This window comes from Bidens hawaiensis, unplaced genomic scaffold (assembly GCF_021521415.1).
Source record: "Bidens hawaiensis isolate Kalapana, Puna unplaced genomic scaffold, B.hawaiensis_p1.1 tig00009022_1, whole genome shotgun sequence".
NCBI classification, from domain to species: Eukaryota; Viridiplantae; Streptophyta; class Magnoliopsida; order Asterales; family Asteraceae; genus Bidens; species Bidens hawaiensis.
Genome location: NW_027491658.1, coordinates 406,177 through 478,265, shown reverse-complemented (window position 1 = coordinate 478,265; position 72,089 = coordinate 406,177). Strand labels below are relative to the sequence as shown.

The following is a 72,089-nucleotide window of genomic DNA, read 5'->3' as shown; positions in this document are numbered from 1 at the left end:
CCGACACCTCATTTTTGGTAACCAATGCCAATAACAAACATTTTACAAACCAAATATAGCGATAAAAAACTACCAAAACACATAACAAAAAGACTACACAAAACATATATGCCGAAAAACACATGAAAATATAGCCTTAATTGACATATAAAGAAAAGTAAGAAATGTATCGCAAAGTTAAAACCAAATTTACTCTATCTTAAAAAGCCTTAGCCTTAATCCCATGTCTCCACAAACTCTTATTCCGGATTATGTCCTCACAGAGGTACAACTCTAGCAAATCATGCCTAATCTGTTCATCCCAAGTCATTTTAGATCTACCTCTGCTCTTTCTTCTCTTCCACCCTTAAAAGCTCCACTATTCTAACTGACGTTGTCAATTGCCTCTTTTTCATATCTTCAAACTACCTCAATATCTCATTCTTTATCTTATCTGATATACTCGTCACTCATAACATTCCCTAAAAACCTTATTTTTTATATGGTATAAATTCGTGTGTCCACACATCCACCTTAAGATCCTCATCTCTGCTACCTCCATTTTGCATGCATGTGTCTACCCAATACAACATAGTCAATCAATTTTCAACCTTATAAAATTTCCCCTTTTGACCATAAAACTAATATCTATTACGCTCATCTAATAAAATTAAACCAAGATAGTGCCGCAAAGCCCAAATTGGGCCAACTTCGATGTGGTGCTACCTTATTGATTCACACAATTTTTTTTGGTTATGTTTTACTTCTGATATCGTTTTTACTTTTGCTACAGTAGCAAACGTACCGGAAACCAAGATAACACCAATTTATTAATTTTTTAGTAGTTTATATACCGTAAGAATCATGACGAAAACCTACCGAATTCACGGGCTGAACGCCAATTTCTTTTTTTTTTTGTTTTAGTTCTGGTATCGTAACGAAAGTGACGAAACTGACCAAATTGGTGTAGACTCATCGGCTCACAGCATGTGACCGATAGTGTTCGGGTTTGATCAATGCTCGAATTTACCAACCGACATCGCCCCGTTAGTCCACTTCAGTTGTTATATTCTTTTGTTTTAGTTCTGGTATCGTAATGATCGTAGCCAAACGATTTTTTTTTGTTCTGGTACCATAACAAACATGATGGAAACCAATCGACTTCACGTAGACTCATCGTCTTAACATCGCGACCGATCTTGTTTGGTTCTACTAACGTCCAAGGTTTACCGACCGACATCACCGCATTGGTCCACCTTAATTTATAAACTTATGTTTTAGCTCTTATCGTAACGAGCGTAGCCAAAACGACCGAATTCACATCGAGTTAACGCTCTGTTTTTGCCAACGTTTTTTATATTGTGACAAGCGTAACCAATATCGACCGAATTCACATTGATTCGCCACTGCAACACCCGGGTTTTATTGACCAATTCAGCCGCAATCACGGGAAAATCGTTAATTTATACATTATACAAAAACTGTCAAATTCGTCTATGAGGTTTGTTCATTTTTTTGACTTTCTTTCAAAAGTTCGTTTCTTTTTTTGCAATTTGACCCCTTATGTTCCCTATTGTTCTATTTGTCACCAAATATCTAACTTCGTCTGTTTTTAACGTTAAAATAAAGACAATTAATTTATTTAACCTTTTTCGATGAAAATGACAACTGTGACCAAACCTCATTAAAAATATAATACTTTTGAAAGCTCTTTAAACAACACCCATCCTCGCTTCATCATCCAACGACATCCTCTTTTAAATTTCAAGTCGTCTTCTCCGGCCATTAGAGGTGCACCGTGCACATGGATCGGTTCGGTTCAGTTATGGGCTAAGATCAAAATTTCGGATTTTGAGTTTTTTTAAACGTTCATTTTTAGTGTTTTGGGAGACATTAGCTATGAATTATGAAATGAAGTGTATTTTCCCTATCTTCTATGTTCACTCTTCTGTCATTGTTGTCTTGTCACAATGTTTAAAATCGTTAGTTTTTGGTCTATGTATTCCTATAGATAGTGGCCGAGTATTGGTAAATTCGAAACAAATTGTTTAAAATTAACTAATTGTTTGTTTTAACACGTTAACACATCCCTTGGTCCTAACTAGGGGTGGTAAAACAAACCCAAATGAGTTTTTTAGGTCAATATAGATAGTTTATAAAATTGAAATGAGTCAGGATAAATCAAAAGAATTTTCCGATAAGGTCAAAATGGATTGGGGAAATATTAGTGACGTTTGGTTATAGGTAAGAATGTGTTTTGTTTATTGGTTAGAATGGAGTAAAACAAGCTCCATCCAATTTTATTTTAAACAAAACCCACGAAACCGAATAATAACCGAGAAATAGAAACCGAGATCATTAAAATCGAACAGATACCGAAACCGGCCGAAATGAAAAAAATCAAAACGAACTGGAAAAAACCCAAAAAAATCGAACCTGAACCGATACAAAACCAGGTTTTTATTATTATTATTTTTATTGAAAGAGGGCGACAGGGGAAACATTTTAGTTAGTTTACATTTTGTGTTTTTGATTTATATTTTGAGTTATTATTTTCTATTAATTTTTTTTAAATTTTTTTAAAGGTTTTTGAAACACTTTGTATTTTAACATTCACTTGGATGAAGATGGGTTACCTCTACATACTCATCATAACTCTCTATTATAAAAATTAATCATGACTCATACCCCATTCTAACTCATCACCCAAATTCAACTCAACCCATTCACATTACCACCTCTGGTCCTAACCGAAACATGTGGCTTAAACATTTAAACCACAATTTAACACCTAGGTTGCAACCAAGGCTCTATCACGAACTTGGTTAGCCCATTCGGTCTCACACATTACATAATTGCATGTATGGTTCGCGTGGGTGTGTACTAGGACGTATAATTGATCGTGGGGCTGGCTATACATAACATAACATTAGGTCAACATATAGGTTCATAAAAGTTTGACCGACTACCGTGTGTGCGTCAGTTTGGTGGTCCTGTGGCTCACGTGCTTGATGAAAAGTGAAAACACTTCGTGGGTCACGTGATAGAGAGTGACCCTCCTTTCCTTTCTCTTCTTTTTAGGGATTTTGACCTTCAAATACTTGCATTGGACCTTAATTTTATAAAATGGGCCATTACTACTAAGCCCAGTTAGTTAAGAAGAAAGGAAACCCAAAACACTTGAATAGTTCTCCTTTTAAATTGAAAAAAGGCATAAGTGAAAAAAAAACCAAATATATCATATGATAATGAAATATACGTACACACATTTAGAGTTTGTGTATTGAATCATAAGTATTATCAGAACTTAAAAAAATCAATCTTAGTGGTATATTTTACTTTTTATGTTAACTAATGGTATTTTTATAATATACTTCTTGTATGTTTGATAAAGTTGGATTAAATTTCTTACGCATACATCTATTTATGTTTATGTACGTGCATTCAATATATAAGATGTTTTAAGTAGCTAGAGAATCTAATAAACACTTGTACTTGGTGTACGAAATATAATATGAGGTAATTGGATAGAAGGATAATGTTGTATTTCATTTTTCTCGTTTGTTTATGAGGTATTTGGATAGAGAAGGAGAATTACACTTGTTTGCATTTTCTTTTTCTCTTGTTTGTTCAGGAGGTTCGGGCTAGAAGGTTCCTTTTTGGTAACTAGCTTATCTATCACATTTAAGTAATAATAAGTGTTTATGCGGTAAATTGTGGATAATTTAAACACATGAAAGTCGTCGTTTAAATATTTTTTTTAGTTCTAACAACGTTAACTTTTATTATATACGGAGATAAATATAGAGGGATTTGTATCAAATACAAATAAATTTTATCGTGAGAAGTGTACAAATAACTAGAGTAATTATGTTAAAATTAGAGTAATTATTATTATACGATAACTTTTGAACTAAAGTAATTATTATTATATTATATTATTTTTTATAACATAATTACTCTGGTTCAAAACTGTAATTACTTTACTTATTTGTATGTTTAGTATGTTAATTTTATTTGTGACGAAACTCAACCCAATGTAGAGTTATATATTAGTGCGATTCGTTGTGTCAAACTGGTGCACATATCAAATTAAAAATGATATAAATATGCTAAAGGATAAATTATTTCATAAAATAAAAAAACTAGTTATTACTTTTAACGTTTACAGAATTTGTTGATCATTAAAAAGAAAGCGACATAAAAAACATATTGTAAAATAATTTACTATATTTACTGATATAGTTCACTACGAAAAATTAGTAAACATTTGAACAATAATGCATAATTACGATTCAATATTAGGTTATATGAGAATTATCTGACATTACAATATACTATATAATTGTTGGAATTATGAGAACAACAATGTATAACGATGACACAATGTTGAGCAATCCGATAACAATTAAGTATTACAATGCATCTTCTTACCATCATATACTATATATTAGTTGTAAACTTATAATTAGGGCTGCTAAATCATGTCTTTATTGTGTTTGACAGGTTAGAGACGACACGATTAATATAAGTATCAAACATGAAAAGACTCGTTTAACACTTGGCTTTGGTGGTTGAGCGTGACATTTATATGTTTTATGTGTTAAGAAGAAGAAATGATGAACCTAGCCTTCTAATTTTTATTATTTTTAAAAAGTATAAAATTGCATAGTGTACTGTTTTGCTAAACAGATCTTATAGTGTATTTAACATGTATCCAATTGGTAGCCCTACTTATAATCACAAATCCAATTTAACTACCTTTCAAAGTATTAACCAACAAAAATTTACGTTGAATATTTTGTGCTAAAAACGTATAGACGTTGTTACCTTATTCATTTGACAATTCAATAGCACAACAATGCTTGAATGTATTGGACGTTTCACCAAAATAGAGGTATTTGTGAGTACGTAAAGACCCGAAGCAAACACTTTTTAACATGTGTTTCTACTAGCATATTTTGACAAAACAAAAATTCTTAGTAAAGTGATTATTTATGGTCTTCTTCTCAAACTCCCCATTATCTCATAGGATAAAATGTATTACACTGAAAAGTGTTGCTTATATTATTAGTATTAGTGGCTAAAATAATAAGATTGCAAAGCATTTTATAAACGTTTTGTACCTATTAGAAGGTGCGAAAACATAAAGACCAATGCACACAACATGTAGTACATCATTTGTATGATGAAATATGGTTAAAGACATTCAAGATTTCAAGAAGTATGATACACAAAAGGTATCAATCATTATAAAATTTGACGTCGACCACTGTGAAATTTTTTCTTGTATACACGAAACGGAAAGGATGCGCATCATGTTTACGTTTGTCCTGGCTTAATTAACCTGTGACATGGCTACATATCCAATCTTAATAAATCAGCTACTAACTTATTTTGTATTATATGAAACTTGACAAATACATATAGAAAGTTTAACACATTCAAATTGTATAAAATTCTATTAGTATAACAAATTTAAAACAAAAAACGACATCCAACGACTGAGAGGTGTCATGACATCACATATATCTCTCTCATATTTGGCTAGTATTGTTATATTAAGACAATTTTGTTTACTTGTTTTTTCCACCACACTTATTTTTATATCATGCTTTAAAATTAGAACATAAGCTAAAATAGTACTACCCCGCTTATGGAAGTTGAACGACACAGCAATGGCTGCTAAGCTCCCTCTCCCCCTCTACTTGAACCGGCTCAAAAGTCTCCCATTGGTTGCTCATTGCTGACGTGTCAAACCTATGAACCAGCGACATAGTGCAACACGACGACTGGTCTGCAGCGGTTCTATAACCGGCCAGGAAATACAGATAACTACCGATAGATGCCATCGTTAAGCATATTCTCTCAAGTGGCTCTGAAGTCTGTCCTTCGTTCATCCCGCTCGTTGTGCAAGAAAATGATAACAAATTCTTCTTCATAGATCCTCTGAGAGGATACCATATGTTAAGGTCAGGATCGTATGTCTCGATTTCACCTTTCCAAACATTAAGTCAGTCTCCTGAACTAATCAGTTTGTCATCTATTACGGCAATCTGATTAGGGGGTATGTCTAGCTGCCACATACCCCTGACGTGGCACCACTTGTCGTTTGCCACGTCATACACCTCAGCTGAACAACGGTCCATAAAGGGCATTTTGTTCCCCGTGAAACCTCCAATGACATGGAATTTTCCTTTCCAAGTGACACCCACACATTTATATCTAACGGTACTCATATGTGGCAAAGGCGTCCACTTGTCGAGTACAACGTCATAAACCTCAGCAGATGACACACCCATAGCACCATCCAAGGTGGTCTGGCCACCCGCCACATAGATCTTGTCGTCACAAACCGAGCATGCAAAATTTTGCCTTGGTGTGCTTAGTGGCGCACATGTAGCCCATTCTTTAGTAACAACATTGTAACGTAACACTTGTGATCGCACCTCAACATTGTGTATGCTACCGCCAACTAAATAAATCGATGTTCCAATGGAGACCATTGCGAAGTTTTTCAAAACACTGTTCTCGGGTATCCCAGGAACAAAAGACTCGTGGCTCCACATATTTGTTGAGGGGTCATAACAACCCATGACACAAGAAGTGTTACGGTCATCTATATGTGCTTTGTAAGAAAATACCGCATATATGCCATAAGTGGGCTCCGTTCTTTTAGAGGATACCGCGACGGATACAAGTGATGGTCTGGGAAATTTTTCAGACGGAGACACGGATGAAGATGGTGAAGTGATGGATCCCATTGATCAAGCAACAATTGCGATTATTGATGCTCGGGCCTTGAATATTGTTGTCAAAGTTTCAATTTATGAGAAGAAAATTGAGAGCTTTGGAAACTTGACGGATGCAACAAGAAGATTGTCTTGGTGATGAAGAAAACTATGTTTCTTTGTTGTTGTAAGCTTATAATCTTTATGAATCCTTATTGTCTTTACTCTTTAGTCTTTGGTTGGTAAATACGATGTCGAAACATTCCATAAAATCTCAATGAAGAAAACAAAGTACAAGCATATTTTAATAATCATACTTATTATTATATTACTATTATTATTATGATAAATTAATTGAATTAATTGAGTAATGGTGAGTTTCAAGCCTACTAGGCTACGGTATTGATTAAGAGATTAGGTTTCTATCAATTAAGCCAATATCATATGTATTATATTCCATTCTGTTTTTCTAAATACAATTATATATACAAGTTTTCTAGTAAAACTATCTACATCTAAAATACTTAAATGACTATATAACAAAACATAAAAATAATAGTATCATACAAGATTTTCTAATAGATCTGATAGAAAGGAACGTCACCCATCCCTGTTCCATTATTTACATGTTTATACTTAGGAATTGATAAGAAAAGATATCGGATACCGGTATTAAACCCGAAGATGAGTCGTAAAACACATGCACAATTCTCCCTATTTTTCCTTAGTGCTCAGTTATTTAATAATCGTTTTTAGTTATTATTTGATATTTATATATTTAATTATATTTTGCTCGGTTTTTATGTGAAAGTTCGTATTTTGAAGCATAAACGAAAGGTTTTAAATGAAAGTGGAAAAAGAATGTGGGAAGAGAGTAAAAGAAAGCAAGAAACGAAATATGTTCGAGAAGAAAACATAGCCCGGCCACTTCAGTGTTTAAACGAGAAGAATACCGTACGTGTGGGATTAAAGATTGAAATGAGATTAAAAATGGGACATGGATGTATTTGGTTAACATTCTCGTCCAGATTCATAATTAATCTGGACAAGTGCATGTCTCGCGAAGAACCAAGGACATGCCTAGCGATGCGCAAAGAATGTGAAATCTTGGAAAATGACCGCAACTATTTTGTTTCTAGCGACACACACGGAAATCCTAAAATCTGGTAACAAAAAATCCCTAAAAAACCGATTATACATGTTTTAACACATTCTATTCGAGGGAGTTAGTTTCCATCCGTCTCTTTGAGATGATTCTGAGTTGGAGAAGGCATTCGAGATTAAGAATTGAAGACCGGGGTCAAGAGTTGGAAGCATTCAGTTACTAATCGATTATGAAATCGAAGAATAATACAATGCAAATGTTCTGAACAAAATTGATGACTGATGTTAGACTGTCGTTATATAGTAAAAAAAACAATTAAAATCAATTCATAATCACCTAAGCAAGCTATGGTAAGTATGGTGTCGAACCACGAGGAGTATGTGCCACTAAAGCCGAAAAGTTTGTGTGGCAGACGAGAAAAGTGCCACTAAAAGGCTTTAGTGGTAGCGCTTTTAGTGATATTTTCTTTTGTGTAACTCATTACAACAACGTTCTTTAGTGATACTTCTTTGATTTCTTGTGACACCTTTTGTATGCTATTAAATAGCTTTTTATTTGTAGTTTTGTCATGTTGTTGGTAATCTAGGGAAAAAACAAAATCTTTTAAACACTCATTCTAGGGTAAAAAAACAAAATCTTTTAAACATTCTTGGTTTGACTTATGGCTCCCAACTATCACAAAGAATTTTTTCGTTACAAAAAAAAAATTACAATACTTTCGTTATAAACAGTACTTTTTTTTGCAATAAAGTTTAAAATAATATAAACATTAAATATGTCTTTATTTCATTTTCAAAAATATTATATTTAAAGATAAAAAAAATAACATGTAAGATTGATAAAAAATGCTAAGTATGTTTTAGAAAATTATTTTACTTTTTAGAATTTATTGATATTGTAAAAATCATCATCATTTTTAATTAACTTTTAGCACATTAAAATATACATTCGCATTAGCCACACTGAGACATAATGCAGGCCCGGCTCCGAGAAAGCCAAAAAAATGGGCCGAAGACGAATTTTTTTTTTGGCCTAAAGTAAAAAAAGTTTTTGTTAGGTTTAAACAATTAAATTTTTATACGGGTTTACTTGGTTATAATTTGGGTTGTGTAAAAAACTTTTGTTTAAAAATAGTATTATAAACATGTGTTAAATGAGATTAGAACCCACAACCTTTTGATTAGGAGTAATACCATTTGCCACTAGACCAAATTATTGGTTATGTAATTGAGTTTAAACATTAAATACACATATTGTATTTAATAAAAAAAACAATAATTTAAAAAAGATTAAAAAAATTCGGGTCAATCGTGTGTCGGGCCTATGACGGTCGACCACCTTACCATGGCCTAAGGCCGGCTCTGACATAATGACCCGTAAACTAATAGTTTAGTGGTATGATATTTGTCCTTTCAAAAATATAATAATGGATAGAAATCCTTGCAAATACAATTATTGCAATAGAAAATTTTAGATGCAATTTTTTGTTAAAATATAACATTGAAAGGGAATCTAAATAAACAAAACAATCAACATGTAAACATGTGAATTATGAATTATCTAACTTTCACCAACCAAATTTTAAAGGTAGAAAATTTATCAACCAAAAGTAAAATTATACTCTAGTCATACATAAATGAAGTAACAAAAACAAAACAACTTTGTGTTTCCACCTTTAATGACTAGAATCTTGCATTTGGGTTGTGAGCTTCATTAAGACAATTTTACAAATACCTTGTGTGCATCAAACTCTAAATCACTCACTAGCTCATTAATCAACCAATATTCTTTCAGTCATGTTACCCTACACATAAACTTCACTTCTTTCTTGATTATCAACATTAATTTTTTTACAAATGGGCAAATTCAGAACGAACCTTTTAATTATAGAATCCTCGTAAATGTAAAAATTCTAGAAAGTGTGAGAAAGATTATACATTAATATCGCCTCACTCCTTAATGGTAATCAATGAAAAAGACGAGAATAACTATGCAAACTCAAATACAGTGGCGGAGCTAGTGAGCCATAGTCAAGAGACTAGTTACATCCGAATTTGTAATTAAAAACGCATTTAAATGTAAAAAAATTGTCATAAAACATGTATCGTTTTGCGTCAAGCAGAATGTGATCAAATCGCAATGGAGCATAAAGAGTATCATATGGACATATGGTAGTTATCTGAAAGGATGTAAAAGTGATATTTTATAATCTAAATCAATATGATAATGATAAATGATAAAATGGATTTTGGATAAATACATATACATATAGGATACATATAGGGTTGTTTGGTATGGGGTAATAGAATGAGCGATAGAATGGAATGAGCGAGGGAATATAATTGACGAGGTAATGAAATGAATCATTACCATTCTGTTGACATATTTGGTTACCATGTGAAAATGACATGAATTATTAGTTTTTATCTTTGGGTAAGCTAAAAAAAGTCAGAATAAATTAAAATGGTAGTGAGTGACGGTGGAATGGTGGTGGTGGGCGGCGAGCAGTAATGGTGGTAGTGGGTGGTGGGCGGCGGGAGCGATTGTTGGCGTGGCCTGTGCTAGTGATAGTGGGCGGTGGTAAGCGTCGGGTGATGATACGTGTTCAGTCAAATCCTAGTATCTTAGGGAGAATGACTGAACACGTATCTCATTTTTATGCGCCATAAATAATTCTTGATGAAATAAACAATACAACTTTTTGGATGTTAACATGAGTTTTTTTTATATAAATAACTAGGACGTGACTTTCAGCTGCAACTTTGATAAATAAACATGTTTTAAATTAAGGTCGTTTCAATTTCAAGTCTAGGGAATATCGATGCCTCTTTATTGTTCCACTTTTTTTTAAAATAAACTTGTCTATTTTTATTACAGTAATTTATGGTTTGCTACCAGTTTGTACACCTACAAAATACGTTTTATATTATTTAGACAGAATTACAAATTTTGTCCTTTAAAAAAAGCCAAATTACGGTTCGTGTCCTTTTCTAAGTTTCCTTGCAGGCGGTGTACTTTAAACTTTTTTTTTCTACACGTTATGTCCTTTACGCTAACTGGGTTAGAAAAACTCAGTTAAATGCCCTCACGTGAGGCGCATGTGAGGGCATTTTTGTCTTTTCGTCTCTACCTGCAACCAGTCACCTACATCACCACCGCCGTCCGTCCGGTAACATCACCACTATTGTCCCCTTCATCACCACCGTCCGTTCCCACCCTGAAAGTCTCCTCACCAAGTCAACTTCTTCTTCTTCTTCTTTTCCCGCTCCGACCGATACCACCATTAATATAATATATACCTCCCATTTCCTTCAATTTCTCACACAGCTAGTAAAACAATCATGGGGCTTCCTTATATCCCCACCGTAATCATCCTCCCTAGGGTTAAACAACCATCGCCCCCCCCCCCCCCCCCCCCCGCCATCAGCACACCCCTAGGGTTTTCCAGATCGACACCATTCCAATAGCCTCTACACAACCAACCTTGCACCACAACAAAACCCTAAATCAGGTTGTGTAAAGCCGATGGTGGGAGATGCGGCCGTCATCCGAGGATTTCGCAGATCTGGCTGGAATGCGATGTTGCAGATCTGGCCGGAATGCGATGTTGCAGATCTGGCCGGAAAAACGTACCTTTTAACGATGTGGGTGGTGAAGAACGGTGACGGCGGTGGTGTAACCTGGCGACGACGATGGTGATTAACGGTGAGGAAGGTGACGGACGGCGGTGGTCATGTAGGGGACGGACGAAGGTGGTGATGAAGGGGACAACAGTGGTGATGTTACCGGACGGACGGCGGTGGTGATGTAGGTGACTGGTTGCAGGTAGAGACGAAAAGACAAAAATGCCCTCACATGCGCCTCACGTGAGGGCATTTAACTGAGTTTTTCTAACCCAGTTAGCGTAAAGGACATAACGTGTAGAAAAAAAAAGTTTAAAGTACACCGCCTGTAAGGAAACTTAGAAAAGGACACGAACCGTAATTTGGCTTTTTTTAAAGGACAAAATTTGTAATTCTGTCTATTATTTATGATAAATAACAAACATGACATGCAACACTAGTAGTTTTTCCGTCAGCCAGAATAAAACAAAATGGAGCAAAGTGAAAAGGTTAGTAAAATTCGAGGGCTAATCGAACCCACCACCACAAAGACAAATCAAATCAAATGGAAATATAGTAATAAGTGATAACATCGTGGGAGGAAGGATATAATTAATATCGGGCCACTCTTCACGATATCAGAGTAAAGTGTCATTTTCGTCCTTATGGTTTGTCAAATAATGAGAATTTAGTCTAAAAAGTTTATTTTTTGCATAAGGACCGTTCACGTTTTTCAATTCTTGTCAATTACATCGAAATCACTAACCGCGTTTAATAGTTAAGTCATTGGTAGACATGTATTTTCACTATTTCTTTATTATAATATTTATTTCAGTGAACTACGGTTTCATCTCTGTGGTTTGTCCAAATATGTGGTTTTAATCCACTAATTTAAAGTTTGCAATTTTTGTCCATAACAAATTTGTGATTTTCGTCATTTTAGTTTCATTTCATTTGCAATTAAACCCGAATTTATTAACCTCGTTAACTCTGGTCGTTAACCCATCTGCGTGCCCTTCAAGTGACGATCAATTTTGTTGTTTTTCTCCCAAAATAAACCTCAGTCCTAATTCGTAAGCCCCCTCACATGAGGGGCTAAGGTGTACTTGGGAAAAGAGGGGAAAAAAGGACAAAACAGCCCCTCACATGAAGAGCATACTAATGAGTTTAACGACCAAAATTAACGAGATTAGTGAATTCAGGTTTAATTACACTTTACAAGTGAAATGAAACCATATAGACGAAATGCAAATTTGAAACTGCTGGACAAAAACCGCATATTTGGACAAATCACATGGACGAAAACCGTAGTTAACTGAAATACATATTATAATAAACAAAGAGTGAAAAGACATGTCTACTCCTGACTTAACGATTAAATTTATTAGGGTTAGTGATTTGGATGTAATTGACAAGAATTGGGAAACGTGGAGGGTCCTTATACAAAAAATAAGTTTTTTGAACTAAATTCGCATAATTTGCCAAACCACAATGATAAAAATTATTATCATTATTAATTATCATTATCGTACCACACTCGTTGAGTTGTATTGTATCTAAGGGTGTTCAAAAGAATACGTATCCGAATTATCTTACTGACAATCGTATGCGAAGTATATGGAATTTCGGATATCTGAAAATTGGGTTCAATATCAATTCTCCGAAATAATAAATTTAATTATTTTGAATCATTTATTACTAAACAAACATAGCATATCCGAAAATATCATGTCACTTTGAACGCCGCTATCCAGCAACGACATCAAAACTTCATCTTCGGTGTCTTTGACAACGCCATCTCCGTCGCGGGTGTTCCAAGTTCCAAGCGGCTAGTAAATTGGTAAGTGTGTTTCTTTGATCCCAAATATTTGATTCATTTGAAGTGCCATGGCTGTGTGGAATCAAATGTTAATGGATTAATGTTGATGATGAAGGTCAATTAAAGGGGGCATGAGTCGGAGTAAGAATATGATGGATGAGAATTGTGAATGTTTTTTATAGGCTAATTTTAACTCTGATCTGTTTTACTTGTCATGTATCATCGTTGTTCTCCTGGTAATGGTTTCAAAAATGGATTTTTAAGGTGTAATGAGTTGGATTAACACATCTCTTGACAGAGCCTGCATCGACTTTATATGATTCGTTGACGTTTTTGTTTGGCTCATGTCAACTAAATTTTACTCGTCGTCGTTTTAGCTAAATTTTGACTTGTTGTCATTTTAGCTAAATTTGTTTATGTTTGGCAAGTTAAAACATAGCCCGAGTCAACTAAATTTGTTTTTGTTTTTGTTTGGCCCATTTAAGTTAAAACACAGCCTAAATCAATTGAATTTGACCCGCTGTCATTTTGGCCAAGCTTGTTTAACTTGCCTGCTTTAAGTTAAAGCGCATACCGAATCAACTATGTTTGACCCGTTATCGTAACTAGCTGTGCACGTGTGTGTTACTGCACATTTGAGGAAACATTATGTGAAGTGTATACAGCCAAGTCATTTTGACATATGTATTCATTTTGTAATTTACTAAATTACCTATTTAGTATTCGATTAGTATTTTAGTTGCATTGTTGCAAACAGCCAAACAACATATTAGTTTTGCTTGAACTTCTGAAATCTTTACATGTGTGTTATTTAGTTGCTAATTTAGGCATGTCATTTAGTTGCAAATGTTTTGAATTACACGAATCAAACTGACCCTGACCCTCACTTTAGTATTCATTTAGTTGCAAACAGCCAAACATTCCTGAAATCTATATTTTAGAATGAATTATGCTTATTTTGAAATTTATTTTATTGAACTGTAGTACTATGCTTATTTTTAAACATGCATCAGTTTGAATTATGCTTATTTTTCACATGTATTTTGTTTATTTTGACGTGATTAATGCTTATTTTGACATGTATATAATATCCAATAATTAGTTTCTTTGTTTTTACCAGTCCGAGTACTCTCGGAGTACTCCCAACTCCCAGTTGGCCGCCTAGCGACTTTTGCAACCTTGCTTTGCATAAGTCATTTTCTTCTTTAAATAGGATGACAGATATATAATCATTTGATAATAGATTGATTGATAACTTAGAGCTAATTAGGTATAAAAGGAGAGTAGATTAATTTACATTTAAACTTCAAATTTGCAGTGACCCAACCTTTTTTTTAGCAAGATTATTAACTAATTGGGCATGTGTTTACAATGTTACTTTTTTTTTACTCAGTGAGCAACATTGAAGAAATGGATGGTGATTTGAGTATCTCTCTCGACAAACTCCCGGTCAAATGTTTAGAAGTAATCGAAGAAAATGGAGCCGAAAGATTCCCTCCGTATGAACATTATCACATCCAAATTTAACAGCTTTTTAATCAATCCATTTCTAAATCATTTATTGTAATATATTGCAGCGATTTAAGTTATGATGATAACCGAGAGAATTTAATCCACCGAATAGACTTTGCATGGGCCGTAGAGAGAGAAGATACAAACAAAAAGCAGAAAAAAGGTGAAACAACTGCTTCTTCTTCAAAAGATGCATCATCATCACAACCATGGCCATGGCAGAACATGATTGAGAATTTACAGTTGGCTCATCAGGAGCTTTCTGTTATAATTGATCTTATTAACACCGTAAGTCAAATTGTTAATTTTGACTTATGATATGTGTAGAAAGAATGTGTTATGATGTTACATTCTATAAGTTTTGTTTGTAGGTTGAAGCTAATGATGCTGTCACAGTGGCAGGCATGACCAGACCAAAACAGTTGCCTAATGAACTCTTGTCTGACCTTGCAGTATCTACCGCTACAAAACTACAATGCTTTCGGGTAAAATGACCAAAACACCCTTATGTATTATAATAAGGGGTGTAGAGCCTGGCTGAGCTCCACTAGGCTCGAGCTCGGCCCATGTATTATTTGTTTTGTAGTTTGTAATTATTTTTATATGTATTTTGTTTACAATTTTTTTATGTAGCAGAATATATGTTTTTAGTTCTTTTTTATTATAATTTTATGTATACTAATAATTAGTATAAAATATATATATTTTTTCGAACAGTATAAAAAGTTATGTACAGCTCAAGCTCAGTAAGTGAAGCTCGGGCTCAGGCTTATTAAACACACTTATTTTTGGGCTCGATTTCGTTTGAGCTTGGCTCGTTTAACTTATGAGAGCTCGAGCTTGGGTCGATTTTTATTTATCAGTTAGTTTATATTCATTTATAATTATTTTATATATAATAATTACTATAAAAATATATATTTAACATATTAAATGATATTTATGTAAGTAGTATTGGCTAGTTTAGGCTCCCAAGCCAGCTCAAGCTCGATATGTGAAGCTAGGGCTTGAGCCTGGCTCGTTTATGGTTCATTATTTAGTTTATTTACATTTATATTTATTAAAATAAATATATAGTGTAAGTTAATTTTCATCATAATTTTATATAAAATATTAATTAATATAAATTATTATATAAATGATAGGCTCGTGAGCCGGCTAGAGCTCGATAGATGAAACTCGGCCCAGGCTTGTTTATTAATCAAGCTTATTTTTAGGCTTGACGTTAATTAAGCTCTGCTTGATTAGAGCTTTTAGCAGGCTGATCTCCAGTGGCTCACGAGTGGGTTGGCTCGTTTACACCCCTAATTATGATTATGCAGTCAAAATACCCTCATTTACCAAGATCTTTATAACATGATATATTTGAAAAATTGTCTATTTCTGTATTTCAGCACCTTGGCAAATATTTTAATCAATCTGCCAAATCATTAGAGAAGCAAGTTGCCAGAGAGGCTCGATTCTATGGAGCTTTAATTAGGTCAGTTATAATTTAATAGAGTTAAGTGCCATTTTAGTACCTGTGATTTGTCTAATTACGCAACTTTAGTACCAATTTTGAATTTTGTGCAAATGGCTACCTCAGTTTCAAAAAACTTGCATTTTTAGTACTTTTTTTAACCCCGTTAATTTTCTTCCGTTAAGTCCGGGGTATTTGCGTAATTATATTATTATTTGATTTATTCTTTTATTTTTCTCACCCTTTTTATATTGTTGAACCAGAATAACAATCAAGACAGTACGTTACATCATCATCACAACCTTCATGTTCTTCCTCAACCTCATCTCTTCTGCTTTCGATTCCGGTGGTTATGGTAATACCGGAGACGGTTGATTACTAGGTGACACGTGCATCGCACTAGCTCTTCATCATTTACTCGCTATAGTGAACGAGATTCCGATGAGGAGAGTTAACGCCGTCGAGCCGTTGGTTGCAGTACGAGCCGTCGCGGAGAGTTACGCCGGTGGTTGCAGTACGAGCCGTCGCGGAGAGTTAACGCCGTCCAACTCGCCGACGCGTTTCATGGATGCTTGAGAGAACTAATCAAACTGGTGATTCACCTGTATACCGTCGTCGTCTTCGTAAATTTTCATCCATTTTCTTTTCCGCTGACTGGGCTTTGATTCATCTGATTCCTTTTGTGGTGGATCGTCTTCGTCGTCGTAGGCAGCTACGTATCTCCGATTGCGTGTTTTTTGTGTGATTCTATAGTGGAGAGCATGGGCTGGGTTGTCAACTGGTGATTCACCAGAATTCCTTTTTATATTAGTTTGAATTTAGTTTGAGGAATTAGGGTTCAATGAGAATGAATTTGGGGAAATTGGTTAATGGAAGAAAGAAAAGGAGAAAAGAAAAAAAAACAAAAATATAATAATGCAATTTCCTAAATACCCCTGATTTATATTATGAAATTACCCAAATACCCTGGACTTAACGGAAGAAAATTAACGGGGTTAAAAAAGGACTAAAAATGCAAGTTTTTTGAAACTGAGGTAGCCATTTGCATAAAATTCAAAATTGGTACTAAAGTTGCGTAGTTGGACAAACCACATGTACTAAAATGGCACTTAACTCAATTTAATAATAATAATAATAATAATTATTATTATTATTATTCTATTTTTTTAATATCCTAGCTAGTTTAACAGACTGCAACAGAATTGGAAAATTAAAAGGCACCGAATGGCTGCAACTGCTTCTGGGAACGAAGGGTTTTACATTGATTTATTTGATTATACATTATATGATCCAAAATCTGTGTTCCGGCCAACTTCACTGTCAACGGTTCGTGTTGAACATGATAATGCTGGAATGCTTGCGTTGAATTTATCTTCAAAGCCATGTCACACTCTTCGATTCGGGTTCGTTAATGGAAATTCCAACAATATCATAGGAAGATCAAATACAAGAGTTTCAGAATATTCAGAAGATTCTGATAAAGAAGATGAAAGTGACGATAGCAGTGTAAAACAAAGGCATTCTGACCTTTGTGCAGTTCATCGATCCGTTTTTGATGAGCAGGTGTTATATTAAAGTTAGAGTTAGTTATATAGATGGTGTCCATATTGCTAGTATGGTCTTTAACTTTGAGAAATTACATATATGGTCCTGAATAGTTTGAATGTGTGACACAGATGGCCCTTGAAATGGATGTGTGTTACCTTTTTCAGTTTTAGTTTTTTTTTTAATTTCTATCTTTGAGTAGTAAGGGCATTTTAGTCATTTCACATGCTTATTTGGAGAAACTAACGCCCATCCTTGTTACATTTTTAAACTATTTGGGACTGTAGATGTAATTTCTGTTAATGACCATGCTTGCAATATGAGTATAATACATGGACCATCCGTGTAGTTAATTCTGAAAGTTAATATTAAAGCAGAAAAGATGGATACTTAGTTTTTATATATGGGTTATTTGCAGGTTTTTAATTTGATAAATCAAGAGGCATTTGTCCCATCATTAGGTATGAATGTGACGGGTATTCGGGAAAACCATTTACAGTTAAACGTAGATCAAGAAGCATCTGTTTTTGTTTCACTTGTGGCATCATCATCTAATGAAGATGATGTCATGCCGATGATTGAAGGTGAAGAAAAGCAGACACACTCATATCTTCCTAACCGAATTAGTTCGGAAATTCTCCTGAAACGGTTATTTCATGAGCACGTGTTTGTTCGAGCTAAGAACCGAAGTTTGTTCGGTCAACCGCCAAAAGACGGGCCAAATCTTCTCGGCCATTTTTGCATGTCGTTGGCTCACAGAATATTTTCGTCCAAAGTTCTAACAAAACTAGAAGATCTGGTAATAGCCTTAATTTATTATTATTATTATTATTATTATTATTATTATTATTATTATTATTATTAACATTTGTTGGGTTATTTTATTTTGTTGCTATATGGTACATGTAGGCAAGGAGTGTATCGTATGTTGGTTTGATGTCTCATCCTACATGGCACTCTCGTACGTCTACGTGGACTCTGGTGGTTGATGTTCCTCAGTCGATCTTGCATACCTCATCTTACGTGACATCCTTTTTAACCAAAGTTGTGGTAAATGATGATTGCATAACCATAGAAGGGGAAGGTGCTCCAAATGTGGTTGGTCTTTTTAAAGGAAAATCTGAAAACAGTTATTCGATTAACCGATTTGAATGCAATCTAGCCGATCTTCATGTCATACTTCTCCAGCAGGTATGTTTTGTAAATTGCATACACACTGTTAATCTAAAAAAGTAGGACATGTACAATCTATGCCCTTAATTCTTGATAAAATTAGTTTAATGTTTAAGATTAGTTTCGTGGCAGTTTTGTAATTATTTGGAAGTTAGTAAAGGCTGGAAGGGTAAAAAAGAAAAGTGTTCACTTGTGTTAGACTTTTTTCATAAAGTTTTAGTTCCTAGGCCTGTAAACCAACCGGACATTCATGTATGTCTATGTAATTTCAAAGATGTATATGTATTGATACTTTTATATATATGTTGTATATTTTTAGTTTATAACTTTAAATTACAAGCCTATATGTTCGTTTGTCTTTGTTTACGTTTGTGAACTGCTTGTTTAGATATTCAATGAACGAACACTAACATGTTCTTTTTCTTTTGCTTAATGAATGAACGTGAAGATGTTCATTCGATTAATTGTCTGTCTGTGTTCATATAAAGTAAAATGAACATGTTCTTTCATATCGACCAATCTTTTTGAACTTAAATAACGTCTTCATATACTATATTATTTAAAAACGTTAGGCCATTAAATCAACACATTTTAATGGAGGGAGGGTGAGGGGGAATACACTAATACTACGCCTCCTGTACACAGTGCATAGAAGGAAGATATTAGATGTGGGAGGGAAACATGTGTGTGGTTACACAACTGTCTTGCTGTTTTTAACATATTATCCGTTCTAAAATGAATGCTCTCCATATGTATATATCTAGGGTGCTAGATTTTGAACAAATCATCATATTTAAATGCATTTATACCTATTGTTGATATGAAAGACGGCTATGTAACTGTTTCTCATATTTAAATGCATTTATACCTATTGTTGATATGAAAGACGGCTATGTAACTGTTTCTCATGCTTGCCGACATATTATTAATTAGTTATGAAACGAACGTGTCCATGTATGTGCCAAGGAAATAAATTAATGCTCAAAATTTGTGATTTTGAAAACAGGTTGCGAGTCAAATAATCCGTTGGTTGCATGAAGAAGCATTGATGGTGGGAATGAAAGCGAGCCGGGATTTCTTAAGTTTATCTTTTGAGTTGGATCAAGGTGAAGTGGTAGGTCTGGTGGCACAGGTGGACCCGGAAGGGGGCATATCGTGGTGGTTGGTGGCTGAGAACGAGGAATACAATCTTCAAAAAGAGGATTTGGATGGTGAAACAAAGAGATATCTAGGTCATTTGTCTTTAGATGTGTTGTATGCAACATTGTTGGACCTTGTCACCATGTGCAACAACAATGGTGGGGACCTTTGACAGGTTTAATTTTAATGTTTTATTTTACAAGTAATTTGAACATTAGAATATATTATTATCTTATCTTTTATAATTATTATTTGGGTGGTGGTTTTGGACGGTGAAATTGAGATAAGAGTAGTCTGTTTTATATTTTCAATTGGTTGTCTTCCAAACATTCGGATTTCATTAATTTGTATAATTTGTAAAATAGAAAAAAAGAATTTGTTTCAAACTTATAGGCAAATTGACTTTATGGTCTGATGAATTGTGGTAATGATTAAGGCTTGGTATCTCATGTTTGAAACCTAATTCAATTCAAGGGGTTTTCTGTGGTGGGTTTTTAGATGATGTTCTTCAATGATTTAGACCTGAAGCTTCAAAGTCAACATAAACGGTTGACATTATGTTTTAAGAAAAGTCACTTAGGTATTAAAGGTAGTTTGAAACGCGAATAAATAAAAACATGTTTGAAATATGATTTATGAACCAACATGTGTCGTGTACTCTTGTAACATGGAAATTTAATTAACAAGAGTTAAAAACAACTATAAAGGTATAAATCACAATATGATATTCCTGTAAATTTATATTTTGAACTTATATGTTGATGTATTCTATATGCAACGTGGAATGCTAAATTAAAAGTGTAAATTAGTGGATTCAAAGAGTCCAACTAAGTTCTTTCCAAACTCTACGTTAAAACTCGACTTTGGTTCCCAAATTACTTCCGTAGTTTGAGTTTCAACAAGACTTGACTCCGTTTTTATTTATTAGTCTACCTTATTTACATATGTGTAATTACTTTTATATATACTCCAATTAAATATATAACAATATATTTTGTAAGTTATATGATATTATATAAGTATTATTTTTACAAGCTTATATATATTTGCGGGTTTAATCAAGCTTAATGCATGAAGCTTGATTTCTTTTGTGAAATGCCACTAGTTTTGATTTAAGGTTGCTAATATCTTAAATATGGTGTTATCGTTAAGCCTGACACGATTAATTTTTTAGAATAATTTTTTAGCGAGTTGATCTCGTATAATATACGAGTGACATCCTAACTAAGGCTACAACAAGTTCTATATGCTCTTTTAAAAACCCATAGCCTTAGTCTAACGTCTCAGATATATTTTCTTCATTCAAAGTTGTTTAGGAACCAAACACGGTATTTTTCCATCTTCAAATATGAGATAATTTATTTCCTAATTTAAGACGACTCTTGGTGTTTTAACTAGGGATAAGCATTTGGTACCGGGTACAGAAAGTACCGTACCGATTGAATTCGGTACCGGTATCGGTACCAACTATTTGTAAATTTCGGGACCGGGAAAATCGGTACCGGTACCCGGTTTTTTTCGGGAGTACCACTTGAGTACCGATTGTTTATACAACTTTTTAAAATAATATGTTTCATAATGGGCCACCAATTCATCCTTAACATGTCTGTATCACCTTCACCACCCTCATAACCTAAACCCTTATTCTGAAAATTTGTTCCCCATTGCCGGAATCCCCTCGCCGGTCACCACCATCAGAATCCTCTTCCAACCGTCGACCTCCTCCCCCTCGCCACATATGAATCGCTGCTCCTCATCTTCCTGAGCCTGTGATGAACAGAACCCAATTTGTGCCCTAATTTGCACGTGTAAGTTGCATTTAACTTTATACATTTGATTTTTATGTAAAAAAAACTTCTATGGTCATAATAAAGAAACCCTAACTTCAGTTTACACATCAGTTTATATGTTAATATTTGAAAATTGACATTTGACACTAGAAATTGTTGACTTTTGTAGGTTTGTTTACACGAAGTTATAATCGAATGGCATCATCTTCTTTGAATGAACCCCCTCATTGTCAAGTAAGTTTGTTGATTTTTCAAGTTACCTTTATAATTTGGTATGCTTAGTATAAAGCTTATTGTTTTATGTGGTTTGTAGGATGATGATGAAGCGTATGTTGAAGTTAGTGATGATTCAGAATCGAGTGATGGGGAACCAAAATCACGCGATGGGGTGAAATCAAAATCAAGTAATAGGGTGAAATCAAAATCGCGTCATAAGAGAAAGCAACCAACAAAGAAAAACTATTCCCAAAAGAAGCCTAAAACAGGAAGCGAGAGATCTAAGTATTGGAAACCTTTGATGTTGTTTATTTAAGTGAGGATGGAGTGTGTTGGAAGTACGGAAAGTGCAAGTGGTGTAAAACGTTGATTAAAGCCGATCCAAACAAAAACGGTACGTCGGGTCTTAAAAAACACATTCCTGCTTGTGTAGAAAATCCCGGGTTAGACAAAAAGCAAACTAATTTAGTGTTTCAAAAGGATGCTAGCGGTGAAGGTAGTGTGAACATTTGGAAACATGATGATTCTAGAATCATGAAAGCTTTACTAGATTTGTTTATTGTTGCCGAATTACCGTTTAAGCTTGTGGAACATCCGGCTTTTATTGAATACACCAATGCTTTGAAGGAAAGTTCATTTTGCCATCAAGACATAAAATGTCTAAAGATATTGCAAAGTATTATATCAAGGAAAGGAACAAATTGTTAGCATATGTAAGTAAATCTTCCAACACCGTATACTTGACCACCGACACTTGGGCATCCTCATGTCAACGGGTTAAATATATGGTTTTGACGACACATTTCATTGATGATGATTGGGTAATGCATTAACGAATTATTAATTTTAGACCCACTGATAGTCATAAAGGGGAGGATGTTGGTCAAGAAGTATTGCATTGTATTTATGGTTGGGGTATTAAAAATGTTATGACTATGACGGTTGACAACGCGCCTAGTAATTATAAGGCGGTTGTTTATCTGTTGAGAAAACTGCCTAATTTGTATGATGAGGGGAGACATTTTCATATTAGGTGTATGGCACACACACTAAACCTAATCTTCAAAGATGGTTTATCAGAGAACACTTATCATGTTGATTGTATATGAAAGGCGGTTAGGTATATTCGAAACTCCACACAAAGAATAACCAAGTTTAAAAAGTGCATAGAAGAGTCGAATTTTCAATCAAGTAAGTTTTAGTGTGGAGATATGCCTACTCAGTGGAATTCCACATATGAGATGTTGAAAACGGCGGTGGATTTGAGGGGGGTATTTTTCTCCTATGAAGTTCAAGATAATAGCTATATTCATGATTTTGAAAGACTACCTGAACATTCAGATTTTGGTGCTTGCAAAAAGTTGGTTGACTTTCTAAAAAAGTTCAAGATTAAAACAGAAATTGCATCGGCCACATCAAAGCCCTTAGCCCACATATTTGTTAGAGAAATCCTAGATGTAGACAAACATCTACGGGTGTGGGATTGTGATCCAGTTTTTTCTACAATGGTTAGTTCAATGCGTGAGAAATATGATAAGTATTGGGGGAAGCTTGACCAACTTAATGACTACAAGTATTTTGCTATAATCTTGGATCCCACCATGAAATTATCTTTTGTTAAACATTGTTATAAAGAAATGATTATCTCTATCAAATCCGAGGATGATAATTGGACTGCGGGTGGCATTAAAAAGATGTAGCGGAAAAGACGATTGATCTTGAAAGTAAGTTACATGGGCTATTTTTAACATACAACGAAAGACTTGACAAGGTTGATGATGTAACACAAAGTGTACACATTTTAGCATCAAATTATCTTTTTATTTTGGTAAAACTCCATGCAAATTCGTTGTATTTAGTACTTAATTGAGTTATTTATGAATTTGTAGGTCCGGGCGCCCGCCCGACGAAAAAACGATGAAAAGATGGTGTTTTTCGGACAAAAATCAAGAATCTGCCCAAAGTGCATGACCATGCTAAGAAAGTGCATGACCATGCTGCAGGTGCATGACCATGCTAAGGAAGTGTATGACCATTCTGACCAAGCTGCACCATCATGCGCTTTTAGTGCACCACCGTGCACCTTTATTGGAACCCGTGCACATCTGATAACGTGCAAAAGTGCATGACCATGCTACGAAAGTGCATGACCATGCACCTTTATTGGAACCCGTGCACATCTACTGTCGTGCCAAAAGTGAAACTGCACCATCATGCACTTTTGTGCACCACCATGCACTTCCGAGTGCACGACCCCGTGCACTATCCGATGCCGAGAACAAGACACATCAACTTTGAAAGCGCACTAGCTAGTGCCGGTAATGCACGACCATGCACTTTTTGTGCATGACCGTGCACTTTTTTGGAACCTGCAACTCTGAGCTGCTGAAAGTGAAAGTTTGACTGACCCAAAATAGTGCACGACCATGCACTTTTTGTGCATGACCATGCACTTTGACCAGAAGCTTATAAACACTTGTTTTCACTTCATTTTAGTGTGTGGAGTCTTGGGGATTCTCTCCCAACCAAGTGCAGCAATTTTTGGGGATTCTTGGAGGCTTCCACCAACACAAGATTCATCATTCCATCCTTCAATCCTTGCTTGATCTTAGTTTGCATTCCTTTGTTCTTGAACATGTTTTGTAAGCTTATTTCTAGTTTGATTGTAGTTGTATTAAGCCTTATGGGCTAGTTACTTTTGCTATCTAGACAATGTTGAAACTCTTATTAATGTGATATATTATCTATGCATGATTTTGGTAAAGTGGTTTTCTTTCAAGAATATGGTTGAATTTGTAAGTTGATATTGATGGTGTTCATGCTTGTTATGTTACATAACCTTGTTAGTTTTGCAAATGTTTAGGCATTCATGTTGGAAAACTATGTTCTAGATGTTTGTTTGTGAACTTTGAATGTTCATGAAATCTTTGTTTACATTACTAAGTTAGGAATGACTAGTAAAAATTAACTTGGTTATATAATTATTAATGAGTATGAAACCCTACACTTAATATTGGAAAATTGATGAGTGTTGTTATGATTCTTGACTTGGTGATGACTTGCTAGTTAAAGTTTCATAAGTTTATAATAATTTCCTGAATTTGGCTACTTTAGTGTAATCTTAGGTGGTTAGAATGTTGTTCATGCTAGCTTTCCTTTGATTATGAGACTTTGTTGTTTTGACAAACAAGTTAGTCTATGTTTATCTCTTGATTGAAGACCCATCATGATGATTATTTGCTAGTATTAGGTTGCTTTATTGAAATCTAGTATTTATGTTTAGATTCATGATGTCTTGCCATATCATTGCTATTTTGTCATGTTAGTAGAGTGGATTCTTGTCTAGGTAGTTTGTTGGATTGATTGTTTTTCTTGTATTTTTACTTGCTTTGTTTTCATTGTATGCTAGTTTAATTAGTTAAATATCCAAATCAAGATTTATTTGTTCGGTTGGTCATTTACAAAGATTTAGTACTAGAAAGTTGCCGTGTCCATGGATTGATACTCGGTTCTTACCGACACTTTATTACAAACGATAGGTACACTTGCCTTTCGTGTGTGGTTTAGTTGTAGGTGAAAACCTATTTTAAAACCCGATTTGTGTGGAACTTTTACTTATATATATATATATATTCACACACGTCAGTTGATCACAATTCGGCATCCCAAGAAGCATGTAATGTCGATGTCGTTGTATGTGATGATGGCAATGAATTCTTTATGGAGTTTCTAAATAAGGGGCAGTGGCGGATCCAAAACATTAACTCAGTGGGGGTAAAAAATAAACTATGTAAAAATGTAAAGATAAACTTCATTCAATAATAACAAATCAATATACCTATTACAATTGTTTTCTATGTGATTTGATTTTTTTAGAAACGGTTAATGACACCACATTTTTTAATGCTTTTTTTCCAATACAAATTTCACAAGCATTCAAAAAATCCTTACCAATTCGATTATGCAAATTTGTTTTTACAATCTTCAAATGCGACAGAGCATCTTTCAACCAACGAGGTTACTCCCCATGTTTCATTTTGAGAAGTTATGCTTATGTGGTTGGCAGAGTCCATTAAGACAATACTTTCTCCATATCGCTTATCTATCTTGATGATAATTCAAAATTCTTTTCCCATCAACGTAATCCCAATAAGGATTATCTAAATAAGCTAAACTATGCGGAGTCTCATTAATAATAATTGTTCCAATAATAGATTCAATCGTTATCAGTTTTATATAACTGAATAAATTAAAAGATATAAACTTAAAACAATATTTCCTTTAAAAGAAATCAAATCTCACAAATGAAAAACTAAAAACAACATTGTTCATCCAGTTGGGAGAAGGTAAAAGGGGGCAAAGGGGGTCTAATAAAAAAACTAAAAAGGGACTAATTATAATTTTTTTTAACAAAATGACACTACAAAATTAATATAAATACATAAAACTATAAGGTTGAGTGGGTGACTTACCCCCTCTCAACATAGCTTCCATCCGCCACTGATAAGGGTGAAAGTCAATCGGCTTGTAAGAAAACTGAATTACAAAGGTACGTGATGGAGCCAAAAGCGGATTTTAGTATGGGATTTGACATACTTAAGTGGTGGAAACAAAATGGGATTTTAGTATGGAATTCGACTAATAAACGGCACATACGTGTCTAGTCCCATCATCACTCTGGTGCCACTGAAACCAAATTATGGAAGCATGAAAAGTTTTTATTTTTTCTTATTAGGCAACTTGCATGAAGATTAAAGATGGTGAAAGAGGTTAACAAGTGTGGTGAAGTTTTTAGTTTTTATTCACGTATTTGTTATTTTCCTTTGTATATGATTGATATTTTACTTGACTTGAGAGTTATGAGACATATAATATGCATATGGAATGCGATTGGTGTGTGCTTAGAATGCGATTGAACTTTTAGTTATAGTTAAAATATTATAATTTCTATATTTGACGGTTTTATTTTTATTTTATGTTAGTAGATGGATAAAAATGTCACTGAAAGTCCAAAATGAATGGCATACGAAAAAAATGTCACTAAAAGTCCAAATTTTTTTTAATGGCATACGGATTAAAATGCCACTAAAAATCTAAAATGTTTTTATGGCATACGGAAAAAAATATCACTGAAAGTCCACAATGTAACTAATGGCATACGGAAAAAAATGCCAGTAAAAGTCCAATTTTTTTTAATGGCATACAGATAAAAATGCCATTGAAAGTCCAAAATGTTTTAATGGCATATGAAAAAAAAATGCCACTAAAAGTCCAAAATATTTTTATCGACATACAGAAAAAAGTGTCACTAAAAGCCGAAAAGTTTGTGTGCCATACGTGAAAAGTGTCACTAAAAGGCTTTTGTGGTAGCGCTTCTAGTGACATTTTTTTTGTGTCACTCATTCCAATAAGATTTTTTAGTGGCACTTCTTTAATTTTTTGTGACACTTTTTGTATGTCGTTACCAATAAGGTTTTTTAGTGGCACTTCTTTAATTTCTTGTGACACTTTTTGTATGTTAAATGAATTTTTATTTGTATTATTGTCATAGAGTTAGTAATCTGAGGACAAAAACAAAATCTTTTAAACATTTAAAAATTCTTCTTGATTTGACTCATGGCTTCCACCTGTCACAAACAATTTTTTTGTTAAAAAAATAAAATAAAATATTACAATACTTTTCGTTATAAGCATTACTTTTTTTTTGCAATAAGGTTTAAAAAATATAAACATTAAATGTGTGTCTTTAGCTTCTTTTTTAAAATATTATATTTAAATATAAAAAAATAACATGTAAGATTGATAAAAAATGCTAAGTATGTTTTAGAAAATTATGTTACTTTTTAGAATTTATTGATATTGTTAAAATCATATCATTTTTTATTAACTTTTAGCACATTAAAATATACGTTCGTATTAGCCACATTGAAACTTAATGACCCGTAAATTAATAGTTTAGTGGTATGATATTTGCCTCTTAAAAAAATATAATAATGGATAGAAATACTTGCAAATACAATCATTGCAATAGAGAATTTTAAATGGAAATTTTTGTTAAAATAAAACATTGAAAGTAAATCTTAATAAACAAAACAATCAACATGTAAACATGTGAATTCTGAATTATCTAACTTTCACCAACCAAATTTTATAGGTAGAAAATTTATCAACCAAAAGTAAAATTATACTCTAGTCATACTTAAATAAAGCAACAAGAAACAAAACAACTTTGTATTTCTGTCTTTAATGACTAGAATCTTGCATTTGGGTTGTGAGCTTCATTAAGACAATTTTATAAATACCTTGTGTGCATCAAACTCTAAATCGCTCACTAGCTCTTTAATCAACCAATATTCTTTTAGTCATGTTACCCTATACATAAACTTCACTTCTTTCTTTGACCATCAACATTAATTTTTTTACAAATGGGCAAATTCATAACGAAGTTTTTAATTATAAAATTCTCATAAGTGTTAAAATTCTAGAAAGTGTAAGAAAGATTATTATTAATATCGCCTCACTCATTAATGGTAATCAATGAAAAGGACGGGATTAACTATGCAAACTCAAATGTAGTGGCGGAGCCAGTGAGCCATAGCCTCTTGACTAGGTTCACCCAAATTTGTAATTAAAAGTGCATTTAAATGTAAGAAAATGTGTCATAAAACATGTATAGTTGTGTGTTAATCGATATGTGATCAAATCACAATGGAGCATAAAGAGTATCATATGTGAAGAGGTAGGTCCCAGCAGAGCCCAGTTGGACCCGCAAGACTCACCTTGAACAGGGACGTCTGCGCAACGACCAACTGCTCTCGCAGGACCCACCATGCTCAGAGAACCTTACGCGCAGTACGCCAGCTGTACCCGCAGGGAAAGCCTCCCAATGGTGAAGTACCCCGCCTGTTCCCGCAGTTGCGGATACAAGCCATCAGGGAAGGCTACCCGCACTAACAGCAAGGCTACACGCACAAGGCACTAGCTACTTCAGTAGTCACATGAAGGAATGAGCAAGGCGGGAATACTCCCGCCTAAATGAGCCAGTCCGTATGCTTCTGGAAGATCTTTTGTACTATACCTACTAAGGTATGGGCAGAACAGACGATTTGACCAGAACAGCCCATGAACCAATCACAGGGTGACAGCTCACCGACAACAGTACGAGGAGGAGCACCCTCTAGTACTGTTTGTCACTATTAGCCGCTGCCTACTCACCAACCCTTACGATGGGACGTGCGCAGCCTACAGTTGGTGGAACAGTGCGTAGCCGGCAGTAAAGGAACAGTGTACAGCCGACCTTGTTACTGTCGGCCGTAGCCTATCCACCAACCAGCATGGCCTGTGCGTAGTCCACTGTTGGTGGAACAGGAATACTATTCAGCCGGCTGTACCTTATAGGAAACCTACCTTCGGCTATAAATACTCCAACACCTTGGAATGGTAAGGACATCATCTGATATCTCACTCTTATCTAGCAATCTCTTAATATACACTTATATTCAGAGCAATCTAGTCTGATTCTCACGCCGGAGGGTGGTCACAAGGAGGAACCCCCCCCCCTTCTCAGTGACGAGCTTACGGTATCTGTTTTGCAGGTCCCCTGAAGAACAACCTTCTCTGCTGGACCTCATCCTCGTGGGAAACATTACTTAACCCCCAGATTATCCATAATCTGCCCCGGGTCACTTAGTGTTTCTTCATTGGCGCCATCCGTGGGTAAAAGCTAGAACTAATTCTTAGTTTTTTCAAAATTTCTGAAGAAATGGTTAACGTTACTCCGGTCCCAAGGCCAGTAATCGACCAAGAAACCCCGGTAACCACAACCCCAGCAACTGGGGGGAACACCGGCGGTTATACAAATCTTACGAACACTACCCCGGTTACCCAAGCCGGGGCAAGTGCAGTAAATATTCCACTGGGGTTCACTGATGCCCAGTTGGAAAAACGAACGAGGGTCCCTCGCCAAACACTAGATCAAGTTAAGGCGTGGGCCGAGGCACGTCAGAAAGAGTTCCAAGCTGAATTGGATGAACGCTTGCGTTCAGTTCAACAGGCTGACGAATTCGGCAGTACTCGCCAACATCTCAATATGAACAGTGAGTGCGAGTACTCAGACGATGAGAGGGAAGAATCCGATACCGACGCAAACCCTCGCCATAAGGCAAAAGGGAAGCGTAAGGAAACGGACTTCCAACCAAGGAATTTTGGGGAAGCCTTCAAACCAACGAATGCGGAGAGAAACCCGCGGGACTTCTCCAAAACCTTTAGACCAACTGCTGCAAACGCAGGAAAGTCAAAGTTCGCAAGGGACATTGCGGAAGTAATCGCCCCGATAAGTGCCAAACAAATGTCCAACATTGGCACTTATGATGGTCTATCCGACCCAGACGACCACTTGAACAGATTCATTGCGGGGGCAACCGTCAGTAACTGGACGGAACCCACGTGGTGTTATATGTTCCAGATGACTCTGGTTGGAGCGGCCAGGGCATGGTTCGATCGTTTACCGGTCCACCACATATATGATTGGGCGGACTTTCAAAACAAGTTCAGCCAACACTTCAGCCAACAAAAGAAATATACTGAAGAACAGTGGACGATCCTCAACTGCGTCAGAGAGGAGGATGAATCTTTACTAGACTTCATCACTCGCTTCAACTCCAAAAAGCTAAGTCTGGGCAACATAAGTGATAATCTTGTTCGCGCCGCTTTCATCCAGGGCGCCGAATACCCAGAGCTTATCCGCACATTGACGGGTAAGGATGGCATGCCATCCACATGGGATGCCATCATGACGGCAGCCAAGCGCTTTGCCGAGACGGAGAAGCAATTGGGAAGGGATCTTCCCCAGAGTACACACCTCTACACGCAAAGGACCAGAGAAAACAATGTTCGGATCGCCCGGCAGAACAAAAAGAGGAAGCTAGGTATTTGGCAGTCAAGGGTAAACTTTGACACCTCATCCAGCTCTCACCCTCTTGTTGGCGGAAGAAATAACACACACCCTTCAAGCCAAAAACACCGGTGGACGCCACTCACCAAAAGCGTCACGGAGATATTTGCCACTGAAAAGCTACCATGGCCAAAAGCTCCAATGATCCGGCAGCGACCTAATGCGGATCAGAGCAAATCCTGTGACTTCCACGGGACAAAAGGTCATAGTACGGAAGAGTGTACATCCTTGAAGGATATTGTTGAAGCATTCGTCAAGGATGGAAGACTGGCACACCTGGTGGCATCAATCAAGAAGGGAGGAAGGAACGACAACCGGTACCGAGGCAACGGGCGAAAGCCCGTTGACATCAGCATCAACATGGTTCATGGTAAGATCAGAGGAAGAAAAAGGCGAACGACAGAACCATGTGCGTGGAAGGAAGCTGAGGTGCGCTTCCCGCGAGTGCCAGGAGGACCCAGCAAAAAAGGCCCTATCGTCATCAAAAGCCAGCTGGGGCACTACATCACTTCTCGCACTCTTGCTGACAACGCCGCCTCGTCAACGGTGATGTACAGGCAGTTCTTCGACAAGCTAGATGACGAAGACAAGGAACGCCTGGAAACGATCTGCGCCTCGATGGAAGGGTTCGATGGCAGCACAAACACCCCCCTGGGTATCCTATCTTTCCCCGTCACTCTTACGGACGGGAATCACTCACGCACAGAAGACGTGGATTTTGTCGTAATGAGGAAGCCACACCACACATACGACATTCTCTTCGGAAGAGACGGGATGGCAAGATTCAACGCCGTGGTATCCTCAGTCCATGGCATGATGGGATGGCCAACAGCTGAGGGTGTAGCGATGATCACCGGCATTCCCCAGGTATGCATCGCATCTGTCTCATCTAAACCCAAACCAAAGATGGCTAAACCAACCATCACCGAACCAGAAAGATGGGCCTTCAACGGCAAATACCCTGACCAGGCCGTTTCCATTGGCCCAACAGTTGTTGATCCCACACGCACCTTACTCAAGCGCTTATTACAAAAAAACGCTGACATCTTCGCGTGGACACCAGCTGACATGACTGGTGTACCCCGAAGTAAGGCAGAGCATAAGCTCAAATGCGATCCGGCTGTTACGCCAATCGTACAAAAGCGCAGAGTAATGGGGCCAGAACAAACTAACGCGTGTAGAACCCAAGTCAAGGAACTCCTTGACGTAGGCATCGTACGCGTTAGTAGATATCAAACTTGGGTTGCAAATCCCGTTATGGTACCGAAGAATAACAAACAATGGCGCATGTGCATAGATTTCAAGGACTTGAACAAAGCATGCCCCAAAGATTGTTATCCGTTACCTGAAATTGATCTTAAGGTGGATTCGTTGGCACCGTTCCGCCTTAAATGCTTCCTGGACGCGTATAAGGGGTACCATCAAATCCACATGGCCGTTGATGATCAGGACAAAACCGCTTTTCGGACGCCCGATGGCACATTTTGTTACCAAATGATGCCATTCGGACTTAAGAATGCCGGGTCCACATACCAACGCCTGATGGACAACCAATTTCATGCCCAAATTGGGAGGAACTTGGAAGTCTACATGGATGACTTGGTCATCAAAAGCCCTGACCCAGAAGCGATGTTGAAAGACATCGAAGAAACTTTCAACACGCTCAGGAAGATAAACATGAAGCTCAACCCGAGCAAGTGTGCCTTTGGAATGGAAGAAAGGAAGTTCTTGGGGGTCATCGTCACTAAAGATGGCTTCAGAGCGAACCACCCTGAAAAGGTCGAAGCCATTATCAAAATGGAATCACCTACTACCATCAAACAGGCTCAGACACTGAATGGACGACTAGTAGCACTTAATCGCTTTTTGGCAAACCACGCGGATAAGTCGTTTCCCTTCGTGTCAACGTTGAGAAACTGTTTAAAGAAAACGCACTTCCGCTGGACACCGGAAGCGGAAGCAGCTTTTCAGGAGATTCGGTCACGCTTGATCGAACTCCCAACGCTCACAGCACCAAAAGCGGGAGAGGAGTTAATCCTATACCTTTCCGCAACAGATAGAGCAACCGGGGTAGTCCTACTAGTAGAGCGAAAAGGCATCCAGATGCCAATCTATTATGTCAGTCGTATCCTAACAGACGTAGAAACCCGGTACTCTACCCTCGAAAAATTAGTCTTAGCACTTATACACGCTTCACGCAGGTTAAGACGATATTTCCAGGGTCACCCAATCACCATTCTCTCCAACTTCAAACTTGCAAACGTTCTAGGCAAACCCGAGTTATCGGGACGCCTAGCCAAATGGGCAATTGAGTTGGGGGAGTACGCGATAAAGTATAAGCCAAGACCAGCCATAAAAGGCCAGGTTTTGGCCGACTTTATTGCAGAAGTGCCTGCATCGCGGGAAAAAGAGTGCCAGGAAGAGGCTCAACCCTCTCCAGCACAAGACATCAATGATGTCTGGCGACTCTACACTGATGGAGCAGCCAGTAACGAGGGTTCAGGCGCAGGGCTGAAACTAACCAACCCAGCAGGCCAAGAATACACTTACGCTATTCGACTGGATTTTCCAAGTACGAATAACGAAGCCGAGTATGAGGCATTCTTGGCTGGGCTGAGAATTGCGCGTAAGATGGGAGTGAAACACTTGGAAGCCCACGTGGATTCCATGTTAGTAGCCAATCAAATCAACGGGACGTACACGGCCGTGAACGACACAATGGCCCTGTACCTCGCACAAGCAAAATCCCTTATGCGCGATTTCAACGACTGCAAAGTCATACACGTCAAGCGAAGTGAAAACAAATCTGCGGATGCGTTAAGCAAGCTTGCATCGTTAGCCTTCACCCACTTAGGAAAGGACATCCGCATTGAACTCCTCGAGACACCTTCGGTCCCGCACAAGGAAATTTGTGTCATCCAAACCGGCACAGAAACATGGATGACACCAATAATAAAATACCTTGCGGCAGGTACACTACCAGAGTCAAAAACATAGGCAAGAAAACTACGCTGTAAAGCACTGAATTATCAACTCATCGATGACATCCTTTACAGACGTAACTTTCTTGGCCCACTCTTAAGATGCGTGGACAACCAAGATGCTGACTACCTCCTAAGGGAAGTACACGAAGGCATCTGTGGAGTACACGCAGGTCCCCGCGCTGTTGTAGCTAAGCTAAACAACGCGGTATACTTTTGGCCGGGGATGCATACGGATGCGCTGGCATACATCAGAAAATGCAGGTCTTGCCAGCTCTACGCACCCAACACGCACCGCCCGAAGAATGAACTTGTTCCAGTCACCTCTTCATGGCCATTTCAGAAGTGGGCCATCGATGTGACAGGCCCATTTCCTACAGCAGCAGGAAATGTTCAGTTCCTAGTGGTAGCCATCGACTACTTCACCAAGTGGATAGAAGCAAAACCCTTAGCCCAAACAACCGCGAAACATATCAAAAAATTTATTTGGGAATTTATTATTTGTCGTTTTGGACTTCCACAGAATTTGGTGAGCGATAACGGCACCAACTTTGCTGACAAGAAGCTACAACAGTGGCTGAAAGAACTTCAAATCACCCACACCTTTACCTCAGTGGCACACCCGCAAGGTAATGGTGAGGTGGAAAGAGCAAATAAGAGCATCGTCGAAGGCATAAAGAAAAGACTCTTGGAACACAGATCCGGCTGGGTGGACGAGCTTCCGCACGTCCTTTGGGCAAACAGAACGCTGAAGAAGGCCAGTACGGGAGAAACCCCGTTCAGTCTCACTTATGGCACTGAAGCCATGGTCCCGGTCGAAATTGGTTTACCCTCACCAAGGGTCTTGATTCAGCCAGAAGACAATGATGCGAAAAGACGGTTAGATCTTATGCTAACCGAGGAACACAGAGACTTAGCCGCAGTGCGTGAAGAGAACTACAAGCGACAAATGCAAAAGTACTACAACACGCGGGTAAAACTCTGCAACTTCAATATAGGAGACTACACACTGCGTAACAACGAGGCTTCGAACCAAGAACGCCCAGGAAAGCTGGCCCCGGTCTGGGAAGGGCCATACCTTATCAAAGAAGTTCTGGGAAAGGGCGCGTACCGGCTCGAAAGGCTCGATGGCACTCCCATCCCAAGAACATGGAATGGAGCTCAATTACGCAAATGTTATATGTAGATCAATTCCAAACTTGTAAAGAAAAGGCTTTGAGCCACTTCTAATGGAAATGATTCTCCTTTCACAATGTGTTAATAGCCTTACCTTTATACTTATGAACTTCCCACACTGATGTGCCGGTATTCACCGCATAAATAGGGGAAGAAGTAAGTCGTTACGTGTGGAAGGCGGCAAAACCCGCATAAACACACGGTAAAAATTTCAAGTTTTAAGGAAAACCTACACGCAGGTCAGATGTAAGTAAAGTTTAGCCATCCTTGTAAGTGCAAGTGACGGTCTTACCCGCACAATCACGAACAAGGAGGCAAAACTTCAACCTATCATCTACCACGTCCAAAGGTTAACTTATTCTGAACACTTAGAAAATTTCAAAGGAAAAGATGAGGAAAACTTCCACGCATGTCAGATATAAGTAAAGTTAAGCCATCCTACTAAGTGTAAGTGACGGTCATACCCGCACAATCATGAAAGAGGAAGCGAAACAAACTTATAATTTGCCACGTTAAAAAGTTAACTTATTTAAGTACTAAAGAAATTGCTAAGTTAGATCAAAACATGCGTAAAATAAACAAGGCAAAGAACTAACACAATCTTTATTCCATCAAATTCAAATATTACAAAGATAGCTATACAAAAGCAAAAATCTACGCTAATGGTGGAAAGGGATCTTCAGAATCAAGCTTCAGGACCACTTCCACTTGGACCCGCTCCATCAGTAGAGCATGGTGGTTCAAGGAAAGCTCTAAGGATAGCTAGCCCATCATCAGCAGCAGCGACTTCGTTCACCTTCTCCACCACCGGATGCGGGAAGGCGGCATACTGGTTCACTGCTTGGTCATAAACAGCTTCAGTATCCACATCATACAAAGGGAAGTTGGAAGGCGGGATGCCTTTCTCAACGAACCCTAGACCAAGCAGGAAGCCGGCCTTTTCCCCATCCTCATGAGAAGCGTTGAGGGCTGCGCTCATAGCATCGTCATAAGACGTCTCTGAGAAGACCCGATGCACAACCTACAAAGAAAAAATACAAGTATCAGAACCTTTTCTATTTACAAAGAAAAGCGTAAAGACATGAAAAGCTTACCTGAGACAACGCTTCTCGAAGAAGCCATTCCTTGGCAACCAGAGCTTCTTGGAGGGTGGCTTGAGCTTGGGTACAGGCGCGTTCGGCTTCACTTTTATTAAGGTTGGCAAGCAACACTTCCTTTGCAGCAGCCTCTTCGACGCCCTTTAGCTTCCGCTCAGTGTGGTCAAGCACGCCCCTCTGGTCCAGGATCTCTTGGAGCTTCTTCGCGTCCTCCATCGCCAAGGCATCATGAGCCTGCTGGAGAGCCTCTAATTTGGCCTTAAGCTCTTCATTCTCCACGCGTAGAGGCTCAGCAACAGCTTCAGCCTTGGTGGCCCTTTCAGTTGCGTTCCTAGCAGTTTCCTTAGCCAGCCGAAGCTGTTCATTAACAGCTTGGGCAGCCTTGGAGCGAGCCTCGAGACGGGCCTGAACCTCAACTTCAAGGGCCTTGAACGCCTTCTCCCTCTCCGCCGCCGCGGCGGAAAGCCTCCTATTCTCCTCCCGGACAGCCCGCGCCTGAGCTACTTCCTGAAGGCAAGCTGCTTTTAACTTGTCGTTTTCACGACAAAGCAGCTCGACGCGCGGCTGCATCCGGGCCAGGAGAACCCGAAGCTCATTGCTTAGCCTACCCTCCTGGTAGCTAGCCATGGCTTCCCCCAACGCACCACTGGGAGCAGCGTGACGAGCCCACTCCACGCACTCCACAGGTGTGCGAAGGGTTGTTCCTCGGCGGATGTTCCATCGTGGAACATACACTTCATTGGAATCCGACACTGCAAAAAACAAAAAGCAGTTAGGAAAAGATGATAATAAATATATATATATATATATATATATATAATAGGCCAAAAGAACCCTACGCACCTGTAGGGTCAATAACAGGCCGATAGCCGCCAAACCCGTCACCTGAACCCAAGGGAAATCCGTCCAAGAGGTCAGGTAGATGGGAAGGAGGCAGAGGTTGGCGAGAAGCCCCATGCGTACTTGAAGGATCGGCCATCGAGGCCGATGACGGAGGAGGCATGGTGAAGTCCGCCGCGGTTGCCGCTGTGGAGTCCGCAGCAAAAGTAACCGCCGGCTCGGTGAAAGATGCGGTAAAAATGGCACTCACAGCCGGCGGTGACGTCATCACAGCTGGAACAGTCGGCTCAGAGTGAGCAACTGAACCAGCGGAAGCAGGCGCAGGCGCCTGGGTCGTCGCCTCAGGTAGGCTGACCAAGCCTACCGTCATGGGCGGAGGGGTACTCTGCGCTCCACCCTGGAATGCGTCAACATCCACGCCTGCACAAAGAAGATTAAGTATTAATGATGGAAGACTATGAAGTTAAAGATAAAAGAAGTTTGTACTTACGGGTTTTCTTGAGCCTGAAAGTGCGGACGGGCGGGGATGAACCCGATGGAGCCGGCCTCTTCACGCCGGTCACCATTGTCATCCTGGGCCCTCCGGAGGTAACAATCGTCGCAGCCTCCGGAGCGGTGGTCTTATCACCACCGGGATTCCCCGCCACCTCTTCGCTCTCGGTCTCCGAATCAGACCGAGGCACCGGATCGGCAGTGGAGGCCACCTTCTCCTTCCCCTTTCCGCCGGCAGCCTTCTTCTTCCGCACCAACGGAGGACCATCTGCGGATTCATCATCAGAACATACGATTATAGGAATTCCAGCAGAGGTTTCAACATTGAGGGGTCGAGGGTTGAATAGCGCCTTACCTGGCCGCCTGGCGCTCAGGATCTCGTGGCCTAGCGGGTAGACCTCCACGAACCGATCCGCCGTTTGTTCTAGGATGGGCAACTCGTTCTCGTCTAGAGCGCGAGTACCCATCCGAGCGGGACCGTCAGCTTCCCGCGGGTACATGAGCGACTGCAAGTCGTTCCCCTCTGAAATAAACAGGAAAGAAGTTGGAAGAGATTCTAAATTAACAAAAAGAAACAAAGCATACCGTAAGGAACAGAGTTCGAACCGTATTCAAGGACGATTGGGATCTTTTGCGCATCCGCAACCTTCCACACCCGGCTCATCCCCAGCATCACCATCCCGGACTCCGCAAACCGGTAAACCGGAGATTGGACTCGGGATATCTTCGAGAACCATTCCGCCTCCTGGTAGTTGGAGGCGTGAAGGCTGGGAAGTGCTTGCCCATTCTTGAATTTCATGGCAAGGGGGATGGCGCGAGCGGAGATGTAGAAGAACTCCCGCTTCCACGAACGAAGACTGCGCTCGGTTTCGCAAATCTTCAAACCCTTGATACGGGTTATCATGGTATACCACCCCTGGATGCACCTCCAAGAGTAGAAGGTCATCAGGCGGTCAACATAGGGCTCAATGCCCAGAATCCGGCACACCCACTCGAAGTGCCGAATCTTGGCAATCGCCATCGGGTGCACCTCGGTCAGGTGCACACCGTGCCTCTCCAGGACACGGTACACAAACTTTGTCAATGGGAACCTAAGATTCCCATAAACAAAGAATGCAGCATATACCCCGATCTTGCCTCTGGGGGCATCGTACACCGTTTGATGGGGTTCAGGAAACTCAGGCTCGAGAGACTCGAGCATGAACTTCCTGACGACGTACTGATACAGATCGACAGGCAGAGCACACTGGCACTCGCCAGCAGTACTCTTGTCATCGGCTGTAGATTCGAGATCACGAGACGACATTTTGCAGATATGAAAGAAGAAAACGATTTCAAGGGAATGCTCGACTGAAAAGATGAGTATTCGCCGGAAATCGTTTTGAAGATGAAGAGAGAAGTGAAAGTGTGAATTGCAAAGGACCCTCTCCCCCTTTATATACTAATCGCAATTAATGCGATGAATTTAATGCGGAAGAGAGAGAAATCGAAGGTGCAATGAAACTATGACACGCGCCTGAAAAAGCGTCTGGAATGACCAGGTACTGTCACGTCACCATAACTTCCTGCACGTCCTGACACAGTCAGAAGAAACCGTCGCACGACGTTTCAGAGGTTTGGACTGTTCTTATCCTTTCACCAACTCTTCGAATTTCAAAATTCAAAAAGATTCAAAAGTAAGCGGGAAAATACCCCTTACCTTGGCAACCAAGTAACCATAAGACGGGTGCGGGTACAGTGTCAAGGCAAAACCCTTCACATACTTAGCACCCGCAGGGAATTGACGCCAGGAATACCTTAGAAGTAAAGTAACCATAAGACGAGTGCGGGTACAGTGTCAAGGCAAAACCCTTCACATACTTAGCACTCTGCAGGGAATTCAAACCAAGAAGGATCTTCTGGGCCATGCTTGCGGAAACGGGAATAACATCCCCGCGTAACGGGAACGTCGAGAACTATATTGTTTGAAACTCCAAGATGGAATTGGTGGTTTTAGCATAGTTGATCAGTATGTTGAAAACTACCAAAACCCCATGGAGAATCCACACAAGTGGGACTCAACGCTCCTGACTTGCGAGGAGGTTACAAACCTACCCGCTTCATACCCAAAGATCAAGCAGAAAAGTCAGGAATTTCTGCGTGACATCAGGAAAACCGCGGGAAGAATCACCACGGAAAACCTAAAAACTAAACCCTTTTCAAAACCCTTTGCTAAGTTCAAAAGTTCACCTCACTTATTAATAATTCATGAGAAGAACATTGGACTGGGGGGGACTTGAAGAGGTAGGTCCCAGCAGAGCCCAGTTGGACCCGCAAGACTCACCTTGAACAGGGACGTCTGCGCAACGACCAACTGCTCCCGCAGGACCCACCATGCTCAGAGAACCTTACGCGCAGTACGCCAGCTGTACCCGCAGGGAAAGCCTCCCAATGGTGAAGTACCCCGCCTGTTCCCGCAGTTGCGGATACAAGCCATCAGGGAAGGCTACCCGCACTAACAGCAAGGCTACACGCACAAGGCACTAGCTACTTCAGTAGTCACATGAAGGAATGAGCAAGGCGGGAATACTCCCGCCTAAATGAGCCAGTCCGTATGCTTCTGGAAGATCTTTTGTACTATACCTACTAAGGTATGGGCAGAACAGACGATTTGACCAGAACAGCCCATGAACCAATCACAGGGTGACAGCTCACCGACAACAGTACGAGGAGGAGCACCCTCTAGTACTGTTTGTCACTATTAGCCGCTGCCTACTCACCAACCCTTACGATGGGACGTGCGCAGCCTACAGTTGGTGGAACAGTGCGTAGCCGGCAGTAAAGGAACAGTGTACAGCCGACCTTGTTACTGTCGGCCGTAGCCTATCCACCAACCAGCATGGCATGTGCGTAGTCCACTGTTGGTGGAACAGGAATACTATTCAGCCGGCTGTACCTTCTAGGAAACCTACCTTCGGCTATAAATACTCCAACACCTTGGAATGGTAAGGACATCATCTGATATCTCACTCTTATCTAGCAATCTCTTAATATACACTTATATTCAGAGCAATCTAGTCTGATTCTCACGCCGGAGGGTGGTCACAAGGAGGAACCCCCCCCCCCCTTCTCAGTGACGAGCTTACGGTGTCTGTTTTGCAGGTCCCCTGAAGAACAACCTTCTCTGCTGGACCTCATCCTCGTGGGAAACATTACTTAACCCCCAGATTATCCATAATCTGCCCCGGGTCACTTAGTGTTTCTTCAATATGCAGGGTCGGCTATAAGGGAGGGCCGAGTGATCGACGGACCCCGGCCCGACACCTCGATAGGCCCAGATTATTTTTTTATAAAAAAAAATATATATATTTTTATGAAAAACAATATGTATATGTAATGTTTAAACTTAGTTACACAACCACTAGCTTGGTTTAGTGACAAAAGGGTATGACTTTTAACCAAAAGGTTGTGGGTTCTAACATCACTTGAGACATTTTAACCACATTTTTATAAAAAAAATATATATATATTTTACACAACCAAATCATAAGACTTAAAAAATTAAGTCTCATATAAAAATTTAATTTGTTTAAACCAACAAGATACCCTTTTTTATTTAGGCCCAAAAAAAAATTATGTATTCGGCCCAAAAAATTTTAACCTTTCTCGAAGCCGGACCTGATCATATGGTCATGCGAGGCAAATGGGTCACATATGGTAGTTATGTGAAAGGATGTAAAATTGATATTTTATAATCTAAATCAAAAAATATATATATTTTGAAGGCTGAATCGGGCAAAGTTGTTAAACACGAGAAAGCTTGTTTAGATAATCAACATGTCTTTCTACCATTTGCCTTTGATACATTTGGTTTTCTGGCTCCAGAGGCTGTGAAATTTTTGAGTAGGGTTCAGCGCGTCGTACACGGAACCTCTTCAGCTTCTAGGTCCCAAAACTTCGTTTTTAGCAGGACTGGCTTTGCTGTTCAAAAGGGGGTTGCGGCGCAACTTGTTGCCCGGTTGCCTGCCACTTTATTGTAATCGTTTTATAGTAAATTATATTAAATAATAATAAAAAAAAAATTTACCGTCGAATCGGTTAAAAAAAAAAATCAAAATGATAATGATAAATCTATTTTGGATAAAAACATATACACATATAGTGATTAGTATCATGTAAAAGCCACTATTGGAGGGTTGGCCGGTTGGGACTTGGGTATAGATCAAATCTAACTATTCTATGGAGATGGACTGAACACATGTCTCATTTTTATACGTCGTAATTAACTTTGAATGATTTAAACAAGACAACTTTTTGAATGTTAACATAAGTTTTTTTTATATAAATAACTAAGACGTTACTTATGTCTACAACTTTGATAAATAAACGTTTCTTAAATTTAGGTCGTTTCAATTTCAAATATGGGGAATATCGATGCCTCTTTATGTTTCGCTTTTTTTTAAAAACTTGTCTATTTTTAAAAGAAGTCATTATGGCATGTTGTGTGTTATGTATATGGGCAAAATTTTTATTTTATATGTGTTTGACATTTATTATATTTAATATGATTTTTAGTAGATAGATTTTAAAAAGGATATGGATCAAATCATACTGTCCTAAGGAGAATGTCTGAACATGTATCTCATTTTTATGCACCGTAAATAATTCTGGATGAAATAAATAATACAACTTTTTGGATGTTAACATATTTTTTTATATAAATAACTAGGACGTTACTTTCGGCTGCAACTTTGATAATTAAACTTGTCTTAAATTATGGCTGTTTCAATTTCAAGTCTAGGAAATATCCATGCTTCTTTATTGTTTCACTTTTTTAAAAACTTGTCTATTTTTAAAATAAGTCACTCTGTCATGTTATGTGTTATGTATACGGGCAAAACTGTTATTTTATATGTGTTTGACATTTATTGAATTTAATATGATCTTTAGTAAATAAATTTAAAAAAAGTTTTATCCAAAATTCCTAATTTTTAAAATTAAAATATAACTTCATAACACATCCTCCTTTGTTTTATCAACAAACAGTTGAAGATTTTTCCTAAAATGAAACTTCAATTTGTTTCATCAAAATTGATGGTTTTTCCTGAAAATGAAACCTCACTTCTCGAGATCTTGTCTATCCTTGTTAAATAAGGTTTCAGTTAATAACGTGTTAAAATTATGAAAAATACAATATTTTAAAAACCGGTATTTTATTAATTTTGATTTAATGGTACAACAGGTTGAACTAAAATGTACCGGGAGGTTCAACCGACTTGAATAATTTATCTTGTACTTCCATATTAAAACAACTTCAACTTCAACTTTAAAAATAACTCAAAAGTACTTTAATAACTATCACACATAAACAATGATCGAGTCAAATATAAAGTTTATACTTTGTATACGAACTTAATCAATTATAAAAGATGTTAAGAAACCGACTTTGGATTTGCAAGATACAAAATTGGTTATTAGCGAATCGTCGTTTATTGTGTTTACTCGTTTCAATTTTATCTACTAGGTTAAAAGTTGTCTTTAAAAACTATGGGCCGAAAAAAATATAAGAAATCTCTGGAATTAAAACCGGTATTTTTTAAAATACCGATAGTACGATGTTCTAACAAACTGTCCAAAAATACCGAACTTTATATCAGTTTCCTTACCAAAATCCGGTATAACTGGTTAAACCACTGGTACGTACCGGTTTCTAAAACATTGTAAAAATCCAAAAATATCTAATACAAATAAGCTATACATATATGATAAAAAAATTAATGTAAATGCTAATAAATACAGTATTAATTAATTTGGCTAATTCATAATCTGTTCTATAAATTATATCAGGTAACTTAAATGCCATTTAATAAGAATATAATCATCTGCAACCGATCATAATCATTTGCCATTTAATAAGAATATAATCATCTGCAACCGATCATAATCATACATAAATAATGGGAGAATTACCTAAATAGCCCGTGAGATTTTATTTTTCCAAAATAGCCCACCAAATCCAACGTTCTCGTGAGTTTTTGATATACCTCGTGAGTTTTCGTGGACGAATAAAAAGCGGCCATGTGTTTTCTATTTCCACCTACCACGTTATTATTCATTCTAAATATGTCTGAAGCGTGATTTTTGTCATCAAATATAACATGAAGAAAACCAACTGTGACGTGATGTTTCAAGCTGTTTTTATCGGCAACGTGAGTTTTCAAAAAAGATGGTTTTTGTGTTTTTTCTAAATTCATCTCCAAAGATGAATTTCATTTGATTTTCGTCTTTAACACCCTTTAATCTTCAACCTAGTTCTTTCACACCTATTAATCTTCAACCCAGTTACCAAGTGGTCTACTGGACCCCCGCTTCAAAAACCACTACGGTGGTGCGCCGCTAGAGTCTCACGCGCCGCCGTGGTCGTCACGAGTGGGATAGGCTCACACTTCGCACAGACCATTGCAAGGTCCGTGGAGTAATGGGTGTTTCGGGAATTGAATCTTTTTGATGAAAAGAGTGAAATATCAAATGTGGTTTGGAAGAAAATGAGTTCTTTGATAGATGTGAAGCTTAGCCGTGAAGCCATTGATGTTGTGCGATGCAAAAAGAAGCTTTATATAATTAATGGTGGTAAAGAAGGTGTTGTTTATGATGTGAATTCCGATGAGTGGTTGTCGATGCCGGTGGGGATGCGGGGTGGTTGGAGAGGTCCGACGACGGAGATGGATGAGGAGTTGATATATATGGTGGATGAGTTAAAAGGTGTGTTGAGGAAGTATGATGATGTGGTGGATGTATGGGTGGATGTTATGGAGGATGAGATGTTTAAAGGGGCTGAGTATATTGCTGCCGATGGTGGTAGGGTGTGTGTTGTCCGTGGTGGTGGTGGTGGGATTTTGGTGGTGGCGTCTGTAACACCCTTGGCAAACACAACATCGTCCCACTCTTAGGCCATCCCACATCGGCCGTGAACAAGAGAGATCCTTGGTTCATAAGTAAATGTTCTGCCTCTTCAATCACCAACGCGTTTTGGGCTTAGTTGGCTGTGGAGCACATGAAAACTCCACGGTTAAGCGCGCTTAGGTGGAAGTAGTACTAAGATGGGTGACCACCTGGGAAGTCTCTACCCAGGCAACCAAAAACAATGTCGTGAGTTCCCAGATGGGCAACCCATTGAGGACAAAGCGGACAATATTGGTGGTACGAAAGCCTGGGATGTTACAGGTGGTGTCAGACCCACTCCTGTGCCTTTCGGGATGATGAGACACGCCTCATCGAGGACGATGAGTCCAAAGGGGGGTTGTTTGTAACACCCTTTGCAAACACAACATCGTCCCACTCTTAGGCTATCCCACATCGGCTGTGGACAAGAGAGATCTTTGGTTCATAAGTAAATGTCCCGCCTCTTCAATCACCAATGCGTTTTGGGCTTAGTTGGCTGTGGAGCACGTGAAAACTCCACGGTTAAGCACACTTAGGTGGTAGTAGTACTAGGATGGATGACCACCTGGGAAGTCTCTACCCAGGCAACCAAAAACAATGCCGTGAGTTCCCAGATGGGCAACCCATTGAGGACAAAGCGGACAATATTGGTGGTACGAAAGCCTGGGATGTTACAGCGTCGCCGTTGCGGTTGGCTGTTTTGGGTACTCCGGTTGGGCAACAAGTGTTGAGGTTGCATATTTTGCCTAGGATGTGTCCGCCGGAGGTGTGTTAGGAGTCACGTGAAATTAATATATATCATTTGTTTCATTTTTGAATCATTTTGTGTCAAGTTTTTTTTAGATAAAAGAATATTCATTTGTACTTTAGTTTTCGTTGAGGTTAAGGGTTAGATAGATTCATATGGTGATGGTGTCGGTGGCCGGAAAGATGATGAAGGTGATAAATATGATGAAGAAGATGAAGATGTTTTAGGTTTTTTGAAATTTACGAAATTCTTTTGAAATTCATATTTGGAGATGAATTTCAAAAAATCTTTAAAAACCATAAATTTGAATGTGACATTCGTCAAATTCAGATCTCGAATTATATTTGTTTTTGTAAACTTTTAATACGTAAACCCGACTCGACTTTTTTTAGAATCTTATTAAATTATTATATAATATTATTATGGTCCTCGATTTTAAATAAATCGGTGTTTGTCATAATATAGTGTCATTAAGAAGAACATAAGGGGTCCAAACTGATTTTCCTAAAGTTATTATTAGTTTTAAGAACTTTTGAACTCATTTTAAACTTTGATTGAACTTTGAGGGGCCTTTATGTAAATATGTATATATATATATATACATATAGGAAGAATCAACCTTAACCCTATCTTTATATTAAACCACAGCTGCCACCACCTTGAGCCGTTTTCCGGCGACCGGAATAGCTCCGGCGAGAATCCGGCGATGCCAAACACCTCCGGCTACCACCTCGCACTGCATCACCACCATCTCAGCTACCCCCTCAACCCGACACCACCACACCCTTTCCCTCGTTTTTCCGGCGACCGGAAAAACCGAGCCGTGCTCTCCCTCTCCATCAACCGATCGCTAACCCCCCTTTAATTTTCGACAGAAAATCCGGCCACTGTTTGCATCACTGGCAACAGTTCCGGTGGAAGCAGACAGCGGCGCTGGTTCGGAGCAGTAGCTCTCAGCGACGCGGTCGCGTGGATATATTATTTGCTTGATTTCGAGCTCGTATGACCAAGTTATGAGCAAAACAAGAAACGGTTCGTATTCCGGCTGACGGTTCGTATCTCCAGCTGACTGTTTGGTTTTCCGGCGATGGTGAAGGTGATTTCCAGTGGCGAAAACATGTATAAATAGTGGAGTTCAATGAGACGAATGCGGGGATATCTTATTTGCCTTAATCGGAGTTCGTTTGTTATGGTTTCGAGCTATCCGACTATTTTTTTTAAGTATTTTAAAGTTTATAAAACTTATAGAAATTTATATTAAATTTAAATAAACTTTTTCGTATTAAAACCGAACATCATTATAACCTGTTTTCTCGGCTCGACTCGTTAAACTAATTTTATCTATATATATATGTATATAAATGTATAAATATATATTTATATAATGTTTAATAAATACGTTTTAATGAACTAAAAATCGTAATAAATATTAAAAATAGTTTCTAATAAACTTATAAAAACTGACACTTTTATGTTGATCTCGTTTCAAGGTTTTTGTGTTTATGTATGTATATATATGTACATATATATGTATGTAGTTATGTATATATCGTAAATATATAAATAACGAACTCTAACTTATTTAAACCCGACACCATCTTTTGGGTAAAGTTGTTTTTATAAAAGATGTACATTTTCGCATGATAAACGTAAGCCTTAAATCAAAATCTGTAAATTTGGAGCTTTCGGTGGTCAAATCGATCCTGGCCCGTTAAGGGGCATTTTAGTCAATTTTGGAATAATTCGAATACTCTATCTTCTGGTTAGAACTAGCTTTCGGACCAGAAGACTTTTCTGTTCGTCATAATATTTTGAGTGTAGTGGTTTGAGTCCGACTCCAGACTCGCAGTTCAGATTCTGAACAGTACTAGCTCGCTTAAACATTGTTTATTTCATAACTCAAATTCTAGACATCCGTTAGACCTGCTTCCAGCGACTACGTTCTCGCTTTTAATTTTATATTATTCCCTCAAAGTTTCAGGTTTATTTATTTTCTGACCAGTCAGCTCGCTTAACCGCATCCTTAAATTTCTCGTTAACTTTATTATTGCAAGGTGAGTACTTTCATACCCATTTTTCCATCTTTCATTTTGGGGAGACATTTCATACTTATCAAACTAAATGCTTTATTTACTTGAGTCTTAAACCCACAAACGTGATTGTATACTTGACTTGAATAATTGCTCGATTTGGTGTTCTATGCTTATTTGCCTATGTGTTTACAGCTTTTGGATAATGGAACTATAAATTCTATACCATTTGGCAATGGCAAGGTGTCGTTAACGTAATGCAATTAACGATAACTATAAAATCCTAGACTACTTGGCAACCCCTTGTAGCTAGGTGGTGCTAATGTAAGCTTATTAGCAATTGTCAATAAAATCCTAGACTAATTGCCAATAGCTAGGTGTCGCTAACTTGTTTAGCGATAACTATTTTATCCAGGTTTATAGCTCTTATTTATTGTTTTGTATACTAGTTTTGTGGCTTTTCATACCATATACTATTGTTGCTCAAATTTATGAATTGCTCACCAACCTTTGTGTTGACAAACTTTATTTTATGAAATGTTACATGTTAGACTATTGTTGACTCGAGGACTTGATGAAAACGTTACCAAGACTATTAGGATATTAGTAAAACGAACAATATATTTGCTACTTGTATTTAACTTGGTTGTGTGAATGAGATGTGTTGTTTATTGATTTGTTGAACTAAAATGAGTTGAATAAATATTGTCACTTTAAATAGTGTCTTGTGTATTTGTCCAATCACGTTGCACCCCGGCATGTTCCGCCGCCTTTGGTCGGGGTGTGACATTGAAAACTAATGTTGTCGATGAAAACAGCTTGAAACATCACGTTAAAGTTGGTTTTCGTTAGGATATATTTGATGTCAAAAGTAACGTTTCAGACAGATTTGGGATGCAAACTAGCGTGGTAGGTGGGAATGGAAAACACTTGGCAGATTTTGATTGGTCCACGAAAACTCACGAGGAATATCAAAAACTCACAAGGACGTTGGATTTGGTGGGCTATTTTGGGAAAATGAAATCTCACGGGCTATTTGGTCTTTTCTCTCTTATCAAAAGGGCTATTTAGGAATAAATTCATTTGAATTAGTTAATTAGTTAGTTATTTTTTTTGGAACGACCAACGAATGCTCCAAATGACTATTGACAAAGTTCACCACATCGGAATATACTCGTCTTTTGATCCGAGGAAAACCTCCACCCACAGCCAAAGCACGCGAACACTCGCCCAAAGACACGACAATGCGGTGAGACAAAACTCGTTCAGTTCATGAATCCAACCAGTGAACGCCACCTACTCACCTAGTCCCATCATCACCCTGGTGCCGCCGAAACCAAATGATGAGAGCATGAATCGAACCCGAGTCACATGAAACACCAAAGTCTTTTTCTTACAACTCCACCACAAGCTTATTAACAAGCTATACATATATAATAGAAAAAATAATGTAAATTCTAGTAAATATACAATATGAATTATTCTGATTAATTCAGGTTCTAGTGGTAAGATGTCTCCCCTCCTTTTATCAAGATGCATGTTTGATTCTCATTTGGAAAGGTTCAAAGGACATCTTTGTGAAATGATGAATTATGACTTTAATCCTGGGTTCCAACACAATTTAAGGCTAGGTTGCGAATTCCATCCGGTTCCCGTACATCTGAAGTGAGACCGACGGTCGAAAAGCCAACCTTAAATATAGTCCTAAAAAGATAGATTTACACGTGTGATCGTGTATCGTTAAAAAAAATCTACCTCCCTAATCTGTTTTCATAATCTACTGTATAGTCCATCTGTAAGTCTGTAACCAATCATACTCATAAATAAAATAAATATATATTTTAAATTAATGAATCCCTCAATATACATATGCACCCAAAATAATAATAATAATAATAATAATAATAAAATAAAAGGGGAAAGCGAGGAAAAACAGCACCAGTCACGCGCAGATTCCAAATCTTAAAAACCTTCAACGACGGGGAAAAGTCATAATAATAATATTCACATCACATACATACATACATACATACATCACCCAGAAACTCCAAAGAAACTTCTCCCCGATTTCACCCCAAAACCCCCAATTTCACATAATCAACCCTCAATTTCACCCTCGACGGACTATATATATATATATATCCGGCCGTTACAGTACTGATTACGGTTATAACTTGACGAATTAGGGTTAGGTTTTGGATAATTTTGTGGCTCTGATGATGATGGCGAACGTTGGCACGTCTTACGGATGGCAATTCGACGGTGATGATGACGATGACGGCCTTATGGCCGATGACGGTGCCCTCAGTATGGATATGGACTCCTTCATGAGTATCCTTGAGGAGAGGCAACCTGATGATTCTCAGCAGGTAGATTTTGTTATTGATTTCGAGTATCATGTGTTGAATTGTTGATTAGATGTGGCCACATGTGATGTTTGTTTAGGTTTATTGTGTGGATTATGATTTATGTGAAATTGCATGAGGTATTTGACTTTTGTTTGCCATCTAGGGTTAGTGATTTGAATTTTGGGACCAGGTTAATTGAGTTTTTGTTTAGTTAATGTGATGAATAGGGCGCTTTAATGCTGTTGAGTTGGGCATCTATGTTTAACGAATTGATGATTTGATTATTTTTTTTTAATATTGTTGAATAAGTGTTGACTATTTGATATATGTTTTCAGAGTGGATTAGTTGATCCTTCTTTAAGTACTGCACCGTTTAACGAGTCTGCATCAGATGTTGGTCCTAATGAGCACTCTCCAACTCTTTATGGTAACAGTTACTTCTCATGAATGATGAACCAACTTATGTGTTTTGTGAGTATGTATTGTGAATTCTTAGTTACGACTTGGATTTTTTCTTTCAGACCATGCAGAAGGGTCAGCTTCTAGGACTGTTTACTCAAGTGGTTCGTCTGATTGCGGGAAACAAACGATTAATCATGGGGTGACAAAGGTGGAGCCTCAGCCAGATGTCTCATCTGCACACGTGAACTCATGGACCCCTGGTGACTGGTCAATACCAATTCTACCAGGTAACTTTTCTCCTTCGGGACATTATGACAGTAAGAAGGATTTTCGATCGGCTAGTCATTATGATGTCAGGGAACCTAAGTTTGAGAGAGCTACTACAAGTGCGACCTTTGATGGTAATTTTGATCTCAATATGATGGATAACTCTGGGATAACTGATGAAATGTACTCTGATGTTATGTACAACATGAATGATAAATCTTCTATGCCATATGGTATGGATATAAATGGACCGTCTTATTCTGGCCCTCCATCTATGCTATATGATGATGGAACGCTGTTTGAGGATAAATTTGCATCAGCCAGTAATACCTTTTTACCTAGCAGTGAAAGCTCTACTGAAACACATGCTAAATTGTCCAACAATGGAACTCATTATCCTTCTATGTTACCAAGCAAAAGAGAAATTATCTCTATCATGGTTGGGACATCTGATATGGGTACCGAAAGATCATATGATGTTGCTGATCTTTTTACTGACAACAAACCGTTGCCACCATTTTATGGAGCCCAAAATTCTCGTGATTTTGTCAAAATCAGGAACAGCTCAGTCATGCCACCCCAATCGTATATTTTTCCCGGTATAGATTTAATGCCACCAAAAGTTGGCCCGCAAGCATATGTGAAAAATACTACATACATCGATGTTGACGACCCTGATATATGTATTCTGGAAGATTTGAGTGTACCTGCACCTAGAAAACAGTCTCCTGTAGAGGGGAAATCACCTATTACTGTTCCTGTAAGGCCTCCACTTGTTGTTCCTCCAGTTCACACTGGATATAATAATAACGTGAGGGCCAAGGCAAATGATGAACATATTATTTATCGAGCAGCGTTGCAGGTGAGTCTAATATTGAAGGATCATTAGCTGCAGGTTTTTGTTGTTTAGGCATTCTGAATTTGATGAATTTGGATGTTGGTCAACTGCAGGATCTTTCCCAACCAAAGTCAGAGGCTTATGCACCTGAAGGTTCATTGGAGGTTCAACTTTTGAGACATCAGGTTCAGAACTGTGTACAGAATTTTAAAATTTTGAATATACAGTAATAGTTTAAAATGGTTTTTTGTGGATTTCGTATTCTAAATTTTTGAGGTGTTTTGACAGCGAATTGCTTTATCATGGATGGTACAGAAAGAGACTAAAAGCTTGCATTGCTTTGGAGGAATCCTTGCTGATGACCAGGTGGCTTGGCTTTCCTTTATTTATATGTTTGTAACTTTAAGCTTTGCGATTACCATGTTTTAAAGTTATGTCTATGTTGATGGTACATAATATATATTTGGACTGCGGCCCGTTTATTTATGAATGGCTTGATTCTGGTTAATGTCTTATCTTGAATGGGCCAAATGGGTGTAGTTAAAAGCTAATAAGGAAACACGTCATATGGGTCATCCCAAAGTGTTAAGTTAATGCATAAACCTTATAAATCATCATGTTAGTGAACAGATTTTTATTGGTTTTCTTGAAAATATATATGAGACACTAATTGATTCAAGGAGGATTTTAATATTTTAGAAGATGCAGATCAACTGTTTTGACCTGAGCCCATGTTGACCTCTTACCCGACTTTCTTGTTCACTATCTTCTTGTTTTGTATGGTCATTTGCAGGGACTGGGTAAAACAATATCAACAATTTCTCTTATTCTGAAAGAAAGATCTCCATCTTCTAGTGTTAATACTGCTGAAATGAAAAACATAAAGACGGAGACTTTAAATTTGGATGATGATGATGAGGATGATGTGACAGGGGGTAATCAATCCAAACAATCAGATTCTAGTGTGATGGAAAGTAATGCACAAAGTAGGCCAGCTGCAGGGACCCTAGTTGTATGCCCAACTAGTGTTCTTCGTCAATGGAATGATGAGTTGCATAACAAAGTAACCAACAAAGCTAGGCTCTCTGTTTTAGTATATCATGGTCCAAACCGAACCAAGGACCCATGTGAGCTAGCCAAGTATGATGTGGTTCTAACTACTTATGCAATCGTGAGCATGGAGGTCCCAAAACAGCCACTCGTTGATGAAGATGAAGATGAAACAAAAAGGCGTAACGAACTTCATCCCTGTGGGCCCTCATCTGGAAACAAAAGAAAACATTCTTCTAGTAAGTCTTCTAAGAAAAGCAAAAAGGGAATTGACTGTGAGTTGTATGAATCTCTTGCTCGGCCTCTTGCTAAGGTGAGATGGTTTAGGGTGGTACTTGATGAAGCGCAGAGTATTAAGAATCATAGGACACAAGTAGCTAGGGCTTGTTGGGGTCTTAAGGCTAAACGCAGGTGGTGTTTGTCAGGGACTCCTATTCAGAATGCTATTGATGATCTTTATAGCTATTTTAGATTCTTGAAATACGATCCGTATGCTGTTTATAAAACATTCTGCTCAACGATCAAGTCCCCAATTCAAAGGAATCCTGCAACCGGGTACAAGAAGTTACAGGCTGTTTTAAAGACCATTATGCTCCGACGGACCAAAGGTGAGAGATACTTAGTAATTACAGCTGGAAAAATGGTACAGATTGAAATGGGCCGGGTCAGGTTGAAACTGCTCGGGTTTTTTAATGGCCCAGATACAAAATCACAGAAAACCCTTTTTTATTATCTTGAATAAACCGAAAAAAACTTAACCATATTACAAACCATCAACCCATATATGAAGACTCAAAAGGACCCAAACCGAATTAAACTCTAAACTCTTAACAAATAGATACTTTAAACTAACCGATGTTTATCATGACCCATTAAAATAAACCTAAACACATAAATAAACAAACCAAGTAAATAACCCAATTAAATATCTTAACTAATTAAAAAAACCCATAATTATCAAAATACCAGACTGCCTCTGAACTCTTTAAACCCAAATCGGTCCATAAACAAACCTGCTTCTTCTTTGCACCGACTCGTTTCACTCTTCACACAACAAACCTGATTCGTTCCAACAATTGTTTTTTTCCAATAATTAGTTGGACACGATAGAGAAACTATATCTTTACTATAAAAATTACACGTTGGGTGAATTACTGAGTTTCAACCCCTTTAGACTCATTTGGTATGTTAAAATTTTAACATAATCCAAGTGGGAAATTAATCCGTTTGTTGCTTTTATATTTTGTTAAGCTACACTGCTTGATGGAGAACCCGTTATATCTCTGCCCCCTAAGACCATTAATCTGAAGAAAGTGGAATTCACTCCTGAGGAACGCGATTTCTACCACAGGCTGGAGTCTGATTCCCGTGCGCAGTTTGAAGTATGTTTTTGTTTTCTTTTATCTATTGTATATTTCAGTTATCTTTCATGCAAATTTACTAAAATAAAACTTATAATTGTATCAGGAATATGCAGCTGCTGGAACGGTGAAACAAAACTATGTTAACATACTGCTGATGCTTTTACGCCTCAGACAGGCTTGTGATCATCCTCTACTGGTCAAAGGATGCAAGTCAAGTTCTGAGTGGACGTCATCTCTTGATAAGGCCAAACAGCTTCCTCATGAAAAACGAATTAGTCTCCTTAATTGTTTGGAAGCTTCTTTATGCAGCCTTTGCAGTGTATGTTAAATGTTTAAACATCTGAAACAACATTCTTTGCTGATATTTTGTCATTAATATACTTCTAAAATTTCGCAGGATCCACCTGAAGATGCTGTGGTGACACCTTGTGAGCATGTTTTCTGCAACCAGTGCATACTTGAACATCTTTCAACTGATGATAGCCAGTGCCCGTTTTCTAAATGCAAGGCTGTTCTTAACACAGCATCGATATATTCTAAGTTGACACTCAAAAGCTCTATTGTTGATGAAATAACCGAATTTTCTGGTATAGTGAAAGCTGAGATTAATGACCCTAATTCGTCTAGCTGGTCCTCAAATGTTGTAGCTTCTGAGGCACTCGATTCCTCTAAAATTAAGGCAGCGGTTGAGGTTCTAGAATCTATCGTCAAACCCTGTGAAATAGAAACTGATGATAATAGTAATAAAGTCAAAGTTGTTAGAGAGAAAGCAATTGTGTTCTCGCAGTGGACTCGGATGTTGGATTTGCTTGAAGCATGCTTGAATAAATCTTCTATTGATTACAGAAGACTTGATGGAACAATGTCTATTGCAGCACGTGATAAAGCCGTGAAGGATTTCAACACTCTTCCAGAGGTTTGTTTGAACTTTTAACGATATGTTTGTTATTGTCGGAAATTTGTTTAAACAATGTTGTTCTTGTAGGTTACCGTTATGATAATGTCATTAAAAGCAGCAAGTCTTGGATTGAACATGGTTGCTGCTTGCCATGTGCTGCTTTTGGATTTATGGTGGAACCCAACAACTGAAGATCAAGCGGTTGATAGAGCTCATAGGATTGGGCAGACTCGTCCGGTTTCTGTTTTAAGGTTGACTGTTAAAGATACCGTTGAAGATCGCATATTGGCTCTTCAGGTATATATATTTAATCTTTCCATAGTTATCCATATTACCCTTAAAATTTACTGAAATTAGAGGTCTGCGTTTGTGGCTTTTGCAGCAAAAGAAGAGAGAGATGGTGGCTTCTGCATTTGGGGAAGATGAGACAGGAGGCGGCCAGACTCGGCTTACAGTTGATGACTTGAAATACTTGTTTCAAGCTTGATCAAGGTTCATTAATGGATATATTGACTTCCAGTGATGATAATTAACAAAAGCAAGAATTTTTTTTTTCAGTATCTTGGTAGTTGCTCTTTAGAAGGTTTATAGAAAGATTGAATTCTTTTCAAGACTGGTTTTGAGTTTGGGCTCATTGTATAGGATTATATTGGCATACAGCAGGTGAAGATATAGAGGTTTTTGCTTTTGCTTTTATTATGTTTTTATATATTTTCTGCCTTCTACTGACAACAAATTAATTTATTTTTGCTTATATATGAACACATATAAGATTGTATGCGGTGTCTACGGTTTGGTTTGACCAGTTTTAAAGATAGCAAGCAGAACTAATCCAACACAATTTGGCATGCCTGTCAAAACTTTTTGCTTGTGCAAGTCTGGGCCATTTAAATGGCTTTTTATTATTTTCTTCTTTTAAAAGTTTGCAATAGTTTTCTGATAATGTTACCTATTATGTATATATGTACAGCTGTGAAAATAGATAATAGAGGTAAAATAGATGGTTTGGTTTATATGGACAGTTTCAAGTTATAAGTTAACATGCGAATGAATCGGTACACCTGGTTTGCAATTGGTAAACTCTAGACCGGACCAGGTCTATACATACGGCACTGACACATTGTACGCTATATCATACTACCCGAATAACATTAACCTGATAATGACGATGCTCTTGCACAGCAAACTCAATTTCAATAGTTTTCAAATTAATCAAACACAGTTTCAAACAATATCAATACACATTCCCTAACACAAATCAATCAAAACAACAATCAAATTTTCCTTCATTCATCAACACCGTTCATTCAACCACGCGAGAATATCACCACGAACAACCTCAACATTCTCATCCGTCTCCCCAAACAACAACGAATGCATCATCCCATCGTAAATCCTCAAACTCTTATCCTTACTCTTGGCCTTCTCATACAACTCCTTACTCACCGCAGGATCAGTAACCGCATCCGCATCACCATGCAACACAATAAACGGTATCTCCACATCACTCAACCTCCCACTCAAATAATCCGTCACTCGTAACAATTCAGTCACCGTCCCCAACCTCGGCTTCCCCGTATACCTCACCGGATTCATCGCCCCAATCACCCTCTTCTCGGGCACTTTAACCGACTTATCAACCAAATCAGCCGTGGGTACAATCGCTAACCTCGGAGCAAACCTCGACACAAACATTAAAATCTCGGGAACCGGCCACCTGGGTCTAACGTTATCCGAAATCTTACACATGGGTGCAATCAATATCGCGCCGTCAAACATGTCTGGTCTTGTAAAGTGAGTCAACAAACATATAGCTCCACCCATAGATTCACCAAACAGAAACTTAGGAACAGCAACCTTAGACTCAACAGTAACAATAACAGAATCAAAGTATGCTAACAAATCTTCAACAACAAGGTCAACGTTGGGAACAAAGGCTTTGAGACCATCGGATCTGCCGTGGCCTTCCATGTCAGCCGCAAAACATGCGAAGCCGTTGGCGGCTAGGAAGATGGCGGTGGCTTGAAACGTCCAGCTGATGTCGTTGCCGTAGCCGTGGACCATACAGATGATGCCACGTGGCGGGGTGATCAGCGGGGTCCATGATCTGGTGAAGAGAGATAAGCCTCTGGGAGAGTTGAAGAAGGATGAAGTGGAGTTGATGTTGTGGAGTTTGTAATAGTCTTGTTCATCTGGTGTGTTGCCCCAGTAATATTTTCTTTTCTGGATGATATCATCCTTTTGTTCATCCATGGATAATATGATCTCACCTCTGTGATCTCTTTTTATTTTTGTTTTGTTTTTTTTATTATACTGGGCACGATTGCAAAATATAATAAGATGTTAATATTTTATTAATTAAATTGGTATGTTATGTGCGGCACACGTTTGATGACTGACTTGTATTTAACCATGTGGATGTTAGATAAAGCTTCCTTGATGCCAATTGCCAATATTCTTGTGTATTTCTCTTTTATATGTAAGTTTGTTTACTTTTGTTATTGTGAAAATTGGACTTCTTTTACAATCATGCTTAGTAACCTTGGTACGATTTAGTAGTCAGAGGTACCATAATGGAAGTGGAAACACATCATTATGGACTTTATAGCCATGACAGACCCTTAAGTCGTTTTTTTTCTTTTATGAAGTTGAAAATTTTTAAATTTGAATTTTTTTTTGTCATATATCTATATAATAACATATATGGTTTGATCGTATGGGGTCAGTATGTGTTTATATAATAATTCCTCACCTAAATCTTTAAAATTTTGTTGAACTACCTCTTGTGCATAATTTTGAATTGGAAATTTATCGTCATATGCCCATATAGCAATGTTTTTGGTTTGGGTCGAATCATTCGTTATATGTTTAATAATATTCATCACCTAGATCTTCAAATTTTTTTTGAAGTACCTTGTGCAAATAAATTTTAATGTCTATTGAATTTTGATAGGAGATGCCATTTACCTATTTCCCAAAACATTCTCTAAAATTACCTTACCAAGTTTCATTTTGTCTTCTCTAGTTGTAACATTTTCAAGAAGTTACATTTATTTGAAAAATCTTTTGATTTATCATGATCAAGAAGTGATAATCCTTGGTTCACTAATGTTTGGGCGTGAGAAGTTGAAGCACTAATCTAAGTCGGCATTCATACTTATTGCTAGAGATGATGCTTAGTTTGGTTAAGTTTGTTAAGCGTGTTAAACTGCTTGTTTAACTAGTTTTTAAAGTATAGGGGTCATATAGTAATTAATTGAAAGATATGGCAACTGAACAAGCAGGAGACGGTAGTTCGCACAGGTACAAGAGTCATATGCACCTGGTCGAATTGTCGTCTCATGCCTGTTCAATTGTCGATTCTACCTAATTTCATTTGTTTAAATTACTTTATTAGGTTTGATTGATTGGGCTAAGTTAAAACTTAACGGGCTTAATAAATAATAAGTTAATAAACTAAATAGAAAATTGTTAAATGAGTTTAATGGGTTAATTAGTTATTGTTTATTTTTGGGCTTAATTATTGAAATTAACTACTTTACAAAAGGTTTATATTTATAACACTTTAAAATGTTATAAATTTAAAGTTTCTTTGGACTCGGTGTCAAAATTTCATATGATCACTCAGGATTTTATCATGTATATACTAAAATTTATGTGTTTCCATTTTTTCATGGGGTGCATACGAACCCATCCCCAAGCTCTACGTCTACCCCTTGTAAGACATAGAATCAGCCTATCAAGAATCTAAATCCAAATACTTGATCTTAGAACTAAGCTTTATAAAACAAGTGGATTGGGTCACGCTAAAATGAGTTTGGGTCGCGTTAAACTAGATTACAATGTATTAATTTATCTTTATCATATTGGGTTATTAACAAAATGACCTCAGTTTAAAACAGTTTTAAAAAGCATATTATTACTGGTTCATCTGTTATACTTGCTTTTATGTCGATGACAGCATCACCAAAATAGATGGATGTGACGAAGGTGCCGACAATGGCTTGACGAATTGACGATGGTGTCAGCGATGACCAGTAAGTGCTGACGGGGCACACATGCCAATTTGGCTTCTTTTTAAGCTAACAAGTTTCATAAACGTGAGTAGACTAAAGCAAACACTATGTACTCACAACTATATATAAAAAATATATCTCTGGGCATTAGATCATATGTAGTCGAGAGGTCCACGAACCTCCACATTAGACACCACCTGCTGCCTACCTTACGGACCAACCAATTCTTCCACGTATGTGTTGTAACTATGAAACCCATTGGAGATGTTAATGTTATAGCTTTTATGAGATATCATACTGATCTTTTATATAATACGCTTACTAGAATTATACAAAGATAATAGTGTAACTTTAAAGGGAAAACTGATACATTATTGAACGAGAAAACAACACATCGAACTCTCTTTTATATGGAAACTAAATCACTCAAAAAACATAAAAATGGGGTGAAATGATCAAAGGAAAACGAGGTTGTGACCGCGCCTAGTAACTTCATATGGATCAAACATACGACCGTTTTAAGTTGGATCACCCTACTTGTAATTATCAAGTTTCTCCAAATGCGAATTGCTAACTGGATTGTTGTAAGTAAGTTGGCCGATCTACCGTAATATACTAATATAGGATGCACAACTTTGTTAATGTACATATCCTTTTAAGAATTAGACCAAATAATTGAGGTGTAAAGCCACAAAAAGAGGCCGAAGGTCTTAAAACTCTCAATTAAACAATTAGTCTAAGAAGGCCAACTTTTGAAGCCAAATAAATGCTTGAACAAATACCATGTGGGGAACAGGAACAAAACAACTCCATATACTTATAACTTTTGAAAGGTTAGGACGAGAAAACCGCACTTTACTCTTCACACAAATTATACCAATCTAACGTTTGATATATAAAAAAGCAACCCCTTAGTGCTTCTAAGCTTAATTTGGTTAAACAATATAAAAGAAAGAATAAAGTGAAGGAATCTGTTCTAGAAAGAGAGGTGTAAATATATAGACAATGTGGATTGGTCAAAGTATAAAACAGGCAAAGTCTTAAAAGGATAAAGTTGGCTAAAGATAAAGATAAAGGAATTAAAATCTAATTCTTTCGTCCTGATCAAAGACTTGAACAAAGTTTTGAGAAGCGAAAAACCACCCGCGTGCAGAAAAGTTAAAGCTATATATTGTATTGGATCAGTCAAATAAGGTTATCTGATACCACCTTTGGAATTGGAATCGGGTCAAGACCCAACAGTTTCTAGGTCCCAATGTCATTACTTATTAACCAGTATGAGTAAAAAAACGGGCGGGTCGGGTCGGGTCAGGTTGTGTAACATGGCAAATTGCTAGGAATTGCTTTTGTCCCAATTTGCATTTCGTTTTGTGCATGCAACATGCTATTAGTTGGCTTGAGCTTTGAAATTATTGTATACTTATGATTAACTCGGAGATATCAAGAACACAAATATTGATCACAACCGATTTTTGATTGATATTGAAAACGTAAACAGTGAAGAAAAAACAAATAAACATGGGTTTATTTATATATAGACCCAAATCCTTACTCCTATTATGACTCAAATACGAATTTGAAATTCAAACAAAACAAAGGACGAACATGGTTTAAGCTTAAACTCCAAGTAATTAAATTAAACCTTTTAACTCTGATCTCTTTCATAACCACTCTTTGAGTTTACCGGTCTACATATATGGTATTGCTTATAATTTCACACTCCCTCTCAATATCGATTATCGTAATTACCAAAAATTAAACAAAACTTTGTCGGTTTCTCCTAGAGCAGACCCTTCGTTAACACATTTGCCATTATATCATTTGTATGGATGTAAACCAAATCGACCTCACCATTCAACACTTTCTCCCATACGAAGTGGTAGTGCACTTCAGTGTGTCAGGTTCTAGCATGGAATATCAGATTTTCAGCGAGTTGTATCGCGCACTTGTTGTCACAAGTTTAACCTTGTAATCAACCTTTTGATTACCTTCACCCAATAACCACACTAGCCAAACTAATTCTTGCTTTTCCAGCGTTGATGCTCGGTATTCGGCTTCTATTGTCGACAAAAAACCCGTGGGTGGTTGTTTACTACACCATGATGCCGCACTTTCTCCAATAGAGAAGACATAATTTGCTGTCGACCTTCGGTCATTCATATATATAACACGCATAATTCGCAACACATGACCCTTTGAGTTCGACTTTCATCCCTCTCTTGAACTCAACTCATAACACATCATGTTTATAACATATTGGAACACCCATGCAAAAACAATGAGGGCATTTCATTTCTTGCATAAACCGACTCTAAGACCCCAACTGAAAACTCAATATATGGTCTTGTTAAATTTTCATAAATAAGGCTGCCAATAATTTGCCTATACCTGGTTAGATTTTCAAGCCTTTCTACTTATTTCAGTAAAAACATGTGTTCGTATCCATCGCCGTTGTAGCTAGCTTTGAATCAAATAACCCAAACCGTTGTAGTGTCTCGATCATATACCTTTTTTGATGCAAGATTAGCATGTCAGCTCCATACGTTTGTTTTGTCAACGCTTCTTATATGACAAGGATGTTTTCGAATTCGGTGATGCTAGGTTGAGTCGCGTTAGCTGTAATGAAGGTGCAACATTCCAACCTTAAATCATGTATGAGTATCCGTTTCATACGAGTGTCACTAACCCGAAATTAGGGATCAAGCTCTTTTATTTCATGATACAAGTTCTTGATTGTTAATAAATACTGTGAAATCAAAAGATCACCTTGGGAAGCCGCCATCAGTTCATCTTCAACTAGTTGTAATTGTGCATCGTTCTTCTTTGTGAATAAGGTCTCGAGCATGTCCCACGCTTGCTTTGGGCATTCGAGTTCTTGAATATGATCAAATAAAACTTCATCTTCGACCATAGTCTTGATTAGAGATGGCAATGGTTCGGGTTTAGGTATTCCCAAACCCATACCCGGTTATTAAAGTCCGTCCCAAACCCGTTGGGTTTTAATCAGGTAATTACCCGTCAGGTTTTGGGTTTTCCCATCGGGTTTCCTATCGGGTTTTGATAAAATACCCGTCAGGTATACCCGACTCTTTGACAAAATATAATTAATCGATTACAAAGATGGTTACCATAAGGATAAAATATCTCAAATAATTGACATAAACAAGTTTCGACAAATAATAATTTGAAATATAGTGTATATATATAATATAATAAGCTATATCGGATACATCGGGTATATAATCGGGTAAATGGGTTTATGTTATCGGATAATCAGGTATATTAGAAATCCCAAACCCGTAAAAATGTTTAAAACTAATCCCAAACCCGTCCCAAACCCTAATGGGTCGGGTATTACCCGTCCCATCTATGTTGGGTTCAGGGTTTTCCCATTGAGTTCGGGTTTCATTACCATCCTTAGTCTTGATGATGAGCTTCGCACTGGCCGCTTTCACATGCCATTTCACAATACTATCGTTAATATCGTTTGCGATTGTTTTGTCTCAGGACTGTTCGTTATCTGCAAACATCTTGACCATGAAGATACAATTGATGCATGTAGTTCGCAATCTGTAGCTTATATGATTCAATTTCTTGAGTTGTCCTATGTAGTAACTCTGCCATCATTTCGGTTTCTTGAATGATCCTTCGTTGTGATAGGTTTTCTTGAAAATGTCATCAATCGGAATCCATCAATCAGGTGGGAGACTATTACGGGTACAAGCCTATATTGTTTGGATCTGACACCACATGCTAATTGGGAGATATCAAAAACATGAATATTGATCTCAACCAATCAACTCTTTTGATTATTATTGAAAACGAGTTTCAATGAAAAGAAAACAAATAAATTAACACGGGTATATATAGATCCCAAATTTCTACTCCTATGACTCATATACAAATTTAAAATTACAAAAAAAACAAACGTATAAACATAATTTAAACTTAAACTCCATATAGTTAAGCTAAACCCTCTAAGTTTGATCTCCTTTGTAACATTCCATGTGCATATAAAATTTAATCTGTCCAGTAGGGATGCTTTTCGGATAATTTTCTCGGGTTTGGGTTATTCGGATTTGAGCTCAAAGGAAATTGACCCGAGAACCAACCCAAATAAGGTCAATTTATTCGGATTGAACGTGTCAGGTTAATTCAGGTCGGGTTTCGGGTTTAACAAGTTAAAAAAAGTTATTCAACTTCAAGAAGATCATAAATAAATAAAACCATTTTCCAAACCTTGATAAAACCATTTGTGAGCATACGTTTAAATTTCCCCTACACGTTTTTCACCAAGATCCATGCTTTCGGAAATTGTTGAAGATGAAATAAGCTAAATGCCGAATTAAAACAAAACACATAAAACTCTATATTTAACAAAAATGAGGATTACAAGATTAATATAGAATCATCAAGTGACCCACTTGATTTCAAGAAAGATGAATAATGTGTGTGCGAATGGTTATGAAAAGTTGTTAGTTTTCAAAAGCTTTGTTTCACAAAAAGTCGAGTTTTTTAATTATAAAAATGATTTTTATCTTAACCAAACCACACACAAATAGGCAAGTGTACCTGTCGTATATGTAGTATAGTATGGGTAAGAACCAAGTATCGATCACAGACACACTTATTTGATTTTTACTACTAAATTCATTATATTTATTTAAACCAAAAGTAAACGTCATAGCAGTTTTGGTTTGACAAGTAAATTTTATAAAAAATTTAAAAACATAAATAAAAAACATTATTTTTGGATTTTTATAGAGATAATCAAGGATAAAAGTGTATCATCTTGTTTAAAACTCATCTTAACTTGGTTTAACAATCAATTGTTAAACATGTGATGTATGTTTGCTATGGTAATTAAATGTGTGAAACATCATTTTATGTAAGCAAATAGTTTATATTAAATATTTGCAAGGTAACTTATTTTAAAGATGAGACAATCTCTTAAATTACTAAGTGAACTGTCCTTGATATTTTAGTAAAAATAACCTTTGTATTATACTTAAAACAACAATTAAAATTAGTTAAGTTGTAAAGGATTAAATTACCAAGTATTAACTCGCACAACTCTTGGACGATTATAGAACTCATGTAATAATTATTCAAGAGTTGTTTAAAATAGGTTATGTTACACACTCACTTAAGTAATTAAACAATTTTAGTGGATTAACATCAGCAATCCGTTTTCTCAACATTATCTACATTCCCATTTTAAGATGATCAATTACTAATAATACTTCATTTGGTACATGTTCATATTAGGATTTATATATTTTTTAACCAAGCCCTTATTAGAATTGCAGTTCCCCAACTTATCATCAAGCTCGGTACTTGGTGTCTCTTTTAAGTTTATTATCCAAGGCCTCACAAGAGTGGAAGTTCCCGGCTTATCGTCAAGCTCGACACTTGGGGTATCTTTTAAAGGTATTTTAACATTCCTAATCAAGTGATAATTACAACATAACCCTTACTTTTTATAAATCGATCACATGTTCAACCAATATTATTAAACTTTAATTAAGATTCATTATAAACCAAGATGATACTATAGAAATTTAGCAAATACTAAGCATAATGTTATACATCAATGTAATAGATACAAACATGATCAAATTAGAACCATCTAACCAATTTGGATGACTAATCTTTTATTCTAATGACTTCTTCCAAAAGCTTAATCTCCTTAATCTTCAAAGGTTGGATGTATGAGATAATTCCCTTATTAATGGTGGTGAAAGTGAGTGGGTGGAGTGTATCAAGTGTTCCTCCATGTCCATTGAATGTGGTGGATGAGCATTCAATATATAGGTTGATGTGGGCTCTCAACACGACCCGTGTTGAGCTGGGCACGGCCGTGTTGATCGCTTTGTCTTATTGTATTTAATGCTCATTATCAGATGGTACAACAGGAGAGATAACACGACCGTGGTGAGCTTGAAAGTGTCATTTTTTTTTGTCTTTTCTCTTGTACTATCAACATGGGGCCATGTTGAGGGACAACATGGCCATGTTGAGCTTAAGAATCTTCTATTTTGTTTTTTTCTCTTATACTTTCAACATGGGGTGTGTTGGTGTTAACAAGGGCCATATTGTGACTTCTAAATTTTGTATTTTCTTCGTATGTTCTTAACATGTCCAAACCTTGCTTCACCATGGGGTGTGTTGAGTTATTTTTCACTGTTTTTCTTCGTATATCAGCTCATTTATTCTTTAAGGCTATATTTACCCAGAGATAGAATTTATAAACATTAGTTGTTATTTATTCTCATATAATTTCCAATAATACGCCTATTTGGTGATTTTTAGTGCTAAAAAGATGTGTGTGTGTGTGTGTGTGTATATATATATCAATGAATAGAGCTTGATGAGCCAAGATTTCATCAAATCTATTAACCAAAAAGTGAAAAACCAATAGGGATCCAAGCAAAAGACAAAAGATGAAAAATTGAATGAAAAATATACATTTGTTTTTTTAAAGAGGTAACTTAAAAAATTACAAATTCGATTAGGAAGATACTTTGTTGAATATAAATAAGTTTCAATGACGCCACTAAATCAAGGAAAATTGAACATGAATAAATAGGTTTATCATAAGTGGTGATTAAATTTTAGTTTTAAAAGCTCACTTCACCTCAATCACTAAGAAAACCACATAATGTTTGGAGAAGAAAACAAGTAGAACGTTAGTTCGAGTTATTCGGGTCAACCCGAATTTGGAAATTTCAAGATCTCGGGTTCAGGTTGGAACTTTAAATGGGTCGGGTTATTCGGGTCTCGGGTTGCTTTGGTTCGGGTTTGGTAGTCAAGTACGGTTAAAAAACACACCACTATTGTCCAATGTAATATCTGGGCCTCACAAAACTTCCTAGGTATTCATGTTGTCCTCTAATCTATAAGTAGTGCATCCAAAACTTGCGTGGTGGTCTTGACATGAATTGATATATAGGATCGATAAACACAAAATTGATCAAACAGTTATTTCAATTGATAAGAATTTCGTGGGTCCGTTAACTCCTAAATGATACATTGGCATCATTTCTATACATACGACACTTACATACAACTATACTATAATGATACACTTGACCCTTGTACTTTGTTTATATTACACAACTAAACTAAAACATAAATAAAATAAATAACGTAAATCAATAAGTTATGATTGATTATTTTCTCCATTTATTGTATTTGTATTGTATACCTGACTCGTTTAAAATTTTTTATTTTCATGAAAGATTTTTTATTATGATGTTTATCGTTGGTTTGTATTTGTTAAGTTACAATCTCGATTTTAATGCTATATTATTATTATTATTATTGTTGTTGTTGTTGTTGTTGAATCATAAATTATTATTTAATTTCAAGTTATTAACATTATTTTCATATGTGCAAATACTTGAATCTATGCTCATTTCATTGTTTACATGTGTAATCGTTAATTTGACACGTTGAACATATTGTATCTAGATTAATATTTTAACATGTAACATAAATAATTATGGTTATCTTAAATTAATTTTTTTCCTAATTATTTTACTTGTCATATTTTATTAAAATAAAAACATCTTTCTAGCATATTCCAAACACAACTTTCTCTACAGGACTTATTTATTAACCCCGTTTTAATCACAACTATAGACACCCCTCATTTTCATTTTTTTCCTTTGCTCATTCTTCTTCTTCTTCTTTCTCTAATAATAATTCGTCCAATGGAGTTTTTAATTCATATTTTCTTGTGTTTGTTCATCTAAAGATCACAAAATATGCATAAAATTTTGTTCTTGTTCATGTTTTCTTTTCTTTTTTCTTCGTTTATTCTTATTTTCTTATTGTTATAATGGTTCTAAGACAATCACCTAATTATGTTTATGATCCACCTAATCTATAAACTATGGCATATAGGATAGAGGAGACAAATAACATAAGGTTGCGGGATGATCCTTAATGGTCACACCTTAACAAGTTGTTACATTCTTGAAGTTTTTGTTTGTTTTATTTATTTTGACTCAAGAACCATTAGGATTTTGATGATACATGGCCAAAAATATTGTATTTATCATACCATAAGTGGTTCATAGTTTTCTTTATCAAAATCCATTTCAAAGCATCAAAAACATTGTTGTTTACGATGTTTCAGATTTAACTACAGAATAGTTCGACAAAGGTTGAACAATAAATTTGTCATAATAAACTAGAATGATGCAAGGACAAGGCCTATCATTAATTTTACTGAGTAATGGTTCTAACGACTATTTATTTATATTTGTATTCTTTTGTATGGATTCGCAATTGTTATTTTAAAATTAGTGCAAATATTTTTACCCTTTAGGAAGATCGACTATTTTAGCCTATATCGGATCCGAATCTGGACAAACTTTCTATAGCAAAGTTGTTCCTTACATATTAATTTATTTGATTAGATATTTTTATAATTTTTGAGAAGTTATTGATATTTTTAGAAATTTATGCAATCGGTGACAGATTTCTGTCCAAAACTGATTTCGTTTTTCTTGTTTCTTTTTCAACTTCTACTTGTTTTATTTTAATACATATATGTATTATTTGACCTTTATTTATCCAAAAAGTTCTAAAGAAGACTTAATTACTTGGATTTAGGGATTACTTGTTAGGACTCGCCCGAAATTAACCAAAGTCTATAGGCTCAAATTCTATTTGTTCTAGGATCAAAAAGTCTATAGGCTTTTGATCCTTGTTCACTACTTAAACTTCTTTAAGTGGGGTAGTAACACCTAATTTGCATATGCCTTACAACCAAAAATTTTAAGATACTTCAAATTCGGCTTATCGCATTTAAGCGCTTCAAAAGGTGTGCTATTAACTCAAGCTCTGGTCAGAGTTCAGTTTAGGATGTACACATGTCTTACTGCTTCGGCCTAAAAATTCTAAGGCATATTACTTGCCTTTAACATACTCCTTGTAGCATATATGATTGTTCTATTTCATCGTTCTAACATGCCATTTTGTTGTGGGGAGTACGGTGCAATAAGTTCTCTTGCTATTCCATTTTCTTTATAGAAGTTGGAGAAATCATTTGATGTAATTTCTCCACCTCTGCCAATTCTAAACATCTTTATTTTGGTTCATAATTCTATTTCTATCATCAACTAAAATTCTTTAAACGTCTTAAATGATCTTTTGATTCAATAAAGCATACCCACATTTACCTTGTACAGTTGTCGACTAATAAGAATATATAATTCTTGCCTAAATGAGTTGATGGCGAGATACGACCACAGAGATCTCCCGAAACTAAAGCTAATGGTTTAGTTGATCTAGATTCTGCTTGCCTTGGTAATGGAGATCTACTATGCTTTCCAACTAGGCAGGCATCACAGACTTGTGAGGAGTGTAAAATTCTAGGTACGACTTTAACTAAATTCTTCCGTGTCATGCCTTTAATTGTGTTAAAGTTCATATGACAAAGTCGTGCGTGCCATATCCATGCTTTATCTTGAAAATTTGCTAACAGTGAAATGGGTGTACCAATCATCAAATTAATTATGTAAAGTCTATTATTCGAATGTTCGACTTTCATAAGAAGTGATTATATTATTTCATACAAAATTAATTGATAGTATTCCATAATGACTTTACATCCGAATTCTATTAGTTGCCTTAGACTCAAAATATTGCTTTTTAGACAGAGAATGTAATAAAAATGGCTACAACTCTTTGCTCCCTTTTTTATGTTCCAACAATATTGAGCCCATACCTTTTATTTCTACTTATGAACCATCATCAAAATGAGCATTCCCACTGATCTTCTCATCAAATTGAAATGTTCTCGCCATCGGCCATATGGTTGCTAGCACCATTGCCGAGATACCACATACTTTCATCAGTTAATCTATAGTTATTGGGCTTGATATCCTTTTTGTTTAAAAAAACAATATGGGGATCCTTAATCTTCGCGGATTTCCACTAAAAGGGTTGGCTCTTCGTCCTCTTGCACTAGATTGGCCTAATCTTATGCATGATCATTTTGAGGGAAATTTGAAGAATAATCTCCAAGTTTGTTACATTTGTAACATCTAACCCTGCTCGTGTCATCGGTGAACTTTCTTCCTTTATTTTGGTTAGAGTCATTGGACATGAATCTTCCCGCGATGATGATGGTGAAAAACGTCGATGGCCTTCTTTGACTTAATTCATTCCTCGAAAGTTTTAAGTATAACAAACCAAAATATAAGCAAAGGGAAAGTGGAGAATTAAGAAGGTGGGTTTGTCCCACATTGGTGAAAGAAGAAAGTGAAGTTATTCTACATGAATATAAATATGAAAAGAGAATTTGCCCCACATCGATAAGAAGAAAAACTTGTAAGATCTTTATAAGAAATACGATCAGAATGCTATTGATGATCTTTATAGCTATTTTAGATTCTTGAAATACGATCCTTATGCTGTTTATAAAACATTCTGCTCAACGATCAAGTCCCCAATTCAAAGGAATCCTGCAACCGGGTACAAGAAGTTACAGGCTGTTTTAAAGACCATTATGCTCCGACGGACCAAAGGTGAGAGATACTTAGTAATTACAGCTGGAAAAATGGTACAGATTGAAATGGGCAGGGTCAGGTTGAAACTGCTCGGGTTTTTTAATGGCCCAGATACAAAATCACAGAAAACCCTTTTTTATTATCTTGAATAAACCGAAAAAAACTTAACCATATTACAAACCATCAACCCATATATGAAGACTCAAAAGGACCCAAACCGAATTAAACTCTAAACTCTTAACAAATAGATACTTTAAACTAACCGATGTTTATCATGACCCATTAAAATAAACCTAAACACATAAATAAACAAACCAAGTAAAAAACCCAATTAAATATCTTAACTAATTAAAAAAACCCATAATTATCAAAATACCAGACTGCCTCTAAACTCTTTAAACCCAAATCGGTCCATAAACAAACCTGCTTCTTCTTTGCACCGACTCGTTTCACTCTTCACACAACAAACCTGATTCGTTCCAACAATTGTTTTTTTCCAATAATTAGTTGGACACGATAGAGAAACTATATCTTTACTATAAAAATTACACGTTGGGTGAATTACTGAGTTTCAACCCCTTTAGACTCATTTGGTATGTTAAAATTTTAACATAATCCAAGTGGGAAATTAATCCGTTTGTTGCTTTTATATTTTGTTAAGCTACACTGCTTGATGGAGAACCCATTATATCTCTGCCCCCTAAGACCATTAATCTGAAGAAAGTGGAATTCACTCCTGAGGAACGCGATTTCTACCACAGGCTGGAGTCTGATTCCCGTGCGCAGTTTGAAGTATGTTTTTGTTTTCTTTTATCTATTGTATATTTCAGTTATCTTTCATGCAAATTTACTAAAATAAAACTTATAATTGTATCAGGAATATGCAGCTGCTGGAACGGTGAAACAAAACTATGTTAACATACTGCTGATGCTTTTACGCCTCAGACAGGCTTGTGATCATCCTCTACTGGTCAAAGGATGCAAGTCAAGTTCTGAGTGGACGTCATCTCTTGATAAGGCCAAACAGCTTCCTCATGAAAAACGAATTAGTCTCCTTAATTGTTTGGAAGCTTCTTTATGCAGCCTTTGCAGTGTATGTTAAATGTTTAAACATCTGAAACAACATTCTTTGCTGATATTTTGTCATTAATATACTTCTAAAATTTCGCAGGATCCACCTGAAGATGCTGTGGTGACACCTTGTGAGCATGTTTTCTGCAACCAGTGCATACTTGAACATCTTTCAACTGATGATAGCCAGTGCCCGTTTTCTAAATGCAAGGCTGTTCTTAACACAGCATCGATATATTCTAAGTTGACACTCAAAAGCTCTATTGTTGATGAAATAACCGAATTTTCTGGTATAGTGAAAGCTGAGATTAATGACCCTAATTCGTCTAGCTGGTCCTCAAATGTTGTAGCTTCTGAGGCACTCGATTCCTCTAAAATTAAGGCAGCGGTTGAGGTTCTAGAATCTATCGTCAAACCCCGTGAAATAGAAACTGATGATAATAGTAATAAAGTCAAAGTTGTTAGAGAGAAAGCAATTGTGTTCTCGCAGTGGACTCGGATGTTGGATTTGCTTGAAGCATGCTTGAATAAATCTTCTATTGATTACAGAAGACTTGATGGAACAATGTCTATTGCAGCACGTGATAAAGCCGTGAAGGATTTCAACACTCTTCCAGAGGTTTGTTTGAACTTTTAACGATATGTTTGTTATTGTCGGAAATTTGTTTAAACAATGTTGTTCTTGTAGGTTACCGTTATGATAATGTCATTAAAAGCAGCAAGTCTTGGATTGAACATGGTTGCTGCTTGCCATGTGCTGCTTTTGGATTTATGGTGGAACCCAACAACTGAAGATCAAGCGGTTGATAGAGCTCATAGGATTGGGCAGACTCGTCCGGTTTCTGTTTTAAGGTTGACTGTTAAAGATACCGTTGAAGATCGCATATTGGCTCTTCAGGTATATATATTTAATCTTTCCATAGTTATCCATATTACCCTTAAAATTTACTGAAATTAGAGGTCTGCGTTTGTGGCTTTTGCAGCAAAAGAAGAGAGAGATGGTGGCTTCTGCATTTGGGGAAGATGAGACAGGAGGCGGCCAGACTCGGCTTACAGTTGATGACTTGAAATACTTGTTTCAAGCTTGATCAAGGTTCATTAATGGATATATTGACTTCCAGTGATGATAATTAACAAAAGCAAGAATTTTTTTTTTCAGTATCTTGGTAGTTGCTCTTTAGAAGGTTTATAGAAAGATTGAATTCTTTTCAAGACTGGTTTTGAGTTTGGGCTCATTGTATAGGATTATATTGGCATACAGCAGGTGAAGATATAGAGGTTTTTGCTTTTGCTTTTATTATGTTTTTATATATTTTCTGCCTTCTACTGACAACAAATTAATTTATTTTTGCTTATATATGAACACATATAAGATTGTATGCGGTGTCTACGGTTTGGTTTGACCAGTTTTAAAGATAGCAAGCAGAACTAATCCAACACAATTTGGCATGCCTGTCAAAACTTTTTGCTTGTGCAAGTCTGGGCCATTTAAATGGCTTTTTATTATTTTCTTCTTTTAAAAGTTTGCAATAGTTTTCTGATAATGTTACCTATTATGTATATATGTACAGCTGTGAAAATAGATAATAGAGGTAAAATAGATGGTTTGGTTTATATGGACAGTTTCAAGTTATAAGTTAACATGCGAATGAATCGGTACACCTGGTTTGCAATTGGTAAACTCTAGACCGGACCAGGTCTATACATACGGCACTGACACATTGTACGCTATATCATACTACCCGAATAACATTAACCTGATAATGACGATGCTCTTGCACAGCAAACTCAATTTCAATAGTTTTCAAATTAATCAAACACAGTTTCAAACAATATCAATACACATTCCCTAACACAAATCAATCAAAACAACAATCAAATTTTCCTTCATTCATCAACACCGTTCATTCAACCACGCGAGAATATCACCACGAACAACCTCAACATTCTCATCCGTCTCCCCAAACAACAACGAATGCATCATCCCATCGTAAATCCTCAAA

At 37.1% G+C, this 72,089-nt stretch overlaps 3 protein-coding genes and 3 pseudogenes across 3 annotated transcripts; 4 read left to right on the top strand and 2 right to left on the bottom strand.

Moving 5' to 3' along the window:
* Positions 1-14,619: 14,619 nt before the first annotated feature.
* On the top strand, positions 14,620-20,238 carry LOC143530761 (mediator of RNA polymerase II transcription subunit 17-like). The gene is made up of 8 exons (XM_077026208.1): positions 14,620-14,735; positions 14,814-15,036; positions 15,120-15,233; positions 16,143-16,228; positions 17,398-17,770; positions 18,171-18,551; positions 18,662-18,943; positions 19,932-20,238. The coding sequence occupies exons 1-8, from the start codon at positions 14,647-14,649 to the stop codon at positions 20,235-20,237; spliced, it is 1,854 nt and encodes a 617-aa protein (XP_076882323.1). The 5' UTR covers positions 14,620-14,646; the 3' UTR covers position 20,238.
* A 1,812-nt stretch (positions 20,239-22,050) lies between these two features.
* On the top strand, positions 22,051-44,539 carry LOC143530783 (F-box/kelch-repeat protein SKIP25-like; annotated as a pseudogene).
* Positions 44,540-49,174: 4,635 nt separating this feature from the next.
* Positions 49,175-55,170, top strand: LOC143530779 (helicase-like transcription factor CHR28). The gene is made up of 11 exons (XM_077026224.1): positions 49,175-49,678; positions 49,994-50,084; positions 50,179-51,188; positions 51,278-51,349; positions 51,453-51,530; positions 51,958-52,822; positions 53,466-53,596; positions 53,682-53,897; positions 53,976-54,494; positions 54,564-54,773; positions 54,859-55,170. Exons 1-11 carry the CDS (start codon positions 49,526-49,528, stop codon positions 54,961-54,963), a joined length of 3,450 nt encoding a protein of 1,149 aa, XP_076882339.1. The 5' UTR covers positions 49,175-49,525; the 3' UTR covers positions 54,964-55,170.
* A 467-nt stretch (positions 55,171-55,637) lies between these two features.
* Positions 55,638-56,767, bottom strand: LOC143530778 (caffeoylshikimate esterase pseudogene; annotated as a pseudogene).
* Positions 56,768-68,410: 11,643 nt separating this feature from the next.
* Positions 68,411-71,381, top strand: LOC143530748 (helicase-like transcription factor CHR28). The gene is made up of 7 exons (XM_077026202.1): positions 68,411-68,530; positions 68,865-69,033; positions 69,677-69,807; positions 69,893-70,108; positions 70,187-70,705; positions 70,775-70,984; positions 71,070-71,381. Exons 1-7 carry the CDS (start codon positions 68,411-68,413, stop codon positions 71,172-71,174), a joined length of 1,470 nt encoding a protein of 489 aa, XP_076882317.1. The 3' UTR covers positions 71,175-71,381.
* A 467-nt stretch (positions 71,382-71,848) lies between these two features.
* Positions 71,849-72,089, bottom strand: part of LOC143530777 (caffeoylshikimate esterase pseudogene) — a 1,130-nt pseudogene continuing 889 nt past the window's right edge.

Bases quoted from the DNA above. Each gene is read 5' to 3' on its own strand.
- LOC143530761 (XM_077026208.1), top strand. From the start codon at position 14,647: ATGGATGGTGATTTGAGTATCTCTCTCGACAAACTCCCGGTCAAATGT. The intron at 15,234-16,142 runs GTAAAATGACCA...TCTGTATTTCAG, and splicing joins CAAAACTACAATGCTTTCGG to CACCTTGGCAAATATTTTAA. The intron at 17,771-18,170 runs GTGTTATATTAA...GGTTATTTGCAG, and splicing joins GATCCGTTTTTGATGAGCAG to GTTTTTAATTTGATAAATCA.
- LOC143530779 (XM_077026224.1), top strand. From the start codon at position 49,526: ATGATGATGGCGAACGTTGGCACGTCTTACGGATGGCAATTCGACGGT. The intron at 51,189-51,277 runs GTGAGTCTAATA...GGTCAACTGCAG, and splicing joins TTTATCGAGCAGCGTTGCAG to GATCTTTCCCAACCAAAGTC. The intron at 53,898-53,975 runs GTATGTTAAATG...AAAATTTCGCAG, and splicing joins CTTTATGCAGCCTTTGCAGT to GATCCACCTGAAGATGCTGT.
- LOC143530748 (XM_077026202.1), top strand. From the start codon at position 68,411: ATGGGGATCCTTAATCTTCGCGGATTTCCACTAAAAGGGTTGGCTCTT. The intron at 69,808-69,892 runs GTATGTTTTTGT...TAATTGTATCAG, and splicing joins ATTCCCGTGCGCAGTTTGAA to GAATATGCAGCTGCTGGAAC. The intron at 70,985-71,069 runs GTATATATATTT...TGGCTTTTGCAG, and splicing joins ATCGCATATTGGCTCTTCAG to CAAAAGAAGAGAGAGATGGT.